Raw genomic sequence first — 72089 nt, forward strand, 5'->3', positions numbered from 1 at the left:
GACTTGTCACAGATGGTCTGATCCTGATTATTCGTGTTCGAGACATGCGAGCGGGGGCGTCCTATACAAAGAGTTTGTATAAGACCTGATCACGAAGTGTTAACGTCTCGTTATATAATACTGTTCATGACAGAGACTTCACTTCACTAGGATGACCATAAGTAACATGACCTCAATCCTAAATGAGTTGAGAACTCCTGGCATTGAGGACAGTCTTTTGATTTGTATGGGTGCGAGTGGCCAGGTCGCCAATTCAAACCTACCATTTTGGGGATTCGTCTGATTTGGGAGCTGGGAACTCAGCTACACAAGATAGTCGAAGCAGGGGTAAGTAGATAGATAACTCCCTTAAGGGCTGATTCCGGGGTTTGAACGACGTGGCGCCACACACCTTCTCTTGGCCCGAGAAGTGTTCACACATAGTTGGACTATGTTGTATTGTTCATTAGAGGAATCAGTGGTACTTAAGGAGTGAGATGTAACTACAGGTGCATAACGGTAATTTGGCCTAGCTGTACTTACGAGTATCTGTGAAGGGTCATCGTACTCATGATTGGTTATATCCAATTGACACAGAAATATATCTGTGGTAAGAAGAGTTCAGTTGTTGGTCTTTAGAGGAATGCCTGACAATTAATGGATGGTAGATTTCGTGGCTAAAGAGTTTAGTCAGCTATTCACATACCGTTGGAGCTTCGAGCCACAGGTCCATTAGGTCCTCTGGGTAGCTTGGATAAAGTCGAGAACCAGTATTTGGATTAATTTGAAATGTTCAAATTGACAAGAGAAAGTTCGATTATATATGATATAATTGGACTGGTTAATTATATATGATATAATTGGCTAAATGTATAAGATACATTATTATGGAGAAAATTAGATATAAATATGATCTATATCAAGTAGAGGAGAAAATATATGTGATATCAAACTATAGGATAAAAATATAATATGATTATATTTATTAATTAATTAGTTGTTTAATTATAAGATAATTATGCAAAATTTCATGTTCGGACATGGGTTAGTGGGCAATGTCGATTATGGTAACCGATGAGTTAAAATGAAAAATGTTTTCATTTTTGAATCGTTCAATTGATCGTCCGTCATTCGCCCAAAAGATTTCGGAAGCGCACATTGGTGAAAGAAAACGATCGCTCGATAGCCTATACAATAGTCGCTTTTCCGCCTAAACGATCGTCCACCTCGCACTAAACGATGGCACACTGTCGCTTACACGATTGGATAGCTTCTCTAAACAATCGTATAGTGTGTCGATTTAACTAAACGATCATATACCTTTTCCTAAACAATCGTTCAGTAAATCCTATACGATCGTGTAGCTCCTCCTAAACGATACGCGATAGCGTTGTTTTCCGTCCCACTTGCTTATCGCCTACACGATTCGTGTTTCCTCCATCCTCTACCAAATTCACCAAAGCCCACCCTTTGGGTTTTTACTCCGAGAATACCCGGGGCTCTCTAGTGGTGGTGTCGTCCCTGTTGCAGTCGTGAGTTCGCGTTGTTCGTGCTGCTGCAGTCGACGTTTCTACTAGGTGTTGGTAGATCTCTGGAGGTTTTCTGCTGCGTTGGAGTTCTGAAGAATGAAGATTGTCTTCAACTGGAATGGAACTCTGTCCTTTTGTTGTTTATCTTGTACTTAGCATGCCAATAATTAAGTTTTGTTTGCATAACTGTATGTGTTAATGTATATTGTTGTATTTCGGCCACGGTGAGATCGAAGCGATCCAAACGCTTTCATGGAACTCATCGATATGAGATCCTTCAATGAGTCCCTAGAATTCTATTAGTATTGTTTGATGAACATTACGTGCTTCTCAGGGCTTTGTCATTTTCTGTAACTGGTGTCCAACTTGAGTTACCCTCTTATGGCATCTTTTGTTCAATGTACTTTGAGAGCTCTAATATTCAATCGTTGCTAGAAATCCTTACAATAGTTGTCCAAAGTTTGGACGTTGCTTTCTAACCTGGCTCCATATTTCTACTAACGAACACTTGATTTTCATTGGTTTTTCCATACCAAAACCCTCTTTTAGTAACTAAGGAGGAAAAAAGAATACATTCCCGATGGGAACTGTCTTGGCTTCTGAGGCCGACATAGGTATTTTATTTTATTTTCTTTTATTGGTTATCCTCTTACTTCCATACTTCTCCCATTCCTTCTTTTCTCGTTTTTCAAGAATGAGTACTCGTAAAACTTCTTTCTTTGAGAACATAAGTAGAAGAAAGACGGTGTTGTTGGGATGTATGCTCTAAAGCCTCGTAGTTAATAGGTTATTTAAAATAATGGTTGATTATTTTATATATACAATTATCTATTAAGGAAAAATCCAAGGTTATTTCATGAGACTTAAAAAGCATGTAGTGGACATACAGGTAGACCATGTTCAAGTTATAACCTAAAAAGTCTATAGTATTTGGATACGGTCTAAATGTTACAATTGTTGTAAAGTGTTATAGTGTTACAAACGATGTGATCCAAATAGTTCATGTGGAGACTTGTGAGTGGGTCATCCTATACAAAGAGTTTGTATAAGACTAAACCGCGAAATACTTAATCTTTCTTTGTTACATCGTCGACTGCAGAGATTAATATTTTATAGGATAACCATGTAACTCAATCTCAATCTTGAATGAGTTATGAACTCCTGTCTATTAGGGTTATCCTTTGATTTTTATGGGTGAGAGTGGCACTCAATAAGCCTACCATTTTATGGACATGTCCGATTAAGGAGCTGGAAACATAGCTACACAAGATGGAATTCACTTATTCCTGCCTTTTGGATAAGTAGATGAGTAGTTCCTTTAAGTGTCGATTCAGTGTCTTGAACAAAGAGTACTCCTCTCTCATTTTCTTGAGAGGGACTTCATTTATAGTAGGACCATAAACAAATTGTTCATTAGAGAGATTAGTGGTACTTAAGAAGTAAGAGGTAATTATAGGGGTAAAACAGTAATTTGATCTAGTTGTAATTACAAACAACTCGTGAATGATTGACTTACTCATAATGGTTAAACCCATGGATGCAAAATATTCTACCGTGCGAATAATGTAGCTATGGGTTTTTAATGGAGTGATCCACAGTTAATGAATGTTGATTAATGTAATTAAAGAATTAATTAGTTAATCTCGAATCATTGGAGCTCCTAATTTGTAGGTACATTAAGTCCCCTTACTAGCTCACAACGGTAAACAAGGACTATTAGTTTTGAAAGAATTTGAATTTTTCAAATAAATTAAGGGAATAACATTAATTGTATATGATACAATCAATATAACAAAAGGAGATTTAGCATATTTGAATATGATTCAAATATTGAATTAATATGAATAAGATTCATATTATGACTATAGGTTAATAGTTTAATATGAAACATATTAAAACTATAGTTGATAAATTAATATGAATTAGATTCATATTGAAACCATATGTTAAAATTTAATATGAAAGAGATTATATTAAAACTATATTTTATGAGAGAGATGTGCATATGAATATGATTTAAATGTACATTTAATTAAATATGAGATATTTAATTTAAAAATCAATTAATTAATTAATTAATTTAATTAAATGAGTTTGATTTCATTTTAATTAAAATAAAAGAAGTGGAAGTTATTTTTAATTGTTTTTCCACTTTCCGAATTAAGAAGTGGGAAGTTTATTTTATAATTATTGGTTATTGCAAAGAAGGTGATTTACTCTTTCAATAACACTCTTCCTCTCAATTCTCTCAAAAAAAAAAAATCACAAAAGAAGAGTTCTCTATGAAAATTTTCTCCTTCACAAAATAATATTCTCTCACTTTGTCAAAAGTTAGTTCCCATAACTGGTCCTTGCCAAGAGAATAGTAAGGAAGACCCTATGGTGACGTCACGATATTATTCGTGAAAGATTGGTTTGTTAAGAAAGAAGAAGATACAAAAAAAAATGAAGAAAAGGTTCTTCAAAGGTATATTCTTTCTTCTTCTCTGTAAAATTAACTTTTATTTCATGCTTAACTCTTACCACATTATGAATGCATATTGTGTTTTCTATTCTGTATTCTAATTTTCAAAAGCAAAATTGAAATCAAAGTGATTGTTCGCTTCTGTTGTGGGAATCGATCCCTTCAAGTGTTAGGTCTTCCTAAGCTTATTCTAACATTGATACACAGAACCTTACTCAAGACCTTGCTAAAAAAGAACAATTCAAGTATGAAGTTAAATGATTATCACTGTTATTTTTCCTTCCTCGGGCCAATCTTGACTTTAATGGCTATTTCTAAACTTAAACTTCCTAATAAGTTTCCTTTCCCCATTCTCAGTTGTTTGTCAAGATCTCTGCTTTAAGCATGAGCTTGATCGTCCACATCAACTCCTTTCAACAGATTCATGTCGAATTGGTCCAAGTTCAAGCCAACTTAGCAAACTCTTGAAGAGGTGAAAGGTGAGCTTTACATCATCAAGATTAGTTCCTAAAGTAGGGTTAGTCAGCTTAAGGCTCAATTGAGTGAGGCTAAAGAATACATTGATTCAACAAACTACCTAGCTAATACATTTAAGGAAAACATAAAGATATACAAAAATTCAAAACGAAGTTAAGGAATTCGAAATTAACTATTGGCGTAAGAAATCCTCTCATCAATATCCTGGTTAGGTTCATTCATTCCTATGTGATGTTTACATTAGGTGTTGTGATAATCCTGATCTTTTACTTTGCCCGATGACTTTGAAGGGGGTGAAGGGACTAATACTAGTGATGGTACCGGGAAGATGAATTTGGGTCAAGAGAGTGCTTAACTTTCATGCTTTTCACTTCTACGCATTGTTCTTACGTGCTTTGAAGTTTATTCTTTTTTTATATCATGTTATGTTAGTCATGGGCCTCGCTCTTATTTTTCAATGAAGCTTTTGTTTCTACTTCTAAAATAGGAATAACTTTTTGTACGAGCTTCATTATTCTGAAAACAACAAACCAAGGCTCGCCTCGGCTTCGACCTCTGAGGTCGAGGCAAGAATACTTTTGAATGATTATGGACTTATCTAAAAGGCAAGTTTTGCAGAAAGAACAATTAATTTCCAATTTGGCCTCCCCCTCAGACACCAAGGCCTAGGCGGCACAAATCTTTTCAGTTTCAATTTGGCCTCTTCCTCGGCGACTAAGGCCAAGGGAGGCACAATTTTCTTCAGTTCCAATTTTCCCTCTTCCTCGGCCACCAAGGCTAAGGAGCGCATAAATCTCTTCTGTTCCAATTTGGTCTCTTCCTCGGCCACCTAGGCCAAAAAGGGCTCAAATCTATTCAATTTCAATTTGGCCTCTTCCTCGGTCACCAAGTCCAAGGAGGAAACAAATTTCTTCACTTCCAATTTAGCCTCATCCTTGGCCACCAAGGTCAAAGAGGACACAGAACTCCTTCGATCCCAATTTGGTCTCTTCCTCGGCCACCAAGGCCAAAGAGGGCACAAATCTCTTGAGTTTCAATCTGGTCTCTTCCTTGGTGATTTTACTATGAAAGTGTTATTTTTCCTAACTTAATTCGGACTCGTTCATGGATTTTACATATTTATTGTGTTATTTTATAGATATTGAGCAACTAAGAGGTAGAACAGGTCATCGGAGCCGAAATGTGATAAAAAAAAAAAAAACAAAATAGAGCTCTGTAGCATCAAACCATGAAGAAAGGAATAAAAATGACCAAATCGCCCCTGCTGAGCATCGCAACGCTCTCTTTTACACTGTGTTTTACGCTGTCAACCCAGAGCAGCTTTTCATGTAGCGTTGCAATGCTGCTTTGGGGTGTAGCTACGCTCTATATTTTGACAGACACGGAGGGCATCGCTATGTCGAGGCTTACGCCATGGAAACTAGAAGCCAATGTAGTGACATTTGACCTTTTGTATAAATGAGATTTTTGTCCGATTTAGGTCATTCTAGCTTGTGCTTTCAGCCCCAATCCCATTTTCTCTTCTCCTCTTCTCCTTCTCTTTGTAATTCTTTGTTCTTGGGTGTATTTGATGATTGTAAAGCTTATCTTGGACCGATCACGTGGCTAAGGTGAATTGCTAGCTTAGGTCTAGGTGAAACCCATAGATCCGTTGTGATTATTTTTTGCTCTAATCTATATTTCTCTTTGATTTTCTATGGTTCTTGAATGTACATTTACTTCTATGCTTAGATCTATGATTGGTTTGACCACCCATCATATCTTCTTTGATTGCTAGAGATTAGGAATACTTTAATGTGTTTTTAATGTCATTGGGGCAAAATTCTAAAGCATGCTTTTGTGAACTTCTAAATTAACTTGAGCAATTATTTTTGTAGTATTGTATATAATTCAAGAACAAATTAGTAACCTAGGTTATCCATTTTATTAATCGTCTTAATGAGAACCCACTAAATTTCTATAGACTAATTGAGAAGTAGTTAGGATAATTATAAGATTTCTATGGACGCTATCAAACCCAATTAATCGAGCATTTATTTTAATTAATAATTATGGTGCTTGCTTTGGCTATCCGGACAAGTTGACTAAGTACATTAAATTGAAAGAGATAACCCTTAGTAATCCTATGATCAATTGAGCATTTGGTGGATCCTAAGTTATGAGCTAGGAGTTTCTTTTACTTTTCCTGCACTTTTATCTTCTTGCAATTTAAATTTTGTAATTTACATTTCTGCATTTTATTTAGCTCACACATTATCACTATCCAGTCAAAAACCTCCTATTTTTACTATTTTTCATATACCAATTTAATTTTGAGATATTCTATCTTAGGTTCCTTATGGTTCGACCCCAGACTTGTCGTTTATGTTACTTAATAGTATAAATAGTAGACTCGGTGATTTATAAATATTATTTGATTTTTATTCTTTTGTAAGAGACACCAAAAGGTAAGATCATTTGGTCCACCAAGGCCAAGGAGGGCACAAATTACTTTAATTTCAATTTGGCCTCATCTTCGGCCACTAAGGTCAAGGAGGGCATAAAGCTTTTTAGTTCTATTTTGGGCTATTCCTCGGCCACCAAGACCAAGGAAGGCACATATTTCTTTCCAATTTGGCCTTATCCTCAACCATCAAGGAGGTCACAAATATCTTCAGTTCTTCCTCGGCCACTAAAGCCAAGGAAGGCACAAATTTCTTTAGTTTTAATTTGGCCTCATCCTCGGTCACAATGGATAGGCACAAATATCTTCAGTTCTAATCTGGCCACCTCTTCCTCAGCCACCAAGGCTAAGGAGAGCACAAATTTCTTTGGTTTTAATTTGGCCTCTTCCTCGGCCACCAAGGCCAAGGAGGGCACAAGTTTCTTTAGTTTTAATTTGACATCATCCTCAGCCACCAACAAGGGTACAAATATCTTCAGTTCTAATTTGGCCTCTTCCTCGTTTGCGAAGGCCGAAAGCACAAATTTCCTTAGTTTTAATTTGGCATCATCTTCGTGTTGGGGTTGATACCCTAAACTCTCGTTGGGTCCTGTAGTTTGTAAACACCTGTATTGAAAAAACACTTGTGATGTAATAATATGAGATATTTTCTTCACTGTTGTCTATGAAACGTGAGATATTTTATTTGCATTTACCACAAATCAATAAACTAAGATCCCTGGTTGTTGTTGTAACTTAAGCATGTATGTGGAGACATACAGGTGGATCATGCCTTAAGTGATAACCAAAATGGTCTGTAGTATATAGATATTAGAGGGAAATCTTATCCTGGTGACACTACGGATGTGACATGCTTTGTAGATAATTGCAAGTTTTGTGACGTGCTACAGATGGTCTGATCCTGATCATTCATGTGGAGACATGCAAGCGGAGGCGTCCTATACAAAGGAGTTTGTATAAGACCGAACCACAAAGTGTTATAGTCTCATTATATAACGTCGTCCATGCCAGAGACTTCACTTCACTAGGATGACCAAAGGTAACATGACCTTAATCCAGAGTGAGTTAGGAATTCCTACCTTTGAAGGTGGTCCTTTGATTTACATGGGTGCAAATGGCCAGATTGCCGACTTAAACCTACCACTTTGAGAATTCGTTTGATTGGGAGCTGGGAACTCAGCTACACAAGATGAAATTCACTTCTTCCCCGAAGTAGGGGTAAGTAGATAGATTGCTCCCTTAAGGACTGATTTTGGGGCTTGAACGATGTGACGCCACATACCTTCTCAAGGCCAGAAAAGTGTCCACTCATAGTAGGACTATGATATATTATTCATTAGAGGGATCAGTGGTACTTAAGGAGTTAGATGTAACTAGAGGTACAAAACGGTAAATTGGCCCAACTGTACTTACGAGCATCTGTGAAGGGTTATCGTACTGCTGATTGGTTATATCTGATGGACACATAAATATATCTGTAGTGAGAAGAGTGCAGCTATTGGTCTTTAGTGGAGTGCCCGACAGTTAACGAATGGTGGATCTCGTGACTAAAGAATTCAGTCAACTATTCACGTACCATTGGAGCTTCAAGCTACAGGTCCATAAAGTCCCCTTGGTAACTCAATGAATTCAAGTTGAGAATCAGTTTTTGGGTCAGTTTGAAGTGTTCAAATTGATGAAAGGAAGTTTAATTATATATGATATGATTAAACTAGTTCAATTATATGTGATATAGTTGACATTTATAAGATACGTTAATTAGAGGAAAATGATATAAATATGATTTATATCAAGTAAAGGAGAAAAAGAATATGGTTTAAATGTTACATATGATGTGATATTAAAACTATAGGTTATAAATATAATATGATAAGTTAGTTATTATATTTATTTATAATTAAAAAAATTATGAGATAATTGTTGGTGGTTTCTCCTTAACCGTGCGTGAAAGTGGGAGGTTTTATTCAATTTTCATAACTGAAGAATAAAATGAAAAATGTTTTCATTTTGGAAGAGAATCGCTAAATCGCTTCATTTGAGTACACAGCCAATCGTTTAGCTCACGAGAGACTGTACGACAACCTTCTAAGCTTTTGACGAAACGATCGTGTACAAATTATTTAAACGGTCGTGTAGCATTTTACTAAACGATCACATGGCTAGCGAGTTTCTTTAAATGATTGTGTCAACGATCAAACCTGTTTTACTAAACGATCATGTACATTTACTAAACGATCAAGCACCACAGTCTATACAATTGACAGTATCCTTCTCCCACTTGCTTGGTCGTTAGTGTGATCATTGTTTCCTCCTTCTCTCTACCAAATCCAACAGAGCCCATACCTCCTGGATTCTTGCTCCGAGAATACCAAGGTTACTAAGTGGTGGTGTCTGAAAGGTTGCCTGTTCCTGGAGAAGTTTGTTCGCGATTGACCAGACGGTTGGGTTGACGTTCTAAGCCACAGCGAGAGGTGTTGTTCCAAAGTCTTCACGAGAGCGAGAGGTCTGTGAAAGAAAAGTTCTTCAAATGTATGTCTCTCGTCTTCTTTTGTATTTATTTACTAAAGCATGCCGTAATTTGTTAGAATATGCATAATTGGTTTGTATGTTTGTGAATGCTTGTAATTCTGTCACAATGAATTTGGAATGATCTTGCTTCCGCTCATGTGTTCTCTTTAATAAGAGATTCTTCACCTTAGCCACCAAGGAGCGCACAAATATCTTCAGCTCTAATTTGGCCTCTTTCTCAGCCACCAAGACCAAGGAGGATACAAATTTCTTTAGTTTTAATTTAGCTTATTCCTCAGCCACCAAGGCCAAGGAGGGCACAAATCTTTTTCTAAACCTTCAGAGGCTCTATCTCATGGGTGATTGGATTTCACCTCGGCCTCTTTCCTCATACGTTGCTTCTCTATCATTGGTTTTCTCAAGTAAGTTTCGAGAGTTATTCAATTTTCTATTTTCTACTATCCTAGATTCCACCTCAGCTCGCCCTCGGTGGTGCCTCAAATCGGCTTCAACTTGGCCTCGGCTCTCTATAGATAAGGCTTAATTCTTTTCCAGATCTGCAATTTTCTCCTCTGCCTTTTCCCTTGGGGTCCAAGGTCGGGACGGGTTCTAAATAAACTAATTATTCCCTGATCGACTTGTAACCTTTCGAGGTTGCCTATCTTGGTCAGAAATGCTACTTCCTTGTTGGCTCATTCTTTCCTTATTCACCGATGTATTACAGATTCTTTGCAGATTACACGCGTTCCCCACGAACGGTGCCAACTGTTGATGGTAAAATCCGGCCAAGCAAACTCACCTGACTTTGACGTGTCACCAACGGTAAAATTATAATTTGAAGAAGAGGTTACTTGCAAAACAATTAGAAAAATAACACAACAATGTGGGTGTTTTCCATAGACACTCCAATGTTTTAAGTCGATATTTGTACAAAGATCAAGGTAAGTAGTTTTTAGGGAGAGTTGGACTTACCTTTTGCATGACTATCATGCTCTATTTATAATGAAGTTCAGGGGTCTTCCTTGTCCCTTTAGGATTTGATATCTACTTCCTTTTCTTATTTGAAATCTAGACACTCAGAGTTGGATTTGCCACTAGGGATGTTCCAAAATTGAGGCCCAGTCCAGATCGGCCACTTGTGAGGGATCTACTAGGCTTAGCCTCGGTCAGACTCTGCCTTAGTCTCTGAGGCCGAGGGGGGCCTACTGACCATTGAGGCCCAACTAGCCTCGGCCTGCTGAGGCCCAATTGGCCTCCACCTCAACCTCTGAGACCCAGTCTCCCTATTTGTTAAGAACTCTATCAGACCCGTTTCCTTAGGTCATATTACTTGTTTGGTGTGTTGTGGCCTAGGCGCTGAGACGTCATTGGCAGCTATTTCAAAACGGCCATTGAGAGTCTATTGGCTGCAACATTTCTTCTTTTTGACTTCAAAGCGCCCAACATGCCCAATTGCCTCAATATTTTCATCAAAACATCCAAGTTGCTCCAAATGCTCAAAATCCACAATTTAATACGAATAATCTCATGAAATTCATTATTTTAACCTCAAAACTAGCATAAAATAAGTCCTAGGGATAGAAAACAAAAACTTGTTAATTTATAATACTTTTAAAGATATCTCTATCAATATTTTCATAGACATTTTTATCATCACAAGATGATGAACATATAAAACTTTAAGAATAAAACCAAAAATATTTTTTCCTCTTTATTTCGAATTTTGGACAATTCAGAATGATCGAGTTATTTCTATTGTTTTAATAAGTGCATGCATGCTCCTTTTTTCACCAAATGCTAAACTTTTATTTACTTCTTAGTTTAGTGAGTAGTCATGTTCAACTATTATTATTTACTTCAATCGAAGATTCATATAGTGCCATTCGTATAGAACTGATGCCTTTTTTTTGTTCAGATACCTTCTTCCGTTGTTCCTCTGTTATTAATGAGGACTTAAAAGAATTTTGGAATTTTTGGTTTGGTGGTTCAATAAATTCTTTTTTATTAGTATTTTAAAAAAAGTATTCCCATGCATTTATATAGTTATGTACTTCTATTGATAATTCAAATATGTTAAAATCAAATTAATAATTTAATTAACAAAATAATTAAAAACCTTCCAATTTTAAGAATGAAACCAATACCACCCAGAGTAATATTTGGTTGCACTCATTATATGAATAATATCATTAAAAATATTAGAAAATACATAACTTTGTATACATGAGAGAATGAGTTCAATAACTTTACATTGTCTCCTTAGGACAATTTTAATCACTCTCGTGCTCGAGTTTCGTGAGTAATTATCTCTCAAGATAGAACAAATTATCTTTCTTATGGAAGCAAGACCTTGTTCACATGATCCAACGAACTATGCTTAGTAGAAATAAATTAAACTTGAACAAATTTATAAAAGAGAGAAATTTTATGGTTGTGAAAAATTTTAAAATGCAATTTGAAGAAGAGATATAATAATAAACTAATTCGTGGTCATTCGAATAGTCGTGTCTCTTCTTCAATGCAACTCATAGAAATAAAATGATGCAACCCCACACGAATAATCACATACCATTTATTCCAACAATCCCCCAAAAATAGTCAGTTGACAATTTAAGATAAAAGGAAAAAGAAAACATGCAGTATTTTCCTAATGAAGAATCTACTTCAGGATAAGTAGTAAAACTTTGAACTTTCCCTAGTGAACATTAATCGAGTTTACTTGGTTAATCAGTGGACTTGATATCTTGAACTGACAATTGTCTAGAGTAAACTAACATAATAGAAGTCACACAATTTCTCATTCTAACAAAACTAGTTCTCATAATTATGTTCATTTTGGCCTTGAATACCACCTGGTCTCATGAGCGTTTCAGATAATTCACCTTAAAAATTCTCATTGAAGAAAAATTCTCATTGAAGCAGCCTCTTCACACTCACATAGGTTATTCCTAAAGAACATCATGTGCACTTTTTTCATCAATAATTATTCAACCACTTATAAAAATCATTAAAAGCATAATGCTTACCCTAAAACCACACTTGCACTATCTCGTTATCCTTAGAATGGGTCAAAATTAAAAACTTTAATGCAGTGCTCATTATGTTATCGAAGGATCGGTTGGTCCGTTAAACCAAGATCTTGGGATCTCCAGTCAACTAGGTTGGGTTGCTTCTTTGGTTAAATTTTTAAAATTCAAGATTTTAATCTCATTCTCCTTGATGAACTTTTCAAACAACTCTCTAATTAGGCCTTTAGATAGTGAATTTGCAATATTATCTTTTGATCTTACAATGTAAATTGTGATAATTCCACAAAAAAAAATACACTACAAGAAAAAGAAGCTCCCTCGATGCCTAAATCTGCCATCGAGAGCTCGGTCGCCAGGAGATAGGGTCTCTCCCGACGACGTAAAGCAACTTCCGACGATGTAAGGGCTCATCGAGAGTTCCTAAGGAACTCCCAATGATTAAATCACTGCATCAGGAGATAAGACCTATCTCCCGATGTGCTAATTTAATCATCGGACGGAGTTCCTAACGGTCATCGATAGCCTTCAGGAGATCTGATCTGGTATATACCCAGATCGCAGCCTCCCTTCTTCCCCATTTACCCCAATCTAAAACCCTAGCATGTCGCCGCCTGCCTTGCCGTTCGCCTGTCGTCGCCGCTCGCTGCTGTTGTCGTCGTCGTTCATGTCTCTTCGTCGTTGCCTGCCGTCTCCGCTCGCGTCTCTTCGCATGCCTTGTCGTTCGCCATCCTTTGCCATTCACAGATCTCTAGTCGTCCGCCATTCGCAGATCTCCGCTTGTCTTTCGTTCATTTCCTTTTGTGTGCCTTCGTTGTTCGCAGATCTCTGTCGTTTATTTCGTAGATCTTCGTCGTTCACCTGTCGTCCGCTGCTCCGGTGTCCTTTGCAAGCTTTCAACAGGTTCGCCCACGTCCATTTCATTTTCTTTCTCTTATTTTGCGAATTCAAGCTATTGTTTCATTTCTCATGAATTTGAAATCCGATTACTCTTTGAGATCTGATTACTATTACTTTGATTTATTGTCATTTAGCATCTATCTCTCTTGTTGTTCTTTAAATTAAATCTAATATTTCTAGCATAGGTTTTTTTTTCCTTTCTTGTTGCCCTAATTGAGATTGACCCATTTCATTACGTTACAATTTCTGCAATTTAGTGGATTGCGGATGTTATTGTGGATTGTGGATTGTGGATGTTACAATTTCTGCAATTTGGTGGATTGAGTCTTTTTTTTTTTCCTTTTAATTCTTAAAGTTAGAAATTTAGTGACTTGTTTGACTAAAACTAATTAAAAATATATTTCAAATTTATTATGATGTTTGTGTATATGACTAAAACTTCTATTGAAAATTCTATGAACATTTAATCATCACTCTTCTTAAAAGTTATGTCATGGTCTCTGATGATAAGCATGGATAGGAAACTAATTTTAGAAGTTGATGATTTTCTTGAGTTTTCTTTTTGAAGCCTAAAATTTCTTGAGTTCTAATAATTGTATAAAGTAGTTCACTCTGGCTTAACCTAAATCAACTATTCAAGGCGGTACTTGTGAAAGACTTGTCCGTTCTCTCTTATAGAATATGATAATAGTGTGTTCATTTGTTAAGAGAGTTTAAATGGATTCTTCTCAAAAGATAAACATGAAGAGGTGGATATTCAAAATAATAACGAGAGGGTAACTGACGTATGTTATTTAGTTTGTGAGATGTTCGACATATGTATAATTAAAACGATACATCACATAGTATTCACATTTGTTAATTCAACTAACTTAATGAAGGAAAATTCAACTCTATACCCCTAAAAATACTTTGATTTTCAAACCAAATCAATAACATCAGTGCCAAAAAATAGGATCCTTTTTACTTATTACTTAATTTTGGACTTAGTTTAGTCTTTAGTCCTTTACAACAAGTACATCACAAAAATTCAAAATTGAAAAGTATAAGTCCTGTCTAATAACAATTGTACTTAAGAAAGATGCAAATCATGGTAAGAAATATAGAAGAAATATGCTTCTAAAAAGTGAAAGCATACAATCACATTCCTAAATGCTCATTATTTTTTTTAATACAAATATACTCCACGGATGTTGTGTATACACAAGTCAAATCACCTATTAGAGATTATTTAAATTTTTAAATTCTCTGAACAAACTTAGAATTACTTATTAAATTAATCAAAATTCATGCTTAATAAAGACTTTGTACTTTGTCTTCTAATACAAGTTATTGTTTTGGATTACAAGTTGGTCAGAAAAGATTTATTTTTAAGGATGAATAAAGAATGGATTGAACTAAGGAATAAGTTATCAGTGGAGTATAAAGAATGAGTATCTCAGTTTTTAGATATGGCAAAGTTTCATGTTAATGATTCTTGACGAATAAGATATTCATGCAAGAATTGTATGAATTCAATTTGGAAAAAATTAGATATCGTGGAACGGTATCTATTAACATATGGAACATCTCCCTCATATTGTGAATGGGTATATCATGGAGAGCCAGTAAACTTATCTAGAGATTTTGTAAGTCATATAACTCATTCAATACACAATGTTGAAGTAGATAGTATTGAGGGTAATGTTGTAGTAGAAAATGAGATGTTGAATCTTAAACGATCTACAAGTTTCAATTGAAAATGATCTACAAGATGTTGAGAATGAAATGTCCTCTAATGGTCAAGAAAGAGATACCACGAACTTATTCAAGGATTTAATGACTGAAGCATGTAGTGAACTATACCCTGGTTCTTCGCAATTTTCGTCCTTGAACTTTTTAGTGAAGTTGATGCATATCAAAGTTCTCAACGGTTGGAGTAACAAATTATTTGACATGTTACTGGAATTGTTAAAAGCAGCGTTTCTAGCTAGCACCACTATACCTACCTCCTTTTATGAAGCTAAGCAAAAATTGTGTTATTTAGGCCTAGGCTATGAGTCTATTCACGCATGCAAATATGATTGTGTTGTGGAGGTGGGTAGAGTTCGGTTATAATCATTTTGGAGTTGAGCTTGTTGGATTTCATGTGTTTTTTTATGTTTATGAGCGTCGGGAATGTTGTGGGGGATGGGTAGAGTTTGATTACACTCGTTTTTCTTGTTCTGCCATTGAACTTAGAGTTTTTATGTGTTTATGGATGTTTATAAAGTTTGAACGTATTGTGGGGGGTGTGTTCATTCGGTTATAATCGTTCTTGTCTATAAAAGATTATGACATTTGAATGTTTTTGTTTTATTGTAGGATGTTATTCGGAGATGAGGTTGGACGATTATTCAAGATGCTGTGTTCCAGACGTTGTTTTCTTTTCTGTATTTATTGACATTGTTTTCATTTTATTTCTTCCATGTATTTCTTTCTTTTATTTAGTATCGACTTTGTTTTATTGTAGGATCATGTAACTTTTCATTTATTTATTGTAGTATGGACTTCATTTTTTTTTTTTTTATTTATTATGTGAATTTGTTTGAGTTGGTTAATGATGCTTTACAAGTTATTCAGATCAAATTTCAAAAAAATTACAAGTGATAAATTAAAAAAATTTAAAAGTCAATATTCAACCAATGAAGGAACTCTCTACGCATATTTTAGCATGTCAAGAGTTCCCGCAACTTTCGACGAATAAAATAGGTCGTCGGGAGTTCTAGAATTCCTGACGCATAGAACAGCGCGTCGGAAGTTTGTAGAACTACCGACGCATAAAACAGGTCGTCGGGAGTTTTTCTAGAACTCTCGACGCATAGAATAGGGCATCAAGAGTTCTAAGAGTTCTAGAACAACTCCCAACGGCCTGTTTTATGCATCCGGAGATCCTCTCCCAACGGATTTTTCCCGACCAAACTCCTGCGATCCATCTGTCGTCGGGAGATCTTCTCCCGACACAATTGCCACCCTTTTCCGACGATTTGAGGCGTCGTGAGAAGTGTGATTTCTTGTAGTGATAGTTGCCTGTTTGTATTATGTCTTTGCCATATGTATCAAGATTTATTATTATTCACTAAAAGGGTATAGGTTGTATCCACACTTTAACCCATCAAAATTTTGTAGTCAACTCAAATATATCCAACCTTTTTTAAAATTGTCTTCCAATGTTCTAAACTTGGATTATATCGGTTTGGGAATAGATACTTTTTCCAAATATTTCCCACGCACCCCTACAATAACATAAAATTTTGAGAAGGTTTCGGCCTTTCTATAATTCGCAAGAAATTTTATGTGTAAGACATTCGTACAAAAAATATAATTAATCTTCGAACGACAAGATATATCCACGAATATCACAGTTTTGGAATCAATCACTTCATAGATTATAAATTTTCTAACCATAAATATCATTGTTATGGCATCTTCTGTCTTATTTGTATTGTTTTTCTCTAATGATTTCTATAGATTTTTGTCAAATTCACCATTATAAACATTAGGCAGTGTGTTTTCTAGTTCGTTCAAAATGTAGTTCTTGCATTAATTGTTGGCATATTTTCATATCTTAAATGCAAGCAACTATTCTTTGTTTGGCTTTCCTTCAATGTTACGAATGCATGTTTTTTAAAACTTGCCAAAGTTTTTTTTTTTTTTTTTTGTCATTATTTGAAATCACTACTAGTAAATTTCTCAAAAACTTCTTTCATATCATTATTGACATTTATGTGAAACTGATCCATTTATATTTGTGAAACAAAGTTAACAACTTCACTAAACAAATTTTCACAAAACAAAATCAATAAGATAACAAAATAAAAGTGAGACATTATTCATTATGTTTGAAACATAAAACGACATGAGAACATTATGCTTGAACCCATCAATGGCGGATCCAAAAATTTTGTTGACGGGAGGCTTTATATAATTTAGTAAAAATAAATATAACGAGTGAGACTCAAACCTAAGTCTAGGGGAGGCAAATTTACCATTAAGCTATCTATTGATTTTAATACTAAATAAGGTTTTTATTATAAAAAAAATCTTAGATCATACGTGTAAATAGCTGTTTCCCACTGCCAAAATTCAACGAAGAAAAGAAAAAGAAAATGGAGCTCTTTCTTTTCTAGAAAGCTTAATTGAAAAAAGGAAAAAAAAATAATAAAATAAAAAAAAGTATTGGACTTGGTCGAAGGATGTCAACAACTAGACTTTAGTATAAAAAAAAGAAGTTGGGGGGTTAAAATATAATTATCATTGACAAAATTTGTTATTTCTTTCAACGCGTATTATTCATCCAATAGCTTGCTAATCTCCACTTACCTGGAAAACATAACTTATTTGAGGTTTTAAGATATGAAAGTAAAGAAAGTTGATTTGAATGGTTTGAAATCAACTCAATTTTTGGGTATATTTTCAGAAATATCTCGAATAACGTTATTCTTTTATTCATATATCAAAATATTCTTGTTACGATTAGGTCACGTTTACCAATCTTAATAAAAATTGGTGTAATCGTAATTGAATTTCTTCAATAGATAAATCGTAGTAAGGCTATAATCGTAAATATAACTTGATAGCTTTTGATCCTGTTTACTCAAAATTATGAATATGTCATATTTACCGTTAACGTTATCATTATTGTTTAAGATCAAACGATAACAGTAACAGTAAATATGATGAATTTATACCTCTCTTAATGTAATAATACACTAACAGTAATAGAAACGATAACGTAATTTCAAAATGCAAACAAATTGAGCACCACCACTCGTCAATCACTTTTCATTTCTTTATTATAGATTGGGCAGTAGACCTCACTTGTCAGTACAAATACAAACTACAAGATAAACAACAACAAATGTAATTTATTGGGATCCACTTTTTATACTTTCACCTTGGTATAATCATGATCTTAGTTATTATTACTCTTTTATTATTAAATTGAAGTCTTTGAATATTTTTATTATGTATTTACTGCTCCCAAGTTCCTCGGGTAGGTTTATAAAATTTCGTTTTATGTGATGAATTTCAGAGAAGGGAAGTTTTTTTTTTCTTTTAAAATAGGTTTGTAAAATTTAAAGTCAGTATTTCAGACAGAGGTTTTTCTTTCTCATTTCAAATCTGTCAAATATGAAAAGTCTTTGTTTTTTTTTTCCCCCTTTTTAGTAGTTTTAGTATTACTTTATTATTTACACAAATAATTCAGATGACAATATTGGGAGGTTATTATAATAATTGACATACTATAAGAAAAATTACTAACTAATTCGTGTCATACAGATCTGTAAATATTAGAAGTTTTAAACATTGATAAGTAAAGCTCCAAGTCAAGTGATGAACAAAAGGTACTTCACATGACCTAATTGATCTCCCATACAATCACACAAATGATTTTGATTTTATTCTTTCTTTAAAATGCAAGGAAAAGTGTTTAACAGCAATGTACTGTTGAAGACATGAAACTTAGCTTAGGACATCCACCCCTACGATTAGAATGTTTAAACGGGTGTTTGACCCCAATTTTAAGTGGATTGAATGAACTATTATAGCTCACTCGATATTTGGGACTCTAATTATAATAGTTGGTGTTTCCAACTATTATAACCTACAATTAACTATAGTATTACTATTTCAAATCTCTCTTTACTACAGTGTCTACTATTTTCTACTCATCATCTCATCTTTTTGTTACAGTGTTTACTATTTCCTACCTGGAGTAAAATAGTCTCTACTCGAAACACAAATTATTATCATCACCCGTACTAAAATAATCTGCACCTGAAATACAAACTATTATCACCCCCAGATTATAATAACCACATATTATAATAATCAACTCAGCATCCCAAATACCCCTTAAGTCTTCACCCCACCTCATGTACAAAAGGAAAAATGGTAAAATTCACTTTTATTCCCTCAAGTTTGAAGTTGATGTCTATTTGATCCCCGAAGGTTCAAAAAATGCACTTTAATCCCTCATATCTACAAAATAATTCTAAATGGTCCCTGACTTAACTAGTAACAAAATATTAACTAGAACATTAAATGCTAACGTGGATAGGATGATCAGTCTACCTCATTTAACTACTAGGCAAAATCATTTGATTAGTTGATAAATAATTTGAAATTAAAATAGTTTAAACTATTGAGTGAAAATTAAAATGATTTAAAAATATTATAATATTCCAAAACAATCCTAAATTAGCTTCTTCATCTTCTATGATTGATTTTTCTTTAAATAATGTTATTTTAATAAGAATTGACAAAAATAGAGTAGTGAAATCGTGGACCTGGTACACGATTACTGAGTAAGTACCTAAATCGTGGACAGGGTCCACGATTTCCTTCTCATCACGTGAATCTGGTACACCCTAGCATAACAGACTGTCACATGCAACGTTAATCAAGTAATCGTGGACCAGGTCCACGACTCCCTAACTTATGTACCCAATACACGACTTAGTGGTCCCAAAACCTATCCCACGACCTNACTCCCTAACTTATGTACCCAATACACGACTTAGTGGTCCCAAAACCTATCCCACGACCTTCTCCCTCACTTTCTTCCCCCCATCTCAACCCTTTCTTTCTGCCTCTCTCTCGTAGTCGTCGTCCACCCACATCCATCTTCTGTCGTTCGCCATCCATCGCCCACCATCTTCTGCCATCCGCTCCATCATGCGTTGTACTTCATGCCGCCTCGACCATAGGTAACAATTTTTTTTCTTCAATATATGAGATTGTGCTCCATAAGTCTAGTATTTTGTTTAAATTTATGCATCAAAAACTAGAGTTTTTATCTATTTTGATTAAAAATTTGGGAGATCTAGTGTGTGAAGTTTGTTTGTCTATGATTTGAATTGTTTTTTCTTTTTTTTGTAGTTTAATATTATAAGTTGGGCTGAAGATTTCAGCTGTAGTTGGCTTTTTTATTTAAAAGAAAATATTTGGACTGCTATTGTATTTGAGTTTGGATTGTACATGTAGGTTTATTATTTTGGTTTAAAAAAATAAACTTTTCGGACCGGTTATAAAATAGAGTTTGGATTATCTTTTGGACTGATGTTGGATTGGGTTATTACTATTAATGTATTAAGTTAGACTAATTTTTTGTGAACTATAACAGTTGTAAACATTTGAGTAAATATGGCGATGCGTCCTGAAGAATTAGTCATTCTTGAACCTAGAAATGAAAGAACAGTGATATTGACGTAGAACTTGATGAATTATTTGGAAACTATAAAAATAAAGAATATGATCTTGAGTTAGTACCATCAAAGATGTCCACCCAAATAGATTAGGACATTACTAATTCAATCTATGAACGAGGGTTAACATTGGAGGAAATGAGTAGATGTGTAGATAATTCTAGTTTAATACAAAAGGGAATATTATTTGACACTAAAGAAGATCTACAACTAGCCGCAAAAAAATACTGCGTGACAGAACACTATGAGATTGTCGTAGTAGAATCGAACCAACATATTTAGTATGTGAGATGCAAACAATGGAAGGATGGTTGTGATTGGAGGTTACGGGCATGTCGACATAAAACTCATAGGCTGTTTGAAATTACTAGACTGGAGAACACTCATGTTTGTACTCAGATTGACACGGGATCATTCACAACTTGTTTCAAATTTTATGAGTATTGAAATCCCAAAATATGGATAGAGTTGTTCCTGAGATTCCGTATTGATTGAGTGTTGTTGTCCATTACAATCCTGGAATACGATCAGATTGGTATTTTTTTCGTTTGCTGTGTCAGATACGACTATTTTTTGTCGAGATTTCTGGTACTTTGATCCTACAAAAGAAGGGTTCAAATATGTAGACCATTAATTCAAATTTATGGAACTCATCTCTACGGAAAGTATAAAGGGAAATTATTGAGCGCCTTATCTATTGATGCAAACGGGCATATATTTCTTCTTGCTTTTGTTATTGTTGAAGGAGAAAACTCCTCCAGTTGATCATGGTTTCTGTGGGCATTGCATGAATATGTTACCCAACAAGATGGTATTTGCTTGATTTCTAATAGACATAAAGGCATTCTTGTTACAATTAACAATGAAGAAATAGGTTGGAGTGAACCTAGAGCATACCACCGATATTGTGTTCGTCATGTTATTGGTAATTTCAATACGAAATACAAATCATAGCAATTGAAAGATTTGGTGTGTAAGATAGAAAATCAACACCAAAAATGCAAGTTCATTACGTGCATAAAAGAGTTGAAGCAATTGAACCCTGAGTGTCTTGAATATTTTTCTAATATTGACTTGAAAATGGACATAATCACATGATGATGGGTACCGCTATGGGTGGATGATAAGCAATGCAACTGAATGTATGAATCAGACTTTCAAATGTGTTGAATCTTGTCGATTACTTCTTTGGTTAGGCTAACATTCTATTGCACAATACTATATTTTAAACGTCGAAGACAAGAATAAGCGAAACACTCGATCGTGTGGACTTATATACGGAATATGCCATGAGAAAGCTTAAGAGGTGGGAAAAACAAGCATACACACACAGTAACATCTATTGACAGGGAAACCCAAACTTTTGAAGTACAAATAGGCATAAGTACTCTCCCTATAAAGGTCAACACACAAGTTGTGAGCTTGAAAGAAGGGGCTTGTTCTTGTAATAAATGACAGTCATTCAAGATTTCATACTCTCATGTAATTGTAATTGTAGTAGAGTGTTGGAGACTAACAACCCATACATTTCACATGCCTTGTGGGAAATGCACAATTACGTTGTAGGATGTTGCAATTCAGTTTGGATTACGAGTGGACGGAGAACCTTTGACAGGTTCGTCGCAATATGATTGGAGAATAAGCTATTTGTGACGATCTTTTGGATGTTCAACCAGATGATTTGAAAGCCACAAAATTGAGTATCCTATGGTTAGCGTCCCAATTTTCAGAATTGTCTCCTGATGCCAAAGAAATTAGCGTACAGAGGTATGCACGAGCATACATTATGCAGCTTATTGGAGAATTTTTGTTCGCTGACAAGTCGAACACTCTGGTACATCTCATGTTTCTTCCATTACTGTCTGATTTCGGACATGCTGATACATACTCGTGGGGTGGTGTCTGTCTTGCATGGATTTATAGAAAACTATGTCGGGCTATTAATGCCCAAGCTTTGGAAATAGCGAGACCATTGATACTACTACAAGTACGAGCTTATGAAAGATTTTGTTATCATTTTATGTAATAAAATAAATTAATTGTATTTTTTTTAAATGATAGATGGGGTAGTGTATTAGCTACCTCTAAATAGTCAGCAAATATGTTGCTAGTATACTGACAAATATTTGACCGACTGATGCACAATTAGGTAACAAATAAATGCACAAATGAATATTACATACTTTTTAGGTGTCTAATAGTTTTTTTTTTTTTTCAGATTAATTGGACGTCATACACGCAAGATATTTTGTCATTACTACCTGATAATTGTCATGATGGTCGAGACATATAGTTGACCATTAGATCTCTTATATGTTTCCATATGGTAGGGTGACATTAACCAAATCATGTGTTGAGACGGTTCGGTCTGCGACTAACAATACCTTCGTTACACTCTCGGCATTACACTCTCGGTCTGAGAGGTAAGCATGACCAAGACTGACACGTAGATAATAGACGTGCATGTAATGATCATTGTGCACATGGAGATAACAAATGGACCAGCTATATCATATAACTATTTTTCTTGGTACGATTCAATTACGAGACAATTTATCACATTTGACAACACTTACTATCACTGCATGGTAAGAGTTTTATCATCTTACGTTTTTCAAATGTATGATATGAACATTATTTAGTATTAATTTTTTTCATCATACAGAATAATTTTGTTCAAGATGTACCGCAATATTCAATACAACACAAAATTTACCATAATTGAGTTCAATGTGTGATCAAGCCTTGGTAAATGTAGAAAGTATTATTCAACAGACAAGACGACTCAATATTGCTGACACTGATCAAAGACGTATTCGTCGTAGATGACAACGGCAACAAGGCGAAACTAATCTAGAGTTACACGAAGACAATCACCCTGTGGAAAACTGACTTGTAATCCAAACTTTTAACTTCATGTGAACTTCTATTTTTAAATTAAAGAACTAATGAAATTACATTTTATCATGAGACACTAAATCTAGTAAATGAGTATGATATAAAAGATCAAGAACAAAACAAGTAAAAAAGAAAATTGTTAATTAAAAATTTAGAGAAAACAATCAAAATTAGAAAGAAAAAAAAATACTAAAATCGTGGACTCCATTCACGAATTTGGCCCTTCGACCAAGTCCATATGATTGACATGACAATCATCTAACATCCACGAGATGCTGAATGGATTAAGTACATGATTTTCCTCTCCACTAAAAACTATCAAATTTTTGCCGATACTTTTCTTCAACCCTATTTTTGAAATTTCTTTTTTATGTCCCTTATTTTTATCATTACTTTTAAAGATCACATTATTCTTGAACCTAACCCTCTGCGATTACTTCCCGTCATCCCCACAATTTCCTTCGATTTCTACCTGTCACTTTCGTCATCCTCGCACGTCACCGTCAACGTCCACCAGCTACCATCGCAGTTCGCTTGTTTGACTTTTAATAGTCCGAGCGTGAAAATTTTGTGGAAGTGGAAATTTCTGAAGCCAAGTTGGCGATTCTATCACTCATTGTTCCTCTCCAAATCGCTGACTTGGAAGTCAATCAGGGAGTAAGTTGGGCTGTTTTATTTCCACGCCTTAACAAAAATTTCATCCACGCATCCAATGATAGCATGCAAAATCCTCCATATTTATGTGGCTTCAATAAATTTTTGTTAAATTATTTAGTATATTCAAATCCTAAATATGATTTATTGATTCATAGTTTACAAAGAAAAAAAAAAGGGAAGTGCAAAATGCAATCCAATTTTTAATAGAAGCAAAAGTTGTATTATAGTTGATATGGTAATCCGAGCATGAAAAAGGGTGGAATTGAGGAAATTTCCCCTAAAAGATGGTGCGAGTAATTCTTTTTGTCAAGTTGCTCAATGAGGTAGACTTGTCATTTCATCAACGTCAGCATTTAACGATTCAGTCAGCATTTCATTAATATAAAGTTAAATGACCATTTAAAACTATTTTGCTAACTTAGAAGGGATTAAAGTATATCTGATGAAACTTCAAAGATCAAATAGACATCAACAAAATTACATTCTAAAAAAGAAGGAAGAAAACGAAGAATTGTGCATCTAAGTGTCAATAGAGAAAATAAATGTCCATTTCAAGTCTTGATAACACAATTAAATCCTGTCATCTTTTCATAGAGTAATGGAAACAAAGTTTTTCTTTGTTTAGACATCTCGCTAGAAACGATGGAAAATGAGTATTTATTCCATATTATTAAAAAGAGTGTGAAATTGAAATCCACTTAACCAAGTCTTTGTCATAGGGCATGCTCAACACTGTTCAATATCTCTCCAGGTTAATTTTCCAGGAAAGTAAACAAAAATAAGGCCAAGAGAACTATTTAAATCTAAACATAATGTATTCATTAACCAAGAACTTTTCGTTTATTTACCAGCGGAAAGAACACTCACCTCTGCCATGCTTCAGATGTCGATGATAAGAAAACGACGTCATTTGTTAACTCAATCACGGACTTCTTCTGGCTTCTTTTTAGATTTGAGATACCATCCAAGAGCGCCAAGAATAGTTACAGTTCCAGCTACAACAGCATAATTGCGGTGTTTGTCACTAGATATTTTCTCTGTTGATGCTCCTGATGCTGAGGCCGAGCCACTTGGAATGGAATCGGTTACTGATCCTCCTGCCTTTTCTTCTGGTTTAGGTCCCTACAAACATAATGCAGCAGCCTAGAAGATTAGAACATTTAGCTCTTTGTCAAAAAAGAGAATTTAATTACCCTACATAAGGGTGTTTGTGAGTTGGGTTTGGTCAAGTTGAAGCACCTTTTAGACCCAATATAATTGTTCAAATTGTAAGTTTCTTCAACCTAAATAACCCTAATTAAATAATGCACCTAACCCAACTAAACCATGAAACAATTGGGTTGTCTTCGTTCAGGTTACTCAGGTCAATTATTTAAATTTTTGCTCTAGAAATAAGAAAAAAGTTAATATGTAAAACCTTTATTTAATTATCTTCATATACTGAATTAAGATTAACAATTCAATTTGAATTTATATTATGAAAATTTTCTTTTCAAAGTACTAAAAAGTTGTTTTTAGGAGTGGGAGAATAAATAATCTAAAAAAACAATGAAATTAAATAAAATTAAAATTAATATATGTATATATAATCATATCATAAATTTAAAAAAAAAATACTTTTTAAAATTAATAATATATTCGAATTGGTTAGAATTATTTTATGTGAACCAATGAACCAATCCAACTCATAAAATTTTTCATTTATTTTGAAACCAACCTAACCAAACTCAAATGAGTTGATAACCCAACCCAAATCGTAACGGTTGAGTTGAGTTGATCAGAGCTTTTGGGTTATCGGATCTTTTGAACACCCCTAACCCTAAACCTAAATGTGTGATAGAACTTAGCCACCAATTTGATTTATCAACATATACCATGGGAAGTTCGAAGACCTTCCCGTCTCTCTCCAACAGAAAATACAGCCAAAATACCACTAACTTAAAATGCTCTTCCCCTTAAATCACATTTAGCAAGCTCTCCTCGACCAAATTCTATAATAAAAGAATATAAATGGATCCCACAGCCCTTACAAAAACCCATTACATTCCTTTCTTCAGAACTCAAGGATACAATTGTACAACCAATAGAACAAATCTTGTTCTAAGTAAGGTCATCTCGATTACATTCCTTTCTTCCTCGCGCACCTCCCGGAAGATTCATCTTTTCCTCCTCTGGAAATTGCGCAAAAAGTATCAGCAATGAGCTCCCAAGTTGCATCATCCTTCTCGGTTTGTTCCCAATGAATGAGAACCTCCAGTTTTATCTCACAGTGCCTTGCGCGAGCCTAACACTTCAGCTGGAAAAAATTGCATAGTCAAATTATGCTGTAGCCTTCTAGGTTTGGTGGAATGGGGAACACTTGGGAGATTATGGCCAACAACTTTGCACAAAACTGATATGTGAAACACTAGATGAATTCTAAATTCCCACCATAATGCCACGCGGTAGGCCACTCCACCTAGCCGCTATTCATTACAATATCTGAAATAGTCCGATAAATAGCGAAGCTAGCTTAGGATGTATGTGACAATGCAAAAAAGTTAGGTGGTAGGCTCGCAACTTAATATACACCCATCGTCAAATAGGAAGTGAACATCATGGCACTTTTCATTAGCCAACTTCGTCATTCGTTGCTGAGTCTTCAACAAAAAACCTTTCAGCCATCCCATTCTGATCCCAGAATTGAGCATCAACTTCAGCAACCGTCGAATCACAAGTATAGGGCAGCAAAGGTGGTGGTGACTGGCTAGAAACAATCTCAAAAGGCATATTGTTCGCTGACACATGAAATGATGTATTTTAAATTGATAACTAAACTAGGCCCAAAGAATCTATTTCAACCACTATGACGGTGTCGTCATCACAAAGCAGCGAGAAAGTATGTTTTGACCCCTCGATTTACCACCTTACTTTGCTCTTCCGTTTGAGGGTGATAGGTTGTGCTCCTCTTCAACTGAGTGTCCAATGCATGAAATAGTTCTTCCCAAAACAAACTAGTTAACGTTTTATCTATATCAGAAACAATAATTCTCAGATACCCATGTAAATGAAAGATTTCTTTGATGCAGAGCCACAAAAACCACAAGTATTTGAGCAATATAAAATGCACATACTTAGACAAATAATCAACCACAACAAGAATAATTGCATACCAATTCAATTTTGGAAGACCTTCACAATGAAGTTATTTATCTTCCCAAATCTTGTCCGGAACAGGTAAGACTTGTAAGAGACAGCCAGTGCCAATGTGAAGTACTTTGCTAGTTGACATACGGTACATTCAGCAACAAAAGCTTGCACCATTGCTTTCATTCCACACCAATACACTTTCCAAGCTCCATGGTGAGTCGGTGACATCCCACCCGATTATCATGAAACTCATGCAGTGGATGAGTTTGGGGGTAAAACCAACCTGCCCTGCCCTTATAAATGGGTAAGTGGTCCCTCAAAGCATACCCATCTAGAGCTAGTTGTCGTGCTTGAAGATTCCATCAAATGGGCATGGCCTGCGCTTATTTGTTCCTTAGAAATGGTCGTATTCATGCCTTCCACTACATTTGGCATGCCCAACTCCATCGTTGGCAATAATAGAGACACATTAGCCGCTTGATTATCTAATCCTCTTTTATGCTCGATACTGAAGTCATACCACTGTAATTTAGCTATCCACTTGGTAATTTCTCAATCTCTTGCTACAACCCTTTGCTCCAACAAAAAAAAATTGACGTTTCTGATCAATATGCACAATAAACATGTCTCCCAAGAGATCAGGTCGCCACTTTTGGACCACTAAGACTAACACAATGGCCATAAACTCTCTTTTGTTCATACACCGCCTTGTATCAATGCAGTGTAGGGTAAGTGGTCGTATTCATGCCTTCCACTACATTTGGCATGCCAACTCCATCGTTGGCAATAATAGAGACACATTAGCCGCTTGATTATCTAATCCTTTTTATGCTCGATACTGAAAGTCATACCACTGTAATTTAGCTATCCACTTGGTAATTTCTCATCTCTTTGCTACAACCCTTGCTCCAACAAAAAAAAATGACGTTTCTGATCAATATGCACAATAAACATGTCTCCCAAGAAGATAGGTCGCCACTTTTGGACCACTAAGACTAACACAATGGCCATAAACTCTCTTTTGTTCATACACCGCCTTGTATCAATGCAGTGTAGGTAAGGCTGGGCTAAAATGCACTAAAGATTGTTGATTCTACATAACATCACTCATATGCCCACTCCGAAAGCATCCAATTCCACTACAAACACTCAATCTTGTTGATCAATACGCACACTCCTGTTTATTCCCTCAGTGACAACTATTTTGCAACGATACCAACTCTATAATATTCTTTGGTGTTCGCCATTTTTCCATCGCATCCAATTTTGCTGGATCAACGACTACCTACCACACGTTCAAGACACAATATACCCAAACATTCAATCTTGGCAGCCCCAAACTGGCATTTTTTTCAAATTGCCACATACTGATTCACAAGCAAAATCTCTAATACTTGGATTGAGTAACGGAATCCTGCATGGTAGTACTAATAATCAGGATGTCATTGAAGAATACCAAAACTTCCAGAGGAAAGGTCGAAATATGTCGTTCATGGAAGGGGCATTGCACAACCAAATGCCATTACCAAGAACTCAAAATATCCCCCATGAGTTCGAAATGTCATTCTGTGAACAACTGAAGGATTCATTCATATTCGATGATACCCATTCTTCAAATCGATCATAGAAACTATCGTAAGTCCTCGCAACTCATCAAGCAATTCATCTACAACAGCAGTAGGATATTTGCCTAGCTCGGTTACATGACTGAGGGCTTTGATAGTAGACACAAAAATGCCAACTCCCATCTTTTTTTCCTTTATCGACATTATTGAACTGGAGAACACATTTCTATTTACAGCAAACAATCAATATTTCTTCCACAAGACATTCGATCTATTCCTTCGAAAAACTGTGGATGATGGTAGAGGCACACGTCGATTGGTCCATTTCCCAGCTCCAACTCGATCGCATGCTCTTTCGTCCAATTTGGCAGCAATTTCATCTGAGGTTCAAAAATTCAAGCATACTATTACAGAACACCCTTCACGGCCTCTGGACAACCTTCAAATGCCATATTTTGCATTGGTCCATCAATTGCAACCTTCTTTAAGGGTCCTAAGGTGTTTAATTCAATGAGCACCCCTTGATCCTCCTCCCGAAAGGCCTCCATCCTTCATTTAAAAGATATTTAGGATTTTACCGAACTGTGATTGCCTCACAGCTAAACCAACCTTTCTCCCACACGAAAATCCAGGGTTGACACATGGTAATCAATGTGAAACTTGCCCAATGAATCTAGCAAATAAATGCCCAAAATTACTCCGTGATGCCAAGGATAACGGGAGGAATCATTTTCTTTCTTTTTTATGAAAATAACTCCGCTATGCCAAGGATAAAGGACAATGGATAAAGGGAGAAATCTTGAATAATAATAATTCATAAATGGTTAAGACCACACCTTTGTAAATGCCAACAGCGTGCACAGACCCCCGTACCAAGCACCACGCCATATCTTGCAGATGACGACACATGTAATTGGAGGGTTCATACTTCTTCTTTTGAAATGAGTTGTGTGTCGCCCTGCTATCAATCAACACTACCACGCCATGCCCACCAACATTCCCACGTAACTTCAAATTGAGAGAAGGAGCTACTACTCCAGGTGTCTCCCTTTCATTGTTAACCATGGTCTTTTCTGCCAGAGCTTCACCCTCTACAATCAGTTCTTCATACCCATACCACCATTATCTACAATTCTTCTTTCTTGCAATGGTGCCCAAGGCTATATTTTTGTTGTATTTGTAGCATAGTCCTTTTTCCCTCTTGGCTTTGAATTCATCATCCATTGCTTGAAAGACGTTGTCATTGTCGTTTACACAGAACTCAAACCACCAGTTTTGAACATATATCAAATAAAGGTTTGAGAGTTTCCCGTCTCTCTCAATTTTACCCAAGAGAACCACACAGAAAATACAACCAGAAGATACTTCTAGCCCATAACGCTCATCCCCTTAAATCACATTCAGCCTCTTCCCACCCAAAACCTACCAACGGGAAATAGCATAATATAAATGGGCCCCAAAACACCAATACAAATCCCATTATATTCCATCTTCTTTCCTTACACGCCTACGCTCATAAACCTTAGTGATTTGGGGCCAATCAATAAGCAAGTAGCAGGGCCTCATCATAGCAATAGGAATCAAAACAGAACCACAATGTATTGAATAAAAGAAACTGACAAGATAAATCAAGTAATTTGAGGAGCCTCGACCCTCACCCCATCTTGAGATCTCTCTCAAGCCCTACTTCACTCACCACAATCATGTTTATCTTCTTCATTCGCCTCCTTCTCTATATATAATCAACAAGCATAACAAACTCCCTGGTTAATTATAACTATACCCTTAATACTCTAGTAACACCATAATAGCATTTGTATCAAAATGATAGGCCCCCAATTATGAAGGTTTACATATTTAGGCATATGGGACGGGTGTAGTACTTGTGTTGTTAATTGTCAGGCCTTTGATTTCTTAGTATATATATACCGTGATTGCGAGGGGTGGGGTATCTTTTTGGTTATACTCCATATTTTGGTTCTCGCGTGAAAAATTGGGAGAGGCTGGGAGCTCTTGAATCTTTCCAATGTCGTTGATAAACAAAATTAAGGTTAAGGTCTATCATAAAAACATATAAAATTACTTCAATAAAATTAAGTTGTAGTTTTACAATTATTAAGAAAACTGTAAAATTTTAAATTTTACTATGTGAAATCTATATTATCCAAGATCCCCATATTTCGAACTCCATAATCTCAAATGAATGAAAATTTTAAGGAACTAGAAGCCTACCTTGCGTGCAAGCTTCTCCAGTTTTTCTTGTTCAGTTTTCTGCAAAATCTCAACCAAATTAAATATGAATGGAAATAAGGTAAAAAAGACAGCATAAGCAAGCAGATGGTAAAGGAAGAATCTTCACTCACACTCATAGATATAAATAAACTCTTGGCATTGAAAAAAGTCCAAGACTTATCAATTTGATGCTTCAGCATAGACAAATGTTCCACATTAATATATATATATATACTCTACCTGGAAAAGCATGGAAAAACGAAAGTGCAACAACCTAGAAAAAGCCTTTAATTACACTCTATCGTCAAAATGAAGAACTATAGAACTGCACTAAGAAGAACCGAAGAAGTCCTTTTGAGATAACAAAGCCACGAATCTCTATGGCAATATCCAGAAACCAATCCTCTACTTCAATAAATACCATTTAACCCACTAGAAAAGAAGAAATGAGCCTAAACTTGATAATAATAAAATGGGATCGTAGAAAAATTTAAAGGACAGTAGACTTGTCAGTTACTTGTTAGAGAGAGAGACAGGGATATTGACAAAAATGACCCTTTAAGGGTTTTGTTTTGGACACTATTCAAATAATAATAATAATTTTAATAAAAATATAACAATAAAAGAATCCTTTGAATTAACAAGTATTTTTGGACCCCTTAATGGTGACAATGATATAAGCATAAAAAGCTTTTACTGCTAAATCACTTTCATACCCTCTACTTCATTAAATACAATGCTAATTACTTTTCAACCACTTTTTACCTATCATCAGTAAACTAATTTATAATTTAATGCTTAAAAGAAAATTAAACTCATTGACACCCACTCACCTCATCATTTTCATCCAACAAAATTTTCCTCCTAAAAGTTGTACTCCACAATCTCACCTTTTTTTTTACCTTTGATTTTCCATCCATCGTTTACAAAAGGTATGTAATACAATCTATTTTACGTTGTTGTTTGAATAGCTTGAATTATATAGGAGATCCTGGCCAGCCAATTGATTATATTCCCAACTAGGTTTTGTAAATTCTCGTTTGGGTCTTCAAACAACTTAAAAGGAAAAACTATCAATATTTCCCACAAGTAAATTTTCCAAACTCTCCACTCGTTTCATCATATAAATATAATAATTTGTGAAATAGCAAATTATTAGAAATTCATAAAACTAAAGAAAACATTAGAAAGAAGGTAAATGCCAACCTAATCAAATATCTAAATACCTAATTACACAAAATAAAAGACAAAATTAACTGATAAGATAATGCATGATGTCTGTTTCCGACCCTTGGACAAAACTCTTGTCCTCAATATTTTCTCATATAATTTTATAGCTGATTCCTTTTTTCTATATCTGTGAGTGTCCGGACCAGCTTAAGTGTACCTCGACTAATTTTACAGGACAATCCGCCTGACCCTACAATATTTAGGTATCAAGAAAACTCGTAGGAAATTAATTCCCAGCTAGATGGCCACCATGGATTGAACTCCTTGACCTTTTAGTCATTTATTTTTTTTTTACCTTTAGACCAACAAAAAGGGACTCCAATTGCTCAAAATGTTTAAAAACCGTTACTAAAACCAAACGGATAGATCTCATTCCCAACAAAAATAAAATTGAAAAGAATAGTAGACTCATTTGACGGCGTAGAGCTCGAGTGAAACTTAAAATCTCTCGAAATAGCAAGTTGTACGTCGGTAACAAGCAAATTCACCATATTTTATTCATCTCGATGCTTATAATTATAATCTATGAAACAACCAACATGATCAAAACGAAAAAAAAAACATGGAAAACCTAAAAATGACAGGTCGGAGGCTTTAAATGGGAACCTTGATGTAGACATTCTCAGCAGCCTTTTCTTCCTCGCTGAGTATCTTCCCGCTGCTGGAGAACCTTCGGGAAAAGATTCTAGCGGCCGTCCTAGCTGCTGCCATTTCTATTGATCGCCTTTCCTAACAAGAGGAATACGATCGATTGAATCGAAACATAACAGTTGTGGGAAAACCTATAGAACAACTAAGCAAGATTGGTTGAAGACGATTGCTTACCGAAAGAAGGAGAGAGAGTTTTAGGAAGAAAACGGTGATAGTCGGTGCGGGAGGAACTGGGAAGTCGAATAGGGGTTTGTAGATGCAAAATTTCCGAAGCTAAATTGGTGGGAGATTAAGCCAACTCAAGGCCTTTAATTTAAGAAATGGATCAATACTCGTTCCAAGCTTGGAAACCAATAAACTTGTGTGAATTTGAGGAGCACGACGTACACGAAAAAAAAAATCAGAAAATATAATATAATGATAATATATAATAAAATAAATAATCTAATATATATAATATATAAAATAAATAAATAATAAAACGTAAATAAAATAACAAAGAATGGGTTTCCCTATTTTCTTGGATCTTTTTAGATTGATCAACTAATAGGTGTCTTTCAAAACTCGTCAAATGTCACTATTTATAGATAATTTGGCAAGTACATTTAAATAAAAATGATACATGAAATTACATGCATAACCTATGGTAAGTTTTAAAACTATATGACATACATTATGGCATATAAAATAGACATACATCACATGTACATTTAAGTAAAGATGGACCGAGATAGATAATCTCAAAACCAGAAATTAAATGGCTAAACAATTACAAAAGTTGAATCCACCGGTTCAGAACAAGTGAATCGAGTCTTGAACCGCTCTACCAAGAACCCTTGCAGCTTGATCGTGTAGAAAATCTCCTGATCGTCGAGTAACAATGGAGTATAAATGATTGTGTAGCTTTTAACTAATACAACGTGCATCGAGCATCGCATACCATGCGATCGTGTAGCTAATAACTATGTAATGAGCATGAAAGTCTACACGATCGTTTAGCACGCAAGTCTTGTGCCGAGTATCATATACCGCGCAATCGTCTACCTATCGAGCGCCTACGCGATCATGCAGCCAACGCAACACAATTGTGTAGCAAACTTTACACGATGATCATTTAGCAGATTCTACACGATCATGTAGAAAACTCTACATGAACGCATAGAAAAATCTAAACGATCGTTTAGCTCTAGCTATACGATGCGGCCATCGTTTCGTCTTCTCCATCAAAGCGCACTGTAACCTTTCTTTGAAGCTTCACAAGCGACTCAAAAACTAAAATGAATATAGACTCGATTGCAAGTTTAATGCCCAAAAACGCAGGAGCCCTTATAAATTAACTTTGTAATTCAAAAAGAAAGCCATCAATAGAGACATCTATTCCGAAACATCCATCAACAACCATCCACATACATTTAACATTTAAACGCAATGTAGAACTTAAAACCCACCTCTAATGTAAACGATTTCAATACTGAAATGGAATTTGGTATCAGAACTACAACCTGACTCTGATACCAATTGAAGGAACTCGATTTAAAGAGATCCTTGAGCAGAAGCAGATCATCCAAATTTCATTTTGATTGAAAACACAAATTTACAATAAAACATATAGATTATACATTCTAAGAAAAATTACAGCATGTTCTTTAAGAGAGAAAAAGGTTCAAGAGATTATACCTTTCAAGAACACTTCTTCTTGTAAAACCCTCGAACTGTCACGAACCTTGAACTCAGCAATCTTGAAGACTTTCTACAAGAACTTCACGAACCAAAAAGAGACACAACCACTAGGAACCTGCGGTATACTTAGGGTGAGAGTTCAGGAGTTGTGGGCTCTGACTATTTTAGTTAGGAGGGTGATTTTTGAGTTTGGAGGAGGAAGGAGATTGAGGAAGAACACATAACGTTTTTGTTCTCACTATCATATAGCAAATGCCTCAATCGTTTAGTCTCTGTGTTTTTTGTGTAGATCTCAGGGGAAGAAGAAGAAAACTATTGTCTTTTAATTCCTTTTTGCCATAAAAAACCAATTAACCACCCACTAAGTTGGTTAGAGAGAAAATATGATTTATTATTCAAAATAATAAAATGATATAAATAAATATGATAACCAACTTATCATATTATATTTATAACTTATAGTTTTAATATTGTATTTGTTGGGGTTGATGCCCTAAACTCTCTTAGGGTCCTGTAGTTTGTAAACACTTGTATGAACAAACACTTGTGATGTAATAATATGAGATATTTTCTTCACTGTTGTCTATGAAATATGAGATATTTTAGTCGCATTTACCACAAACCAATAAACTAAGATCCCTAGTTGTCGTTGTAACTTAAGCATGTATGTGGAGACATATAAGTGGATCATGCCTTAAGTGATAACCTAAATGGTCTGTAGTATATAGATAAATGAGGGAAACCTTATCCTGTCGGATACGACCCGCTTTGTAGATGTTACAAGTGTTGTAAAGTGCTACAGATGGTTTAATCCTGAATCATTCATATGGAGGCATGCGAGCGGGGGTCCTATACAAAAATTTGTATAAGATCGGACCATGAAGTGTTTAGTCTCGTTATATAACGCCATTCATGACAGAAACTTTCATTTCACTAGGATGACTATAGGTAACATGACTTAATCCTAAGTAAGTTGGAAACTTATGCCTATGAGGGCGATCCTTTGATTTGCATGGGTGCAAGTGGCCAGATTGTCGACTCAAACCTACCACCTTGGGAATTCATCGATTGGGGATCTGGGAACTCAACTACACAAGATGGAATTCACTCCTTTCCCGAAGTAGGGGCAAGTAGATAGATTGCTTCTTTAAGGGCTGGTTCCAAGGCTTGAAGGATGTGGTGCCACACATCTTCTCATGGCCCAAGAGGTATCCACTCATAGTAGGACTATGATGTATTATTCATTAGAGAAATCAGTGGTACTTAAGAAGTTAGATGTAACTACAGGGGAAAAATGATAAATAGCCCAGCTGTACTTACGAATGATCTGTGAAGGGTTATCATACTGTTGACTGGTTATATCCGATGGACATAGAAATATATTTGTGGTGAGAAAAGTGCAGCTGTTGGTCTTTAATGGAGTGCATGACAGTTCACGGATGGTGGATCTCGTGATTAAAGAATTTAGTCAGCTATTCATGTATCGTTGGAGCTTCAAACGACAGGTCCATTAGGTCCCCTTGGTAGCTCAATGGGTTCAAGTTGAGAATCAGTTTTTGGGTCAGTTTGAAGTGTTCAAATTGACAAGAGAGAGATTGATTATATATGATATAATTAAATTGGTTCAATTATATATGATATAATTGATATGATGTATAAGATACATTAATTGGAGGAATTTGATATAAATATTATTTATGTTGAATAAAGAAGAAAGGAACTATAGTTTAAATGTTACATATGATGTGATATTAAAACTATAAGTTATAAATATAATATGATAAGTTAGTTATTATATTTATTTATATTTAAAATAATTATATGATAATTGTAGGTAGTTTTCTCCTTTAACCGTGCATGAAAGTAGGAGGTGTTCAATTTTCATAACTGAAGGATAAAATGAAAAATGTTTTCATTTTGTGAATAATCGCTTCATTAAGAAATTTGCTAATCGTTTTGCTTTAAACACGATAGCCCTCAGCGAGATACTAAACGATAGTGAGAGATTTCCAAACGATCGTGTAATAGCGAGATTTCTAAACGATCGTGTAAACGATAGCGAGAGATTTATAAACCATCATGTGATAGCGAGAGATTTAGAGATTTATAAACCATCATGTGATAGCGAGAGATTTACTAAACGATTGTGTAAATGATCAAGTGAGATTTACTAAGCGATCGTGTAGACGATTTTCACAAGAGCGAGATTTACTAAACGATCAGGTATTCTGTCTATGTGATAGACCTTCTCCCACTTACGTAATCGTTTAGTTCGGTTGTTGGATTCCTCCTTCCCTCTACCAAATTCACACAGAGCCCACACCTCCTGACTCTCACTTCGAAAATACCAAGGTAACCTAGTGGTTGTGTCGAAAGGTTCTTGTTCGAATAGCAGTTTGTTCGTGATTTAAGAACAACGAGAGATTGGCTAGACGTTCTAAGCAACAGCACAAGATTGGCTAGGCGATCTAAGCGACAACGAGAGGTTGTTGTTCCAGTGATCACAAGAGCGAGAGATTCATAAACAAAGGTTTCTTCAAAGGTATATCTCTCGTTTCTTTTGTTTTTTAACAAAGAAAACATGTTGTAATTGTTCTAAGGTGCATAATTATTCTGTATGCTTGTGAATGGCTTGGAAAGATCTTGCTTCCGCTCATCGTTCTCTTGTTCAGATCGTATAAATGATGGGGTAAGCGATCGTTGAGTATGGGATACTCGTTTGCAAGGCAGATGCGCGCACACTAAACGATCGTGTAGGTCAGCAAGCTTCATCGCTTAGTCATTGACTACACGATTGCGAGGTAAATGTTACTTATCGCTTGCTCTTTGATCATCTAGACGATCATGCTTCACAGCATCATAATCATCTATACGATCATCTAGACTTGCGTTCAATATTAGTGCGCTAAACAATTGAGTGGCCTCATGCTTCATCGCATTGTAAATGGTACTTGATCATTGCTAAACGATCGTGGTTACTCGCCCATTTTACTAAACGATCAGGAAGAAGTCTTCGCCTAGGTAGTTCAAGACCCGGTTTGCTTGTGAACCGGTTTGCTTGATGGTTTTATGTAATAGATAGAATTTAATTTCTAGTTTTTTAGGCTAATCATCTTGGTCCATTAATTTTGTGAATGTACATAGGATGTATGTTTTATTATATGTCATATAGTATGCCATATGGTTGAATTCCCACCATAGGTTATGCATTGGTCATGCATCATCTCTATATTGTAAGGGTTCTGATATAGTAGTTTGCATGATTAAATTACATAAGAGCATGCTCATGGATCATCTAATATAAGAGTTATATTCGTGCATGCATTAAGCATATACATGCATCATCTTTATATTATAGGTGTTATAGTATAAGGGTGTATGGAAGCATGTATGCTTAGTTCATTACCAAGTATATAAGAGTTATATATAGTAACGAATGGACATTGCATGAAGCATGACACATAGGTTAAATTTATAAGAGCTATAAATACTTAGTTTTGCTAAGCAATGTGAATGGTTTTAGTTGTTTCTTTTATAAGAGTTATAATGGAAATTAGAACTAAAATCAATAAGAAAGACATGCATACGAACTTAGGCTTGAATAATGTTTTAAAAGAGTTTTAAAATTTGATGGAGATAGGCCGAAGATCACGGTTCTGAAGAGATTAGAAACCTAAGGTTTAATCTTTTAATCAATTTAATAGGATTAAATTGACTAATAAAAGATTAAATATGTAGCAAATCTATCTATAAGAGACCTTTTGTCTAAAGCAGGTTCTGTCTAGGCTGGGGTACTTAAGCTGACAGAAACGGAACACCCCTACCTGGATTTTAAATTCATTAAATTTTGAAAGGATGTAATTTATCTCAACTATTGGATTACATATTCCAATTTTGGTTTGGAGCCAAAATTAAGTTAATTAATTGGAGAAGTAATTAGTTTGAGATTAATTTGATAAGAGATTTGAAATTTTTGGATTATTTTGGATAAAGATTTGAAAATAAATTAAAAAATGGAAAATATTTGATAAGAGATTTGGAATTTTTGGATTATTTTGGATAAAAATCTAGAATTTTTGGATTATTTTGGATAAAGATTTGAAAATTAAAAAGAAAAGAAAAGAAAAGAAAAGAAAAGAATTAGGATTTTGGAAATTAAAAGGAATTTGAAATTTAGGAAGAAAAATGAGAAATTGTAGTTTTAAATTTTATCATCTTTAATTTTGGAGATTGGATCCAAATTAAGGAAAATGATTAATTTAAATTGAGTTGATAAGAGAAATTTGGATTTAAGTTAAAATAGTTAGACTATGGAATTTCTAATTTAGTTAGATTGTGAAAATTTTAATTCAATTAGAATATGGATTTATAAATTAATTAGATTATGGATTTTCTAATTAATTAAAATATGGATTTCCTAATTAGAGAAAATGTTTATCTACTACTTTAATTATTGGTTTTCTTAAAAAAATAGATTTCTTAATTATATAAAGTGTCATATTCAAAAAGGAAATCTAATCTATTTATTACTCCAAGTTATGGAATCCCAAATAACTTAGGATTAAGATTATTTTTCTCTATAAATACAATCATCCACTACATTCCAACCATTAACTTCATTCCAAAGAGAGGTCAATTAGAGAGAAAAATCATTGCTATTTTCATATTTTTTTAGTCATTCCCCGTTGTGTGTTTACCGGTCACGGCCATTCGTTGGATTTTTATTTGGTGAGTATTAAGACTATGGAACTTTTTGGATTAGTTATAAATATTGGGAATCAAATTTTAAATCCCGAATCTTGGTTTATGTGTATATTTGAATCTTTGAGTGACGTTTGGAATAAATTTGGAGCAAACAAAGTATTTGGAACGTTAATTCAAGTTTTTGTTGGAAATTTATTTTCTGGATTAATTTTGGAATTTCAATCCGAGGTAAGTGTCTTTCTACTGGTTCGCCTCCGAGCCAGTCGTCCCCCACCGCATGATAATATTTGGATTGTTTACTTTAGACTAATTGGACTATTTATTTTAAACCAATTGGACAGTCTAATTTAAACTGATTTGACTGTTTGATTTAGACTGATTGGGCTATTAATTTCATGATATGAACTGATTGGGTTGTTTTGACTATGATGTTATGTAAACTTAATTGAGGATGCATTGGTACTTTTACTCCTAAGATAAACAATTATAAATATAATAAAGGAGTTATATGTGAATTGATGCATGCTAAGTTGGTATGGTTCTTGTTAACTTCTTTATCTAGGCAGATGAGCACAGATAGTGTGCTCCTCCGGGACCACACCATGATTGTATATGTGCACTTTTATGACTGATCGTGTACCTTTGGAATACACACCTACGACTGATGTGTGTTCCCTCAAGGCACACTTACGACTGATTTGTGTACCTTCGGGTTACACACTATGATTGATGCATGTCCCTCTGAGTTCGTGTTTACAACTAATTCGTGTACCTTCAGGTTACACACTATGATTGATGCATGTTCCTCCGGGTTCATGTTTACAATTGATTCGTGAACCTTTGGGATACGCACTATAACTTATGCATGTTCCTTCAAGATCGCGTTTATGACTGATATATGACTCTTCGGGATCACTACGACTGATATGATATAGTTGGGGATGATGCCCTAAACTCTTGTTGGGTCCTGTAGTTTGTAAACACGGTTTTGAACAAACGTTTGTGATGTTGGGTTTTATGTCTTAAAACTCGTGGTTTGTAAACAATTGAACTTATTCTTAAAATTCAATAAGTTGTTATTGAATAGATGTTTTGCTTAATAGAAATTCAATAAACCTAAAAGTCCCTTGACTATTACATGAGTACTTGAACTTTATATGGAGACATAAAAGTGGATCAAGTTCGAGTAAATAGTCAAAATGATCTATAGTATATGAATAAGGTCGGGTGCCTTATTCTGGTAACACTATTGGATGTGGCCTGCTCTGTAGTTGTTACAAAGTGTTGTAAAGTGCTACAAATGAAGTGATCCTAATTCGTTCATGTTGGGACATGAGGAGTGGGGATGTCCTTGTGCGAAAGATTTTGTACAAGATTGGACCACGAAATTAGTCACTCTTACTTTATAACGTTGTTTACTGTTTAAGACTGACTATTTCAAAGCGATGACCTAGGTAACTTGACCTTAATCCTGAGCTAACTATGAACTCCTGTTTATTCGAGATTATTCTTAGATTTACATAGGTGAAGGTTGGCTCAATAGCGCCGACTCAATAACCTCCCATTTCAGGGGTAAGACCGGATAGATAGTTGGGGACATAGGATGAGATGGAATTCGACCGGATAGATAGTTGGGGACATAGGATGAGATGGAATTCATTCCTACCTGCTATTAGGGATAGTAGAGAGGTTGTTCCCTTAAGTGTTGATTCTAGGTCTTGAACAAGGGGCCCCACTCTCTCGTTGGACTGAGAGTGACTCGGTTTTGTTGATTGGATCACAAAACAATTGTTCATTAGAGGATCAGTGGAACTTAAGGAACAAGAGGTAATTTCGGGGGTAAGACAGAGATTCGACCCAGCCGTTATTACGAACAATCTATGAAGGGTTAACTTACTAATCATGGTTATATCAAGTAGACATAATATATCTACGTGAGGGGAGTTCAACTATGGGCTTTAGTGGAATGATCCATTAGTTAACGAATGGGGGTTAGTTCGGTCTAAAGAGTTTAGCCGATTAATCTCGAATCGTTGGAGCCCATGATCTGTAGGTCTGTGAGGTCCCCCTACTAGCTCATAAATGGATTAGCTCTAGAGTAGCGTGATAAGTTAATTTGAAATGTTCAAATTAGAATTAAACGAAATTGAAAAATTTATATTTAAATATGATTTAAATATATGAAGATGGATTTATGTAAAATTAATTTAATATTAGATATTAAATTAATTAGAATGTTTAAATTGTTTAAATAATTATTTATTAATTTTATTAGAAAATTAATTTTTAAAATTAATAAATTTTTTATTTTAGAGATCAAATGTGATTTTAAAATCAAATTGGATTTTCGAAATAGAAAAATACACAAATAGAAAAATGATTTTTCCATTTATCATCTTCAAGTAGCTCACCTATAACCCACAATCTTTAAGCTTCAATACTCCAAGCATGAGCTGCATCTCATGCAGCTATCTTCTTTGCATGATAGTCTGCAATATATTGAAGAGATTGAAGTGAATTTGAGGTAATGCAATCAATAGAATTTTGCTGAAAATTCGGGTTGAAGAAGGAGTTCTTCAAGTGGGTTGCTGCTGAGTTATTCTCTAAGTTCTCTTGATTTCAATTTATTTTGAGTCCCACAACTCAATCTAGAGCACCAAGAGAATAGTAGGGAAGATCTTGTGGTGGTCTACGACGAGATTTGGAGAGATTTGCAGCTGAAAATCGAGATTTCAAGTGTTCTAAAAAGGTATGACTTGAAACCCATTTATTTATGTTAAAGCATGCTTTCGTTTATGCCAAAATTAATGAATTTGAGGGCTTATTGATCCTTGTCACTTCCGCTGCGTGATGATACAATCCAACATGTGATGTAATAATATATGATATTTTCTTCACTTTTGTCTATCGAACATTGGAGGTTTTAATTGCTTTACCACAAACCAATAAACTAAGATCCCTGGTTGTCATATGTAACTTAAGCATGTAAGTAGAAATATAGAGGTGAATCATGTCTTAAGTGATAACCAAAATGGTCTATAGTATATGGATAGATGATGGAAACGTTATCCTGGTAATGATACGGATGCAACCCGCATTGTAGAATAGTTACAAGTGTTGTAACTTGCTACAGATGGTCTGATCCTTATCATTCATGTGGAGACATGTGAGCAGGGGCGTCCTATACAAAGGAGTTTGTATAAAACCAGACCACGAAGTGTTATAGTCTTTGTTATATAACGTCGTTCATGACAGAGACTTCACTTCACTAGGATGACCATAGGTAACATGACCTCAATTCTGAGTGCGTTGGAAACTTCTGCCATTGAGGGCGATCCTTTGATTTGCATGGGTGCAAATGGCCAGATTGCCGACTCAAACCTACCACTTTGGGGATTCATCTTATTTGGGAGGTGGGAGCTCGACTAAACAAGATGGAATTCACTCCTTCCCCGAAGCAAGGGTAAGTAGATAGATTGCTCCCATAAGGGTTGATTCCGGGGCTTGAATGATGTGGCACCACACATCTTCTCATTGCCTCAGAGGTGTCCATACATAGTAGAACTATGTTGTATTGTTTATTGGAGGGATCAGTGGTACTTAAAGAGTTAGATGTAACTACAGGGGCAAAACGGTAAATTAGCCCAAGTACACTTACGAGCATCTGTGAAGGATTATCATATTATTGATTGGTCATATCCGATGGACACAGAAATATATCTGTGGTGAGAAGAGTGCAACCGTCGATCTTTAGTGAAATGCCTAGCAGTTAACGGATGGTGGATCTCGTGGCTAAAGAGTTTAGTTAGCTATTCACGTACCGTTGGAGCTTCGAGCCATAGGTCCATAAGGTCCCCTTGGTAGCTCAATGGATTCAAGTTGAGAATCAGTTTTTGGGTCAGTTTGAAATGTTCAAATTGATAAGAGGGAGTTCGATTATATATGATATGATTAAACTAGTCAATTATATATGATATGGTTGACATAATGTATGAGATACATTAATTGGAGGAAAATGATATAAATATGATTTATATTTAGTGGAGGAGAAAAAGACTATGGTTTATATGTTACATATGATGTGATATTAAACCATAGGTTAAAAATATAATATGATTATATTTATTTTTTAATTTTAACAACTATGGGATAATTATGCTGGCTTTTTCTCCGTAACTGAATGAGTTAGTGGGAGGTTGCATTCAATTTTCGTAACTGAAGGATAAAATGAAAATTGTTTTCATTTTTTTTGCAAAGAATCAGACATTTGCTCACTGAGTTGTGTATACTGCCTATCACAGAGCCAACTGAGAGCCTACACGACAACTCGAAGTTTTTAAACGATCGTATACACGCACACATTTTACTAAACGATTGCATAGGTTTTACTAAACAATCGTCTAGATTTTTCCTACGTGATCGCACACCTGAGCATTTACTAAACGATCGTTTATACGATCTCGCCCCTTTTACTACACGATCATCTACCTCTACCTAAACAATTAATCATCCTGTCTATACGATAGACACCCGATATCTCCCACTTGTTTGGTCATGGTAAATGATCGTCTTTGTCTCTTGCCCTCTACTAAATCTAATAGAGCCCACACCTCCTGGATTCTCACTCCGAGAATACCGAGGGTTTCGAGTGGTAGTGTCTTCCTTGCTATCGAGTTCGTGAGGAGTCCGTTCGTGGGTAGACGACAGCGATTTGGTGGACGACTGGTTTGGACATTGAGAGTGAGATTGGCTTCCTGGACGAGAGCAAGATTTCTATGAATAAGGGTTTTTCAACTGGTATGTATTTCGTTTTCTCTTTTGTTGATTAAAGTTTCAAACCATGCCTGTAATTTGTTGTTATTGCATAACTAGTCTATTTGATTGTAAATGCGTTAATTCTGTAATAATGAGTTTGGAACGATCTTGCTTCTGCTTCTTTGATAAGAGCTCCTTCAATTTGTATCAGAGCCAGGTTTCAATTTTGGGACCTGTGGGTTATGGGCCCACCACGCTTCCATTGTGTTGTCATGTAGGTAGTATACACAACTCGATGAGCATATGTCTGATTCTTCTTCAAAGACGTTCCATAAATATTTGACCTCAAGAACAAAGTCTACATCTTCTACTCCTTACACTGGAAAGTGGAAGAAGAAGAAGGGTGGTAAGGGGAAGGGGAAGACACCTGCTAACCCACAACCTATCGCCCAGCAAGGTAGGCATCCAGCGCCAGTTGACAAGGGAAAGTGTTTCCACTGCAACCAAGATGGGCACTGGAAGAGGAATTGTCGTCGCTAATTGAAGGAGAAGAAGGCGTCAAGGCTAAGGCCAAGACTAAGTCAAAACAAGGTAAATATGATTTACTAGTTTTGGAAACTTGTTTAGTGGAGAATGATGATTCTGCTTAGGTTATTGAATCGGGTGCCACTAATCATGTTTGTTCTTCTTTTCAGGGGATGAGATCTTGGTGGCGGCTGGAGGCTGGTGAGATGAAGATGCGAGTAGGCACCGGGCACGCCATCTCAGTTGTGCCAGCAGAAGGAGTCCAGTTGACTTTACAGAAGAAAATTCTTGTTTTACATGATGTATTTGTAGTTCCTGAGTTGAAAAGGAACTTTATTTCTGTAAAGTGTTTGTTGCAGAATTTAAATTGAATAAAGTGTTTATTCATAAAGATGGGGTAGAAATCTGTACAACATATTTGGAAAATAACTTGTATGTGCTAAGACCGTTAGCAACAAGTTCCCTCCATAACATAGAGATGTTTAAAACTTTTGTAACTCAAAATAAACATCAACGGGTTTCTCCAAAAGAAAATGCCCAACTTTGGCACCTTCGATTAGGGTACATCAATCTCAATAGGATTGAGATGTTGGTGAAGAATGGACTTTTAAACGAGTTAAAGGAAAATTCTTTACCAGTATGTGAATCTTGCCTTGAGGGTAAGATGACTAAAAGACCTTTTACTGGAAAAGGTTATCGAGCCAAAGAGCCTCTAGAGTTAGTGCATTATGACCTCTATGGTCCGATGAATGTGCGAGCCAGGAGAGGCTATGAGTATTTCATCACTTTTACTGATGATTACTCCAGGGATGGGTATGTTTATTGATGCAACGGAAGTCTGAATCCTTTGAAAAGTTCAGAGAGTTCAAGGTTGAAGTTGAAAATGCATTGGATAGATGAATTAAAACACTTTGACCGGATTGAGGTGGAGAGTTTTTGGATTCGGGGTTCTGGGACTATTTGATAGAACATGGAATCATTTCCTAACTCTCAGTATCGAGTACTAATAACTCGTAGAAATATAAGTTATTTATGTTGCCTTATTCAGATATTGCGGCCAAAAGAGAAGGAATATGCGTCGATTGTATGAAAATTAGCTCATAAATACAATAAATATAAATTAACACAATTACACCCACTAACATCATTAAGATGGTAGAAGAGGATATTTCTACTCTGTTTTGCAGGAAACCAAATCACCGCTTGCGATCAAGGCTCAACGAGAAACTGAACAACGCATCTCTGTCACATTGTGCCCGTCAGTCAACAATGAAGAGACAATTAATGCAATGATGGCGCAATGCAACAGTCGATCCCGAGCTGAATTTCAACCGCATGCGATAATAAAAACAACACCGCATACGAGCAACCGATCAAAAGATGCAGCTAAGCAACACAAACGCGGAGGATTGTGACATGTGTAACTAACCATTGTGCAGATTTGACGGTCTGATTGCATAACAGAAGGAATATTTATTCCTCCATCTTCGGAATTTCCATAACAAGAAGTGGGGTCCACAAGCCAAGTGTCAAAGCTTTTCACCTATAAATACCCCCATTGAATTCAAAGAAGATATACTTGATACGAGGGCTAATTGATGCTAGATTATTGAGAGAAAGGCTAAACTGAGTACTAATTGGAAGAAATCCGTGAAGAGAAGAGACAAGGCTGAGAGGTGAGTCTCAGTACGATTCTGCCAGATCCCCGCCGTGAAGCTCTGTGCTTAAATCCCTGCTACCAGTTGAGCAAGCCTGAAAGGGAAGCTCATCCTTCCGCACGATCCACGCCGGCAAGCAAATCTCCATCCAGATCGGTACCAACATGTTGGCGTTTATTTGTATTTGTTTCTAATTCTATTTCATCAATTGTATTTCATTCTCTTATCTCTTCATTCACAAATCATGTATCAGACGCTAAATAGTTTTATTGAATGTCTTGATCACTTTCATTTCCACTTTTCTGTCTATTTTCGTTCCTCCATTAATCGTTTTCTCCATGAAGTTTCCTTAATACCTTGGTAATTAATATGGATTAAATAGTAACTTAATCTATGCTAAATAGATAAATGCGTTTAGCTAAGGCATGCTAGACGACATCTTCACCTGTGAGAGCAAAAGTGAAGATGTCATTCTGATCTGTCGAGAGAAGGTTAGAAGCGTTAACTAAAGCGAGTAGTACTTCCAGAGATGGAAGCAACCTTGCGTTCATTACGTTCATCCCTATTTCACCACAGAGATGTGGGAACGTGACCGATCACCGAGAGGTGTACGCCAAGGGAAAAGCGAAACCGTACTTATATCTTTAACGCAATTAAGGAACTTGTGATGTTTGTATTAATTATTTCTCTGTTTCTGCTTCACACATAAGACTTGTCACCGCATTACACGATCTTTGTATAATCTTCACAGCTAGCCTTGACCTCAATATCTTGTATCATGAAACTTGTATCTTATATCATCTTAGCTTAGATTTACTTTATCGCAATTTACTTTAACGCAATTTATGTTATTATCGCATTTTTACCACTTTACTTTACTTTATCGCATGTTTAATTACTTGTACACAAAACCCTTTTATAAATTGAAAAACCTCTGGTCGCATATATCACAAACATAAAGCAATAACCTCAAAAGTCCTTGTGTTCGACTTCGGATCACATCGAGAAACTTGCGGTGAAATTATACATGGTTTCAACGCAAGGAAACTTGTGACAACGCACAGCATACTACAAGAACATTCATTAATAACACATATCTAGAAGTAGTATCACATATCATCGCATAAAATCTATGTCAACAAGTTTATGGCACCGTTGACAGGGGCTGGTTAACGGTTTATTGTTTGAGTGTGTTTGTGGTGTTTTGCAGGATAGATCTCGTTGTACTGGCTGTTCAACGCGAAGAGCAGCTTAATGGTTTATGAGTACTGGTGCTGAACCAGAATTCGAAGCTGATCCTGAGATCGAGCGTACCTTTCGCGACAGGCACGTCAGAATCGGATAAGGCGAAAGAAAGCAGTGATTATGGCAGATAATAACGACAATGCAGTTCCCATAATAAATCAAGAGACTGTACAACCAATGCAGGATCTTGTTTTCCTAGCCGCTGATCGCAACATTCCCATGAGGAATTATGCGGCACCCAACCTGTACGACTTTTCGCCTGGGATTTCGAGGCCTATTGTTGAAGAGAACGTAAGGTTCGAAATAAAGTTGGTCATGCTACAAATAATCCAAAATGCAGGGCAATTTGGGGGTCTGCAAGGTGAAGACCCGCATGCCCACTTGACCAGCTTTGTCAAAATGTGCGAAAACTTTTCACTACCCGACGTTACCCCGGAGAGTATTAGACTATATTTGTTCCCTTACACCTTAAGGGACGAAGCCACGAGGTGGGCTCACTCGTGAAGAAGTTCTTCCCATCGGCTATCAGTGCAAGGCAACGAAAAGACATGCTGAACTTCGAGCAAATGGAGAATGAGACCCTGAGCACCGCCTGGGTGCGATTTAGAAGATTGGTGAAAAACTGGCTGCATATCGGGATACCCGATTGCGTTTTGATGGAGACCTTTTATAACGGCCTGAATAGATCGATGCAAGCTATTGCTGACGCCTCCGCAGCAGGAGGTTTTATGGACAAAACATATACTGAGGCTAAATTCATCCTTGACCACATATCACAGAACATGGATGACTGGATTGATGATGGCTATGGAGGCCAAGGCACCGAAAGAAGTACGCCTCAGCAGAATGGTATAGCAGATGTTGGATCGATATGGCAACCTTAGAGAGGGGTGAATAGGGTTTAATTAAACTTTTTTTTTTCTAAATTAACCCAATTAAACTAATTAATACACTTTTTATAAATAATAAGAAAAATTCAATTTATGCAACAAATAAGATGACAAAAATGTGATAATTTAATTCTATCAAATTTTAGCAAATAAATAAGAAAAAACTAAAACATACAATAAATTGCTTAAATTAATTGCAAAAATAAAAAGGAAAGAGTTAGAGAAGAAGATATCGTAATTTTTATAGTGTTCGGTCAAAATCAACCTACTCCACTCCCCAAGCGCCTCTTGAAAATTTGAATAAAATCTTTCTGACTCTTTCCATGGATTAGAGCCCAACCGTTACACCACCGTTCCTTTTATGGGTTCAAAAGCAAACCCGATCCTTTCCATGATTTAGGATTAAACCGTTACAAATGTAGGAATTTTTTATGAACACAATATAACTCTCACTAGAGTGAATTTACAAGTTTAAGCACTCAACAAGTTTATCCTCACAATACAATAACACTCTCTCAAGAATAAGATGAAAAGAAAAAAAATTGGGAACTTAGAGAGAGCAACAATGGAACTTTTGAGTTTTGGAGGATTATGAAATGTAAAATTTGTTTGTTTAAAATTTGGAGAGGAACAGGTTTATATAGGAAAAATTTTTAGAAACCACAATTAATTTGGACCATTGGATTTTGGAAAAAAAAAACAAATGGTGGAGATTTTAAACTAAACTAGTCGTTAGATACAAACAATATATAATATTAAATTTCTTTTCTTTTGAAATTCATTTTCTTTTTAAAATTAATCTAAAAAATAAAAAAAACATACCATGTGTCAAAAACTAGCCATTAGACACAAACATAAAATAATATTAAATTTATTTTCCTTTTAATTTATTTTCTTTTTAAATTCATTCCCTTTAAAGTCAATCCAAAAATAAAAAACTTACATGTGTAAAAAAAACTAGCCGTTAGACACAAACATAAAATAATATTACATTTATTTTTCTTTTAAATTTCAATTGTTTTTTTATTTTAAATCAATCCAAAAATCAAAAGTCCATCGTATGTTAATTTCTTAATATCCACCATTCAACCAATATGCTACCACATGTCTACATACAAATGGTCTGGTTATGCCACGTCATCCACTACGGTATTTTCTCTATAGAATTGTTTCAGTCATATCGTCTTCGTTTTAGCTCTGATTTGAGTGATTCAAGAGGTGTTGGAATCGCTGTTCTGAGCTCTACGCTATGGACATATTTAAAACACTAAGATTTTCAGTAATTAAAAATTGAGTTTGTTATCATCAAAACATTGATTAATTAATTAATTTGAGATTAAGGGCCAAAGAACCAACAATCTCTCCTTTCTTGATGATGATAAACCATTCAAGAAAAATAGCTTGAAATACATGTAAACCATATGTAGCACATAATAAAATTCAACATATCACCATAAAGATCATTCTTGAAATTCACTCAAAAAAATAAATTCTCCCCCTAATTAATACAATCAAAATCATAACAAATTTATAGCATATTTTTCTTAAACTTCTCCCCCTTTAGAATCATTAAAAAGTAATTAAGAAAATTTAGAACTACATAAATGTTTTTCCTTAAAAACATGAACAATAATTTAGCACAACTCCCCTAAAATATTTAACACATGTTTTCCATATCTCCCCCTATCAAAAATGCCTTCTAAAAGATTTAACAAGTAAAATTATAAAATCAAGAGGCATCACAAATGAATATACCGAGCTCAAGCCTTATTTTGCAAAAGTTTTCTTCATTCAAGGCTTGGTAAAAATATCTGCTAATTGATTTTAGAGCCTACAAATTCAGAAGTATATTATCATTTTGCACATGCTCTCTAATAAAGTGTGCCTAATATCAATATGCTTAGTACTAGAATGATGTATATGATTTTTAGTCAAATTAATAGCACTAGTATATTCATAAATAATAGGCACATTATCAAACTTTTATCCAAAATCACAAAGAGTTTTTTCATCAAAGAATTTGAGCACAACAATTAGCAACTGCAATAATTCCGCTCGATAGTGGATAAGGCCACCGAATTTTGTTTTTTACTAAACCAAGAAACTAAGGAACTACCAAGAAATTGATAAGTTCCACTAGTACTCTTACGGTCAAGTAAACTACCCGCAAAATCCGCATCGGAAATTCCTACCAAATTTAAATTCACATATTCTAGGTACCATAAGCCTAAATCAATAGTACCAAGCAAATTTTTTAAAAAAATTTAACGGCATGTAAATGTGATTCCTTAGGACAAGATTGAAATCTAGCACAAGATATACATTAAACATAATATCAGGATCTACTAGCGGTTAAATAAAGTAAAGATCCAATCATACCTCTATAATTTTTTATCCAACACACTTACCTTTTTCTCCTTGTCAAGCTTAGTAGATGAGCTTATAGGGTTCTTGCAATTTTACCTTCATTAAATTTGAACCTTTGTGGTAATCCCTTGTGTGTATTTTTCTTGACTTATGAAAATACATCCTTGAGTTGTTTGATTTGGAGTCCAAGGAAGAAGCTAAGTTCTTCCCATCATACTCATCTCAAATTCACTATGCATACTTAGAAAATTCTTCACACAAAGTGGATTAGTAAAACCAGAAAAATAATTCCAAATCCAAACATATTATTTTATACTAAAAGCATATCATTTTTTTTGTCTTAAAATAAAAAAGTAGTATCAATTTTACCTATTTTAAATCCATTCTCAAGCAAATTACTAAGTTCTATCATACCAACTCTTGGAACTTGTTTTAAGCCATAAAGAGCCTTTTTCAACTTTAAACGAATTAGGAAAATCAAAACTTTTAAACCCGGAGGTTGTCTACATAAACTTCCTCCATGATATAACTATTTAAAAATGCACTTTTCACATCCATTTGATACAAAATGAAATCTTATAAGAAGCAAAAGCAAGCAACATTCTAATAACTTCTAATCTAGCAACGGCTACAAAAGTTTCTTCTTAATCTATTCCTTCCTCTTGACAATACCTTGAGATCAAATCTAGCTTTTATTTCTAATGATATTTCCATTTTCATCCATTTTATTTCTAAAGACCCATTTAGTTCCAATTATAGAAGCATGAGAGGGCCTAGGGGGCACACATCTCAAACTTTATTCCTTTCAATGATTTAATTCTTCTTGCATAGCTAAAATCCAATTCATCATTTTCGGCATCTTTAAAACTTTTTTGTTCAATTTGGAAGCAACGATTATTAAACATATTAAAAGAAGAACGAGTTTCTTCACACCTTGTTCGGGATACACAAAAATTAATTCTTTGGGATGGAAGAGCATACCTCACATTCTTTAGTCACTGGAATGAAGAACCAGCTTTGTTCTTTTCGATTAAGGCTCACCTCTTTCTTACTTGAAACAATTTCCTTGCCTTTGTCCCATTAACAAGTTAAATTTCCAAAATTCCTTTCTAAACCCCATACTATAAATAGACTCATTAGAAAATCGACCACTTGCAAGATTCACTATCAATACTAACATGCACTGATCCTCAATTACTAAAGTTCTTTTTACTCTGAAACGTCTAATAAGATTTACTAGTAGTCCAGGACATCTAGCCCCAAGAACATAAATACCAACATCATCTGCTAGAATCAACATTTCTCAAAGTTTTCTGTGTGGTTAATATCATCAATTTTACGAAACATAATTTATCCAACCAAAAAAAACTTCATTGAAATACCTAAATTTTGAAAATTTTAGTTATGCCAAATGTTCATAAGGAGTCTTTATCCAAGAAGTACATTAAACTCTATCTTAAACACAGTAATAACGTAGTCAGTTAACGGCTTCCCGCCAAGTATGTAGGCTAAACACATACTCATGCACACTGATCTAGCCAAATTTCTTGCCAAAGTCACGGTTTATTCCTCTTCAACTCACAACCGTCTATTGATATGAGAGTTCTTGAGAGCGAGAAGATTATTGAAAAAAAACTTATTCATCACAAAAAAATTCTTCACCAAAAATAAAAGCATTGCTAATCAAATTCTCCTCCCTGATCACTCCTAACTTTAGAATCAAACCTTTTTCATTTGAAATTTTTGCAAACTAGAAAAGCTTTTCAAAGCCTCTCCTTATGTTTTTCAGCATCAACCCAAGTAAAATCTTGAAAAATCATCAACTATCACAAGCAGGCTAATAGTTCCCTCTAAAAATAGCAATTATAGAAGGGCAAATAAGTCATGTGTATAGTTGAAGGGTCTAGTTTAGAGATTACATTTTTAGATTTGAAAGATGACCTTAGTTTCTTGCTATCCATTTGACAAGCATCACAAACTTTGTCTTTTTCAAATTTAAATTTGGGAAGACCTCTAACCAAAGAATTCTTGGAAATATTTGAAATTAAGTGTATGCTAGCATGTCCTAGTCTTCTATGCCATAACCAAGAATCATTATGCAAAACTGATAAACATTTATCATTAATAGGACAATCATTCAAATCAATAGTATAAACATGCCTGCAATTTGTTGTTATTGCATAACTAGTCTGTTTGATTGTGAATGTGGTAATTCTGTCACAATGAGTTTAGAACGATCTTGCTTTCGCTTCTTTGATAAGAGTTCCTTCAGATATGGGGATGCACTGATGCCTAGATAGACTAGTTAACAAGTTACCTAGTGGGCCCAATAGCAAGTTACTTACTGGGTATTGTTATACTCATCATTAGGAATAGGTTGGCGAGTGACAGACAAGACACGTAATAGAGCCATATGGGGACAAGAGAAATCACTTCCACTTAATCAATGATTTTTTTTTTTTAGTAATTTGAAAGTTTTAAATGTTGGATAGAAAATTTTATTTTATTAGTTTGATTAATTTCTTTGTAAATGATTTTAGGGGACCCTGAATAAATGGTTTGCTTGTTTGTTTTCATTAAATTTTATAAATTGAATTTTTAAGTTGTCACTATTGTTTTATCTAATTTTACTTCAAAGGTCAAAATGTTCTAAATGTAATGGGTAATTATGAGTAACGATCCTTTTTAGAGCTTTAGATAGGTCAGATCGTTACAAGTATATAAAGTGTGCATGATATTACAAAGAATGAGGGATGAAATTTGTGAAGTATGGAGTCTTATCTTGTACGTCTTTATTTTTTATGAAAGGAAAATTCTCTAAATGTCTTCAAAAGTGGATGTAGGCCTCTTCTTTTTCATTAGTATGATTGTTCTTGGCTGGATATTTTCTTTGATTTCATCTTCTTACTTTTCTCTCAATAGTTTTACATGTAAGAAGTTGTTGTCTTTTATATGTAGAGTTTTAATTAAAATGTGATGGGTTATTGCCAACTAATAGCTTCTAAAAGGCGTTATCTTATTTTGCTTAAATCGGGTTCGTTTTATGATTTTATATATTTATTTCTTGATTTTTATAGGTGATGCGTTGTAAATATGATATGATTATGATGTATGTTTGCGGTGATGATCTATGCGTTGCACATGCAAGTTTTTCTAATGAGATCCAAGTATAAATCTCACTAGGTTTCCTAGTAAGTCCAGGGTCGAACATAAGGACTACTGAGTTAATATGCGATAGTAAAATTGATTCCCTTGCGGTGGCAAAAACAAATAAGTTGGTTGGTGTTTTGCTTAAGTATGTATCCTATGCGACGGATTCGAGTGAGAAGTTAATGAAATCAAGAATTTCAATGAGTATGCGATGAACGGGTTGAGAAGGGATTTAGCTAACACTTCTTAAGATTGCATTCAAGTTATGCGATCATGCTACACACACAATAGCATGTCATCTCTTAATGCGAATGCCATAGTTCCTATTTTTAGGATGCATGCGATGTATACGATAATGTTGATAGGACTTATGTCTAAGCCTCTATTCTTATCTAAGCGATGATGAATGATGCACTATCATATCCTATTTCTAGAGTGCATGCGATGCATAATAGCAAACAGAACTTATGTCTAAGTTTCTATCTCTTGTTTATGTGGTTCTAATTTGACTCTTTCAAGCCTAGATTCTAATCTAACTTTCTCAAGTCTACATTCTTTCTTTAGACTACTCTCTCAAGTATCTCTAAAGGGTAAATGACGCATACATAAGACAAGATGATCGCATAAAGTGAAGATCTTAGGTCATGCTAGCTAAGTACTTCTCAACCCATTCGGAAATTTAGCTACTCATGTGAAATGTGGAGCGATTGAACAAATGTTGAGATGAGAATTCCATTTTCTATAAATAAAGTGCAGAATATAAAACAACAATGGAATGTAGGGATAGAAAGCCCGGTAGCAATGTCTTGCTTCCCATGGCTTTTTACACTATCTTTTCACTCCAACTCTGCCCAGAAGAATATCTTTGCTTTCGTAAGTTTCGGCCCTTTCTCCTTTTATAGCGCTTCCCGTAGTCTTTCGAGCTGTCTAGGAATGTCCTCTCTGCGTCTTCTTCTCTTTACTCGCCTTCGCCTTCTAAGAATAAGAATAACTACAGACTAATGGCTATTTATTTTTGTATATCATCTAACTTGTTCTGGTGAACTCCTTTAACGATGGTGGCCTTTGGTATTTATAGAGCTCAAGATGAAGAAGCTTTTCTTTCTAATGATTGCAATGATGGGAGGTCATTAAATCTTCTGCTCTGATGCACCAATTAATGGTCACCGAAAAGTTGAATGTACTTGCTACAGTGTGTCGTTAACGGCTTGTCAACTATATTCGGATTCGACTGTCGTCAGTTTTTCGTCCCATTATGATTTATTAAGTTTTCACTTTGATGCGCCATCTTTATGCGGCCACCTTTTTTAACAACTTCTCGCGAGCGCATACGATCGCATAACTTTGCTATTGCAATCTTTAAATGCACGCAGACATTGAATTCCTTGGATCACAATTTTACTTGCACCAATGCATTTTTCCTATAAAATAAGTAAATTAGCTGCTTTTATGCGATGGGTACATGCGATCGCAATATTCTCAGTTTAACGCTTTTGGACAATTTTGTATATTTTTACCGTCGCATTCCCTCATTGTTTTACCTATTTGCGCTGTAATAACGTGCATTTCTACCCATTACCAATAGGTTCCAAGCATCAAGATAGTATAATTGTCCATTAAAGTGGATTATGGGCTAAAATGTACCAAAACGGAGCTACAGAAGCATGAACAAAGGAAATTAGGCAAAAGTTACAAGAATGCCCTTGAGGAGGGTACCACGGCATTACTTGGCGTACTATTGCGGTGTAAAATCTAGTAGCTGCATAAATGGTAAAGCACCATGGCACTAGTCAGCATTGTGCTCAGCACCTAAGACATAAGCATCACTTGCGAGTAACGTCGTAACGTTGTCCTATGATTTGCAGTGCTCCAGAGATTTATGGAAAGTTGCGCAATGCATGGCACCAGGTGAAGAGCGTTACAATGCTCACCCAGCGTTGTGGTAGAAGGGCCCTAGAGGCTAGAGCGTCGTGACACTAAGTTGTTTTTTATTAATATATCACAATTCTCTAGGTCAAAGAATATGGAATTTTTTCAGTCTCCACAAAACTTCATTGCCATTTTCCATTTGTTCTTCCCTTCTTTCAGTTTCATCTTTGTTTAGTTGATAATTTCTCCTTCATTATTGTTGAATCCCTGAATTATGAGTGGCTATTTTGACTTTGGGATAGGATTTTAAGATGTTTAATTTTAAGGATTGATTGTATTTCTTAGGATTTTTAGTTGTAACTTCTCTTATTCTATGCTTATTTACAATAAATATTCATGATTAAGCTGACACTTCGTAGTGATTATTCATTGAATGCAATGTTTGTTTTAACATTATGACTACGTCTAAGATAAACGCTAAAGGGGTATTTGGCTCACCAACATGAATTGAATTAAGGTATAATATACCGACTCAATGTTTGGGCCACTAACTTTAAATGTTAGTGGAATTAAGTTGGTATATTTTACCAACTCACCCCAACTCACCAAACTCTTCATTCTCCTAATATTTTCAATTGCTCACCCATCGGCCACTATCGTGACTATCGTTATTACCTTCTGGGAACCAACTTCGAACTTCGAACTACCTCCGATGACAAGTCCGATAACCCAATCCTGATGACCACCTTCACGCAACCAACTCCGATGACCAATTTCAAGCTCTGGCAACCACTTCCAACAACAAATTCCGATTACCAACTTGGACAACCACCTTCGTAGGCTCTGACAAGCACCTCCAACTACAAACTCTGACAAAAATCACCTTCGATGATTAACTTCAATGACCACCTTCGAGTGAGTAACTCCGACGACCAACTCCGGGCTTCAACAACCACCTCCAACGACAAACTCTGACAACCAACTTCAATACCACCTTCTTGCTAACAACTTCAAGCATTGAAAACCAACTATAACTACAAACTTTGGCAAAAATCACCTTCAATGATCAACTTCGATGACTACCTTCGTGCAACCAATTTTGGGCTCCGAAAACTGATAACGGATATAAATGCACGTTATTACAGTGCAAAGTTATAAAACAATGCAGGATTGCGATGATAAAAATATACAATATTGTGTCCATAAGCATTAAGTTCACAACATTGCGATCGCATGCGTCCATCGCATTAAAATAGCTAACTTATGTATTTTTGTGTAGAAAATGCGTTGTCGCAAGGCGAAAATGCGATCCAAGGAAATTAATGTCCGAGCGCATTAAGAGATTGCGTTGACGTAAGGTTATACGATCATTTGCTCTCACAAATATCTGCTCAAGAAGGTTACCGCATAGAGCTGGCGCATCATGGTGGTAGGTGAAAAGCATAATAAATCACAATGAGCGGTCGATTCCAAATTAAGTTGACAAGCCGTTAACGACCTACTGTAGCAAGTACACTCAACTTTTTAGTGACAAATATTTGGCGCATCAAACAGAGAATTAATGTCATCCCATCAGTGTAATCATAAGAGAGAAGAAACCTTTCACCCTGAAGCTCTATAAATACCGAAGGCTACCTTCAGTGAAGGAGTTCGCCAGTTTTTAGAGTTTACCATTTAGACGATACTTAGCCTTGTTCTTAGTTTCTTATACTTAGAAGGCAGAGCGAGAGAAGGGAAAAGATGTCGGAAGATCGCCCTGGTTAGCTCGAGAGAGTGCCAGGGAGCGTGGAAAAACAAAGAGAGGGCCAACTCTTGCGAGAGCAAGAATATCTTTTGAGCAGAGTAGAGAAGAATAATGTAAAAGCCTTGGGAAACAAGAAATTTCTACCAGACTCTTTATTATTATTTCGTATTGTCATTCTGTATTTCAATTATATATCTATAAAATGGAACTTGTTTATCTACATCTGTTCACTCTCTTTAAAACACGCATGAGTACCTAAATCTATCGAATGGGTTGAGAAGTACTTAGCTAACATGACCTAGGATTTTCGCACATGCGATCATCTTGTCTTATGTTACATCCATCACCCCTTTAAAGCTACTCGAGAAAGAGCCTAAAGAAAGAACCTAAGACTTGATAGAGCTAGGTTAGAATCTAGACTCGAGAAAACAAGATTAGATCTGCATAAACAAGAGATAAAGACTTGGAGATAAGCTCTGTTTGTCAACATGCATCGTATGCACCCTAGAGATAGGTTATGATATTATGCGGTCGCCTTGTATGTGTATGTGTCAATCATCATTGCATAGACAAGAATAGAGGCTTATGTGTAAGTCCTATAGATATCATCGTATATATCGCATGCGTTCTAAAAACTAGAAGTCGTTGCATTTGTGTTGAGAGATGATTTGTTGTTGTATGTGTGTAGCATGATCGCATAACATGAACACAATCCTAGGAAGTGTTAGCTAAACCCCTGCTCAACCCGTTCTCCCGCATATTCATCGCATCTTTTGTAATATTAACTCTTTTCTTAACTCCGTCGCATACATTTTATACTGTAAACAACAAACCAACCAACTCTTTGATTTATTGTTACCGCAAAGTGATCTAAAAATTACCATCGCATATTGTTTTCCTTAGTCCCTCAGTTCGACCCTGGGCTTACCAGGAAACTCATAGAGTTTATACTTGGATCTTACTAAGAAAACTTGCATGCTCAACGCATTTTCCATCAATGCAATCCCTACCATTATTTCATCACATAAAATAACGCATTAAAAACCGTCTCCAACGACCAACTCCAATACCACCTTCATGCAACCAACTTCAGGCTCCGACATCCATCTCTAACTACAAATTCTATCGAAAATCATCTTCGATAATCAACTTCGACAACCACTTTCGACTATTATGAGACTAATGATTGTTAAAGTATGTTGTAGGGTTGTTGATTATATAAATAATAGTATTTTGTCAACATTAAATGTAATATTTATACGTATAAATTTGAAAAATATATTTTTATTTAATTGAATTCACATCTCAAATGAGCGTTAAGAATATTTGAAAAATTATGAATGTAGTTGAAAAGTATGTAACATATAACAAAAAAGAACCATAAAATGGATATTTTTTTCCTAGATCATTTTTTTTAGAAAGAATTAGTGAAAAATTGAGATTTTTTCTCTAATGATCTTCCAAATTTAGATGAAATGAAAGTGAAATTGTTGAAGAAATGTGGTGGCATTCCATTGACTGCTAAGCTGATGGCGGAAATTCAATTAAAATAAAATTTATGACAGAGTAAAAGTACAAAGCAACCATAGGAAGAAGAAGAAAACTAGATGGTTAATGAAATTCAAGGGGGGAAATTAAGAATTAAAAATTTTGATTTCTCTTTGGTTTCTTGTTTTATTTAATCGTGTTCCTGCAAGAAACGTAGTGGGTTAATTTTTGTTCATTACCCTTAAAAAGAAAGAAAGAAAAGCTTTAAAAACTAAAAAAAAAAATTGCAATTCATATTATATTCAAACAAAGATGGGTAGAATTATTGAATAAAAAAAGTTTCAAAACAAAAATAGTAATCATAAAAGCATATTATTTAGAGTTCAAAAAACTGCACCAGATACCTCAGACATATGATCTCAACTCTGCACCTCAAACACAGACATATGAATTTAGATCAAATAACTCTGCACCCCAAATATAAACATACGAACTCCACAGTTATATGAACTCTAAAGACATATAAACTTCAGATATCATATCTCAACTCAGTGTCCCAAACAACCCCCAAGTAGCAAGATTGGAAAATGCATGTTCAATTGGTAGTCTCAACTCCAATTCAATATGTTGAGCTAATTAGTAATAAGAGTTAATCGTATGTTGAACTTGCGCTATCAGATTTATTATATGTTCCAATTGGGTTCCCTTTATACTTAATGCAAGCTTAAATAGTTTCAATGGTCACTTTTGGACCCAAGTGATATGAAATGTTGAGTTTAATTTGAAAGATTACAACATAGTAAAGAAAAACATACATATATTATGCATTCGATAGGTTAGGCATGTAAAATTTAGGGCAAAAGAAACTTATCTTTGAATATCTTCTTAAAAAACACAACAATGTTCATCAAGACATCATCTTCCTCAACGAATCGATCTCCCCTCGTATAGTGACACCTCCATAAAGTCTTCTCTGCTATTCTTTTGCAAAGAGCCAGTTTGTGGGAACATCCTTTTGAAAGAGTAGGGAATAAGAATTTTGAGAGATTTCACAGAGAATTCCTTTTTCTGTAAAATCACTAAGAGAGAAGAAGAGGTAAGAGCATTGAAAAGAAAAAAAAAACATTTTTTTTTTTTTGGCTTTAGGAACTCACTTCCTTATTGGAAAAAAAACCCTTTTTTTTCCATATATGAGTGGAGAATTATTAGAACAACCAACATCGTTTATTTAAATTAAATTAATTTAAATAAAATAATAATTAATTGATTAATCTAATTAATTAATTTATTTTTAATTTAACGTCTCATATTTAATTAAATGCTCATTTGAATCATATTCAAATGCACATGTCTCTCATAACCTATAGTTTTAATATGAATCTCATTCATATTAAAATTTAATCTATAGTTTTAATATGAATCTAATTCATATTATTTTAATATGAATCCAATTCATATTAATAACTATTTGTATCTTATCCAAATACAATAAATCTCATTTTATTATAAAGTTTAGTTTTGAAACTTATTCAAAATTAATTTTAATTATAATTTATCTATATACATTACATTAATTGTATCATATATAATTAATATAATATCTTCATTTTATTTGAACAATTCAAAGTTTTTTCAAAACTATTGACCTTTGTTTACCCATTGTGATCTAACGGGCGACCTAATAGACCTACGTATTAGAAACCCCAACGATATGAGGTTAATTTCTTTAATTAAATTAACCAACATTCATTAACTATGGGTCACTCCACTAAAGACCCATAGTTGCACTTTTCACATTGATGTTGTGTTCATGGATTTAACCACTAAAGTAAGTCGATTCTTCATGAGTTGTTCGTAACTACAACTAGGTCAAATTACCTTTTCACCCTTGTAACTACCTCTTACTCCTTAAGTACCACCGATTTCTTTAATGAACAATCTATTTATGGTCCTACCATAAACCAAGTCCCCATGGGGCTATTGAGAGAGTGGGTATCCTTTGTTCAAGATCCAAGATCAACACTTAAAGGAACAACTCATCGTTTACCTTAAAGGCGAGAAGAAGTGAGCTCCATCTTGTGTAGTTATGTTCCCAACTCCCCACTTGGTCTTGTCCCCAAAATGGTAGACTTATTGAGTCGGCGACTTGGGCCACTTTCACCCATACAAATTAAAGGACAAGCCCTCACAAGCAGAAGTTCATAACACACTCATGATTGAGATAGAGTTACACATGGTTATCCTATGAAATATTAATCTCTTCAGTCAACGACGTTAGAAAAAGAGATTAAGTCTTACATGAACGAATTAAACCACATCGTTTGTAATTATTACAAAATGAGTCGTATCCGATACCCAATCTTTATCCATATACTATAGACCTTTTAGGTCATTACTTGAACATGATCCACTTGTATGTCTACTTTTCAAGTTTTCATAAAATATCCTTGGATTTTTTCTATAATGGATAACTCATTATTGTATATCTAAAATAATCAATTATTATATTAAATAACAAATTACGAGGCTTTAGGACATAAATCTCAACATAATAAGGATTAATCTTGATTAATAATTGGGATGTTTAGGGGGTAAATCCTTAAATTTTTAATTTAGTTTCCTGTGATAAAGAATTCATTCTCGCAATCTTCTATTCCTTGGTCGATTTTTCTCGATAGTATTTTCAAAAGCTTTTACATCGCCTATCTATTTTCATGCAATTTATCATTTTCATTTGGTAGATCACCAACAACTCCCCCCTCCCCTTGCGCGTTAGTAACGAATGTAGCAATTAGTTTAAGAGAATTACAGCTAAGCTACAATTTTTGGAGATTGGAGAATCTCATGCGTTTTGTTTCTGATTATTAAATTTTTGTTATTCAATAATAGTCAATCCTTCTTGACCACATCATTTTTGGAGAATTTAGAGTTGAGTGGAGTTGAATTAATAGTTATTATTTGGGAAGTTAGATTACCTATGAAGTTGATTGTTTGTGTTAGAGATGTAAAGTTGAGTTGACTTCGAATGTTTGTATTTGGGGTGCTACATTGAGTTGAGTTGAAGTATATGGTACAGTTTTTTTTAAATGAAATTGATTTTATCTTAGATTTTTTTTTGTTATTTTTTTAATTTTCAATTACACATATTTTCTTAAATTTTTTAATACTGAAAAATGTTTAATATTTTCATATTCTTAAACCATAACAAATTCCTACAAAATAAACATATACTAAACAAAAATTTGGAATTCAATTTTTAAACACTTAATTACATAACACATATATATGTTTTCCTTTCTTTCTTACATTAGATTTGAAATACCCATTGCTTAACGACTCTGAATATGTAGGATTTGACTCATTCGAACACCAACCAACATGATTTCGAGTTGTTTAGGTTAGTTTCAATAGGTAAGAATGCTCTAAATTCCGTTTAGGACTAGTTTATGATTGTTTGGTCTTGTCCCTAACACTTGAAAACTTGTATTTTAGTTACAGAATTGTTCAGACACTTTTCCAGGAAAAGTCCAAGGCTATTTTGGTGAGTGTTTGGCATTATAACCATATTTAGATTCATTTGACTTTAATTTAGATGGTGTAATTTAGTTTACAACACTTGGGTATTCTTTGTTTGTAGCTTAGACTTGATTTAAGGTATTCAGATTGAGGTTTGAGGTCGTTTTAGGTAAGATAACTTATTTCGAACGTTATTTGAATTTTTAACGAAGGTTTCATGAATTTCCAACCAATGTTTCAAACTAATTTCTAGCCTTGGGATCTTGTTTCTATTATTACAGGAGTCTTTCAAATAGTTTAAAAGGGGTTTAAAACGCGTTATGTAAGTGGAATCCTACCTCTAGAGTCTATTTATTATGTGCTAGCATGTTTTGTGCTTTTGTTGTAATTTATATATTATTTGTGACTATATATTAACCGTTTGGAATCATGTGTTTTGGCTAAATACTAGTATGTTATGATGTTGTGTAATAGTGTAATAGCTTGTGTGCGAATGAGTTATTAAGTGACATTGTGTTTATGACCTTATTTACTTGTTGAGAGTATCTGATTATGCATATGATTTACATTGAGGGCATGTTATTGCTTTATATGTTTTGAAATGAGATGTGGTTTGGGATTATATGGAAGAAATCATGCATTGGTAAGATTTTGTGAGAAAGGGGTTGAGAACCTTGTGAATTTGTAAAGGAAAGTAAGGTTCGTCCCTTTCCTCTGGTAAAAATGATCAAGGGGCGGCATGTGAAGGAATAAATCAATATGTAGAGAAGCAACAAGGATCATTAAGCATTCTAATTCATTAATTTTGGCTGTAAATAAAACATGCTCATACAATAATAAGAGGGATTTAAGTAATACCTTTGAAGAACACCTTGAATCACAATTCTCAACTGTAAATCTTCTCAAAATCTCGTTGTGAATCACTTAAAGATCTTCCCTACTATTCTCTTGGAGCTTTGGATTGAGTTGTGAGATTCAAAATAAGCTTGAATGAAGGAAATTTGGAGAAGAACTCACTGCTGCACCCACTTGAAAAACACCTTCTTCAACTCAAATTTTTCTATAAAAATTCAATTGATGCATACCTCAATTCCACTTCAATCTTCTTTATTTATTGTTGGACAATCATGCAATGAAGAAGGGTGTATGGAGAGCACCTGATGCTTGGAAGATTGAATCAAGAAATGGTGGAAAATTGAGTGAGCTAGTTGTTTGTTAGTGGAGAAATCCAACATTTCCATTTTTGTGTTTTTTTAATTTTTTCTAATTTACAAATTGAATTTCCAAAATCAATTTGATTTCAAAAATTGAAACCATTATTAATTTTTCTAAAATTAATTTCATAAATTAATTTTCTAATAAAATTGATAATATATAATTAATTTAATATCAAATATTTAATTAATTCTAATTAATTTAATATCAAATATTAAATTAATTTTACATAAATTCCACCTTCTATACCGTTTAATTCTAAAATTTAATTATAACACATATAATTATTAATTCTCTTAATTCTAGTTTGAACGTTTCAAATTACTTATTACGTTACTCTAAAGCTAATCCATTTATGAGTCAGTAGGGACCTTGTGGACCTACAAATCATGGGCTACAACAATCCGACATTAATTGGCTAAACTTTTTACCCCAAATTAATCATCATTCCTTAACTAATGGGTCAATCCACTAGAGCCACTCCCCATAGCCACTTAATATAACCATAATTATTAAGTAACCTTTCACAGGTTATTCATAATAACGATTAGGTCAAATATCTGTTTTACCCTCGAGATTACCACTAATCCTTAAAGAGTTCCTCTCAGGCCAATGAGTGGGACTCTTGTTCAAAATTCGGAGTCAGCACTTAAGGGAACACTCTCTCTCCTATCCCTAAATCAAATAGTCAAGAATCATTATTGAAATTGATGAACAATGATGCTTATTAGGAAGTTTAATGACTTCCTTTCATTTGATTCTATTTCCATAGGAGGGTTAAAATTAATTGTCTAGACTTAGTCGATTTATTGGAGTTAATTTTTTAGACTAAGTTAGGTTAATGTGGATAAAAGTAAGATATTTTGATTTTTTCAAATTTTAGACTAGAGATTTTTAATTAAGTCTCAAATGCTTACTTAAAAAAATTATGGATATGTTTAGTAGGTAATCTAAAAACATAAATTTGAAAATAAGATATTCAAAGAAAAACGTAGTTGAATTTTATCTTTTCATATATATATATGCACATATATATGATAATAAATTTAGAAATTGAATTCTAGTTGTTTCTAAAAAGAAAATTTGATTCTAATTTAAATAATTATTTAAAGGATTGTTTTCAAATATAAGAAAATGAGCTAACTTATTTATAAATATAGCAAAGTATCACTCTCTATATGCGTCTATCAATGACATTTTGCTATATTTGAAAATAATTTTAGTAATTTTGTCATTTAAAATAATTACCTTTATTTAAATGTATTTAATACTATATTTTGTGGATTACCCATTAAATATTATGTAGAATATGATTATTAATTAATTTATGAACATATTTTTATTAAAATTATTATTTTGTAATATTTTATAATTTATAATACATTACACTAGTGCAAATCCTAAAAACAATATATAATTTATGTTATTAGTGTTTGAATTTGAAAAGTTTAAAAGGCATAATTATCTTTAAAAAAATAAAAATATTAACCAATATAATATTTCAGGTTATAAATTTAATTATTTTTATTAAATTAAAATATTTAATATATTATACATTATATGATAGTACAAAATAATAATTATATCAATTTTTAACCTAAAACAAGTACATAAATTAATTAATAATTAGTTTATAATCAACCTAATAAGTAACTATAATCAATCTTATGATTTATAAACATATTACCAAACATATTTTAAAAACTTATTTAAATAGAAATTTAATATGAAATACAATACTTTATTTTTTAAAAAAAATCATATTGTCCCCCTATCATTCTAAAAAATTTAGAATTTTATCATTATGATTGGATTAATATATCATAAATAGAGTGTTATAAAAATAAGGGACATTTTTAAATATAAAAAAATATTTAAACTTTATAGAAAAAAATTTCAAGAGTTCAAAACATTTTTGAGTTTTTTTTTTTATATAAAGTATAAATATTTGTTTAGATTTTTTTTATTTATAAGAATTTCCCTAAAAATAACTCAATTTTAATTATAAATCATTAGTGACAATTTTTTTTTTAAAAAAAAAAAAAAAAAAAAACTGCCATCAAACCACAAGCGAAGGTGTCTTGGTGGCGCAACGTTTCTCTCCTTTTTTTTCTTCTTTTTTTTTTTAGCGATTTTCAGCGGTGATCCACACTCCGATTGGCCTCAAATCAGTTTATGCACAACTCAAATAATTTGCACATCTGCAAAGTTTGAAAATTTTCGAACCCTGACCATCTTAGATTGGAGCCCATTTTGGTAAGAATTGGTATCATTGCTCTTTTGCCCTTTCGATTTGGATTTTAAGTGTTCAAATTTATATTATAAAGTCTTTGGTAAATTTTGAAGTATTCGATTAAGTACCTATCAGTATTAGCATGCCTTGAACCATTTCAGACCCGATTGAACTATGTTAGATTAGTTTCTAACCTGAGGGAAACTTAGTCTGTTGTAGTTTTGAACTAATTTGGAGTTATCGGTTATGGTTCATGGTAGATATTGGGTAAGAATATCCCTCTTGAACATTCTTCTGGTATTGATTGTTTATTGTTTATGCTTTTAGGATGTTGGTGTTTGTTCAAGGAAGTGGACTTTCGGATTGAGAAGTCTAGGTTTTCGATTGAGGTAAGTAGTTTTCACATCTCTTTCAAAATATAATGTTGACTATATATAGTGATTTGTTAAGAGTTTGAAAGAATTTTTTGAAAGTTCGAATGTATGTTTTATGTGATTTGAGTATTGGCTGAAATTGTTTATGTCAAATGAAAGTATGTGACTGTTGAAATTGTTTAGTTTTGTCACATGAAAATTGTTGAAAAGTTTGAATGGTTTAGTTTGATGAATTCTTCTGCAATTGAAGCTGTATGACTGAAATGATATGCCTGAAACTTATTTATGAAGTTCTTAAGGCTTCCATTTTGCCATGTTTTAGGAAAACATTTGCAAGAAGCATTGCCGATTCCGAAGTGAGAGTTTTGGTGTTTCTTGTGAAAACGGAATCTGGTAAGAGTCCTTAAGCTCCCAATAGAGAAATGAAAGAGTTTTCACGTCAGAATCGGATGTAGTATGGTTGGATCAGGGGCTTTTCAAGTTTGCCCATAAACTGTTTGATACTTGTTCCAACAGAGTTTAGGGTTCAAAATGAATGGAAAATCTATGTTCCTACGCCTAAATCGATATCTCAACTTTTACCCAATTTCTGGAATACATGTTTTTGATCATAAGGAATCGGCTTTTCTCTGGGTCTCAATGAGGCACAAAACTAGTGGTGGAATGAGACCGAAGAGAAAAATATATTATAGAGTTGGTGACCTGGACAAAGTTATGGACTTGCAAAAAAAGCCATCCCTTATACTAAAGCTTATAAACATTATCCAATCTCAAAAGCAAAAATTTATATTCTTGAGGGACCTAGAGAAAGAAGTAGGATTTGTCCAAAAATGGAACTTCATGGCTGTTATTGAGAAGTACTCTTCGATCTTTTATGTCAGTTCTGGAAGTAGTAGAATGCCCCCTTATGTTAGGCTCTCCAATAAAGCTGAAAGGATTGCTAGTGAAGAAGATAAGGTAAGGAGTGCAATGAAACCGATCTTAATAAAGAATTTGAGGAAGCTGTTGATGCTTTCGGTTGATTGTCGAGTACCACTCGAAAATATAGAATTCATTGCATCTGAATTGGGTTTGCCTTGTGACTTCAAAACTTCATTGATTCCTGAATACCCTGAATTCTTTTCTGTGAAGGAATTCGATGGGAAAGCTCACCTACATTTGGAAAATTGGGATTCTTCACTCGCAATCAGTGCTCGGGAAGAAAGATTTGCTAATGCTAGAGATTTATCTTCTTGTGTATATGGAAAAAGAGTTAGAATCTCAAAAGATGGCAACTTTTCTGGTCCATATGCATTCAAGATATGTTTTCCTCCAGGCTTTAGGCCAAACATGAGTTACCTTGAACATCTTGAAAGGTGGCAGAAAATGGATTTTCCTTCCCCATACTTGAACGCGAGGAGATTTGATGCAGCTGATCCGAAGGCAAGAAAGAGGGTGGTCGCAGTTCTTCACGAGTTTCTAAGTTTGACGATGGAAAAAAGGATGACATCAACACAATTGGATGCATTTCATAGGGAGTTTCTTCTACCATCTAAACTATTGCTTTGCTTATTAAAGCATCAAGGAATCTTCTACATCACTAATAAAGGTGCAAGGAGTACAGTATTACTAAAAGAAGCCTATGAAGGGCCAACTTTGATTGATAAATGTCCCTTGCTGTTGCACTCTGATAGATTCCTTTCACTTTGTGGTAGGAGGGACATGAGTTGCAATCCACACCAGGTTAGTTTCTAGTCTCATACTTATTTATTGGAAAAAAGATAATAATAATAAAGAAAAGAAAAATGAAGCTTCATCCACATGGAATTCCCTATCTAAATGTAATGAACTTGGTTGTTTTTGTCTGCTGTATTCATACACAAGTTAAAAGAAGGATGTAAAAGGGAATAACAAGGTATTCTTACAAGTCATTTTTACTGGGCAAATGTTGGCTTTAGTATACATTATAAGATTTTTGGGAAAGAGGAGTTGAGTTGGGATGCCCACACATCTAAAGATGTTTGCCATGTTTAGATTTCTCCATTTCGAGGTTTTTGATGTTCGCAAAAAGACGACCCCACCTCAAAACTCCCATTATTAGGCAAAGTGAGCTTAGCTCAACTGTAATTGGCATGTCCTACCTCTCTAGAGGTTGGAGGCTTGATCTCTCATCCCCGTAGTTGTTGTACACTAGAAAACTCCCTTGATTGATACTATTTATAAGAGTTTTGCTCCTGCAAAGGTTAAGGTATTCCTTTGCTGCTTAGCTAATTGAAGTATAAATACCCATGAGCGGCTTCCAAGAAAATGTGTGAATTGGTCTATTTTTTCCCCTCGGTTTGCCCCTTGCGTTACTCGGATGAAGAGAATCCCTTGACCACTTTATTCATTCATTGTCCTTTTGTCACTTCGGCTTGACAATGGCTTATTAAAGAATTCAACTTCTTTATTTGCTTGTCAAGTAAAATGGATGAGTGGTTGATAGGGGTCCTTGGAGGGTGGAACCTTAAAAGACAGATGAAAGGGTTTTATGGGTTGTGTTGGTTAGAGCATTGATTTGCAATGTGGTTTGAAAGAAATCTGTTGCATCTTTGACGATAAATCGTCTTCTTTTGTAATTACTGCTTGTTTTGATTCAAATGAATCGAAATGCTCACGAAATGCACCCCTGTTGAAGATCAATACTATTACAAGTACTTAAAACAAAATATGATCAAACAAAATCAAATATATTAATCTATGGTAACAAAATTATAGAAATACTACCCTTGCTTATTAAATAAAAAACACATTTTAAAACAAGATAAATATCTCACAAAATAACATCAAATGTAAAAAATCTTAAGTATGATTTGAGATCAAACAAACTACATTAACATTAATTATGCATTACTAATCAAGAACAATAGTTCTATGGTGGGAAAAAAAAGAACACATAAAATTTAAATTTGTGACCCAAAGGGAGAGAGAATATCATGTATTCGGAAAAATTGGGAAAAAAAAAAAAAAAAAAAGAAGGAAAGAAGGAAAAGAAAAACAATTAAGTGTGATCACTAAACATGGTGAAATCAAGAGAGAAAAAATAACATGCATTCGGAGAAAATTGATTTGTCATTTAGCCATTCAAACATGTTTTTCTCTTCGAAAATCTAAATAATAAGCACACCCAATTCTTCATTTTATTAAACCAATTTTTCTTTTTTTTCTTTTATGAAAAAAAAAACTATTTTTAACCCTAAACTCGATAGGTTATATTAATTTTAACTGACTTTGAATTTATTAATTTAAATTTCAAACTTGGTAGATTGTATCAAATTGAACCATAAAATTTTAATTTCATCAATTTAAAACCTCAAATTAAAATAATTTAATTTACACCTTAAAATTCTCTCTTTTTTCTCTCCCACCCCAACCTCTCCACTGTTGTCGTCGTCATTGAAAATCACTTGAAAAGCATTTTCTTAGGTTTAGATTTTGTTTGGTTTTACTGCCTAAAAGATTTGTTGATGCTTTCTTTGCTTATTTTTTTTAGGAATCAAGCGTTTGGATTAGAACGGGTTGAAAAGAACATAAAATAATGAAAATACCCTTAAAGAAGGTCAAGCTTTGACCCAGGACAAAGAGGTCAAAAAGAGGTAAAAGAGGGCAGAAACAGGCCGGTACGATGCTTTGCAGTGCCACAACCTGTAGGGTTGTAGCAAGGTGACGTCGCGACGCTGCAAAGTTTTTGTCTGCATGATTTTCATATGGTGTTGTGGCTGTGTTTCCGCTTTATTTTATATATATATTTTGTTTCGTCGTCATTTGAAGGGGGATTGATCGGGCTTTCTACGGAGGTTAAGAGGTGGACGTTCAGAGGCTTTTCTAGGGCTTAATCGCCAGATTGATCGGAAGTTGGATCGTGAAGAAGACATTGATGTGGTGTCGACAACTGATTGGGATCGACAACTAACTCCCTATTCTCTTCACACTTTCTCTTTTATGTTTAATGTTCAACATGTTTAAGGATTTAATTATGAACACGTGTGGCTAACTTGTAATTAGTTCTAGGGTTAGATTGATTACTTTTTATCATGCTTGATCACCCTTTGATTGAAGTTGAGTTTTTAATTCGTTTTTTAAAGAGAATTTGAAACTAGAACTAGTATGTTAAACTGACGTTGAATTGTGCATGAGAATGATAGGAAAACATTAGATGTTAATAATGAAGAGTAATAGTTCAATTATATGAAAATAGAGTTGATTTTTAAGGCAATAAAAATGGTTGAGTTTGAGAGAAAAACCTAGATAATATGGCCTAGATCAATAATTAAATTGATTGAATGAAAACTCTTTGAATCCACAACTTTGTTGAAAGAAAGACACCCTAGGACATTTTTAGCCAAATCAACTTTCAGATTGATTGTTAATTAGTTTATTTATTTTTAGGAAAACATATTTTTTTGGTTCCTGAGTTTTTCTTATATGCCACTTTGGTCTTTAAGTTTTTAAAACATACATTTTTAGTTCTTGAATTTTGTAAAATAGGTTTAAACGGTGTCGGTGTCCATCTGACATGGCAATAAAGGTGGTGTTAAATTCAAACATAACAATAATTGGGTATATAGCAAGATGACGTGAAAAAATATATTATTTAATATTTTTCTCTCCTCTCTCTTTCCCTCTCTTGACACAGTGTCTCTAGAAGCCCCCTCATGTTACCACTTTAGCTGGACATCTAATTAGTTCGAAACTATATTCGTGCTTTCTTATAGAATGATCTAGACTTGTCACTATTACTATACTTTTGCAGTAGTAGTAGTATATAGAGAGAGATTAATTAGGAATAAGAAAAGATGTGTGGGCCCATGTTTATCAATTTGTAATGAAAATTGGTATAATTTCATCGAATTTCATTGACTGATCGATCGTAATGAGTTCATTTCACAAATGTAACTAGATCGTTTTTTATTGTGTTTACCTAAAATTAAGAATTTTGTCAATTTTACCGTTGTTACTTTTACCTCTGAGAGTCAAACCATAGCCTTTTCTTAACAATAATGACAACCATAACCATAACAGTAATGATGACGACAGACGTAATTTTTTGTTGCAATTCAATTGATCACCTCACACTGATTATTCAGATTACATTACTTGATAACAGATTGTCAACTGAGGTCCACCGCCGATAAACACTGACAAATGTAAAAAAAAATAGGTCCCACTTTTCAAATTATCTTTCATTTATTGCAATACACCTTTCGTAAACGTGACCTTAATTTAATCTAAAGGGTAAAAGGGGAAAATCAAAGACAACCGTGATTCATTCTAAAATCACATGTGGCAATAAATCATTAATTTTTTTTAGCTATTTCTCGAGTTTGGGGTGAATTTTATGCTATACATCCAATTCTCTTAAAGGTAGACGAAAAATAGAGGGGAATGAAGATGACAAAACACTTTTTTTTTTTCCTTCTAGTCTCGCTCTATTATGTTGTTTGCTTGTTTTTTTTTTTTCTTTTCTCAACTTTTAGTAAGATATTAAATGATATAATATTAAACTTACTTCCACTCATCAGTTTAAACTTTTAGGTTAATCAATAATTTAAGATGAAACAAGGATAAAAGAGAAAACATCTCATGAAAATAAAAGAGAGGTTAAGATGAATTTGAGAAAATTTTCCTTATATCATAATTTTAACGAGATGATAACAAAAAGAACAAAATGATACAACCTTAATTGGGAATCACTCCTTTGAGGCCCAAATTTCCAGTTTTTGGAGTCAATTCGTCAAAAT

At 34.4% G+C, this 72089-nt stretch overlaps 2 protein-coding genes and 1 long non-coding RNA gene across 8 annotated transcripts in view; 2 read left to right on the top strand and 1 right to left on the bottom strand.

Annotated features, from left to right (window-relative positions):
* LOC120082519 overlaps positions 1-15848 on the top strand; it is an 18155-nt gene extending 2307 nt beyond the window's left edge. Inside the window, exons 6-7 of one of the 3 annotated variants that reach the window (XR_005483198.1) lie at positions 9227-13329; positions 15670-15848. This is a non-coding gene — a long non-coding RNA (uncharacterized LOC120082519). Of the gene's footprint in view, positions 1-4329; positions 6145-9226; positions 13330-15669 lie in introns of those variants that run through there. The other 2 variants (XR_005483199.1, XR_005483197.1) reach the window with 2 other exon arrangements.
* Positions 15849-24740: 8892 nt separating this feature from the next.
* Positions 24741-33285, bottom strand: LOC120082606 (uncharacterized protein At2g27730, mitochondrial-like). Of its 2 annotated transcripts, none has more exons than XM_039037857.1 (4): positions 33092-33285; positions 32873-32990; positions 31037-31075; positions 24741-25232 (listed from the first exon to the last, which is right to left on the bottom strand). In XM_039037857.1, exons 2-4 carry the CDS (start codon positions 32975-32977, stop codon positions 25029-25031), a joined length of 348 nt encoding a protein of 115 aa, XP_038893785.1. In that variant the 5' UTR covers positions 32978-32990; positions 33092-33285; the 3' UTR covers positions 24741-25028. The 2 variants fall into 2 exon arrangements, with proteins under 2 accessions (XP_038893785.1, XP_038893784.1); XM_039037856.1 differs by having other exon boundaries at positions 24747-25232; positions 32873-32995; positions 33092-33282.
* A 32476-nt stretch (positions 33286-65761) lies between these two features.
* LOC120083242 (protein WHAT'S THIS FACTOR 1 homolog, chloroplastic) lies at positions 65762-70419 on the top strand. Of its 3 annotated transcripts, none has more exons than XR_005483386.1 (5): positions 65762-65979; positions 66284-66345; positions 66653-68052; positions 69842-69944; positions 70120-70419. XR_005483386.1 is itself a non-coding variant. In XM_039038910.1 (5 exons), exons 3-5 carry the CDS (start codon positions 66862-66864, stop codon positions 69869-69871), a joined length of 1047 nt encoding a protein of 348 aa, XP_038894838.1. In that variant the 5' UTR covers positions 65762-65979; positions 66284-66345; positions 66653-66861; the 3' UTR covers positions 69872-70419. The 3 variants fall into 3 exon arrangements, 2 of the variants coding, with proteins under 2 accessions (XP_038894838.1, XP_038894837.1); XM_039038910.1 differs by having other exon boundaries at positions 66653-67287; positions 67462-68052; positions 69842-70419; XM_039038909.1 differs by having other exon boundaries at positions 69842-70419.
* The last annotated feature ends 1670 nt before the right edge of the window (positions 70420-72089 follow it).

The sequence above is a fragment of the Benincasa hispida genome, chromosome 8 (assembly GCF_009727055.1).
Source record: "Benincasa hispida cultivar B227 chromosome 8, ASM972705v1, whole genome shotgun sequence".
NCBI lineage: Eukaryota > Viridiplantae > Streptophyta > Magnoliopsida > Cucurbitales > Cucurbitaceae > Benincasa > Benincasa hispida.

Bases quoted from the DNA above. Each gene is read 5' to 3' on its own strand.
- LOC120082606 (XM_039037857.1), bottom strand. From the start codon at position 32,977: ATGGCAGCAGCTAGGACGGCCGCTAGAATCTTTTCCCGAAGGTTCTCC. The intron at 31,076-32,872 runs GTTCCCATTTAA...GAGATTTTGCAG, and splicing joins CTGAGAATGTCTACATCAAG to AAAACTGAACAAGAAAAACT. The intron at 25,233-31,036 runs GTAGGCTTCTAG...TTATGTTTGTAG, and splicing joins TGGAGAAGCTTGCACGCAAG to GGACCTAAACCAGAAGAAAA.
- LOC120083242 (XM_039038909.1), top strand. From the start codon at position 66,862: ATGAATGGAAAATCTATGTTCCTACGCCTAAATCGATATCTCAACTTT. The intron at 68,053-69,841 runs GTTAGTTTCTAG...TATTTTTTTTAG, and splicing joins TGAGTTGCAATCCACACCAG to GAATCAAGCGTTTGGATTAG.